Source organism: Peromyscus eremicus, chromosome 10 (genome assembly GCF_949786415.1).
Source record: "Peromyscus eremicus chromosome 10, PerEre_H2_v1, whole genome shotgun sequence".
NCBI lineage: Eukaryota > Metazoa > Chordata > Mammalia > Rodentia > Cricetidae > Peromyscus > Peromyscus eremicus.
The window spans coordinates 34067278-34139366 of record NC_081426.1 but is presented as its reverse complement, the minus strand read 5'-3'; the positions used below and the strand labels follow the sequence as shown (position 1 = coordinate 34139366).

At 39.8% G+C, this 72089-nt stretch overlaps 1 long non-coding RNA gene across 1 annotated transcript; it reads left to right on the top strand.

The window, feature by feature from the left end:
* Positions 1–55195: 55195 nt before the first annotated feature.
* LOC131921133 (uncharacterized) lies at positions 55196–71346 on the top strand. Its single transcript, XR_009381853.1, has 2 exons — positions 55196–56089; positions 70958–71346. It is a non-coding gene; the product is annotated as an uncharacterized LOC131921133 (long non-coding RNA).
* Positions 71347–72089: the final 743 nt, after the last annotated feature.

Below are 72089 nucleotides of genomic sequence, written 5' to 3'. Positions count from 1 at the left end.
GTTTTTCTATGTAGCTTTGTGCCTTTCCTGGAACTCACTCTGTAGCCCAGGCTGGCCTCGAACTCACAGAGATCCACCTGGCTCTGCCTCCCGAGTGCTGGGATTAAAGGCATGCACCACCACCACCCAGCATAAGATGAAATCTTAAAATTGTTTTAATTTGTTTCCCTGATGCCTCAGGATGTTGAACATTTCTTAGTGTTTCTCAGCTATTTTAGCTAACTCTTTTTGAACATTCTGTTTAGATCTATACCCCATTTTTAAACTGGGTTGTTTTCTTTACTTCTTTATATATTTTGGATACTAGTCCTCTAACAGATGTGTAGCTAATAAAAATTTTTCCCCATTCTGTTGGCTGCTGATTTGTCTTAATGATGTTGTCCTTTGCCTTACAGAAGTTTTTCAGTTTTATGATGTCCCATTTGTTAATTATTGATCTTAGTGCTCATGCTAAGGATGTTTTGTTTAGAAAATCTTTTCTTGTGAAAATGAGTTCAAGGGAATTCCTCACTCTTTTTTATCAAGTTCAGTGTATCTGGTTTTATGTTGAGGTCTTTGATCCATTTAGAATCGAGCATGGTAAGTATGGATCTATTTGAATTTTTCTACGTGCAGCCATCCAGTTTGACAAGCAATATTTGTTGAAGATGCTATCTTCTCTCCAGTGAGTATTTCTTGCTTCTTTGTCAAAACTCAGGGGTCCATAGGCGTGTAAATTTATGTCTATGTCTTCAATTTGATTACATTAATTGACATATCTGTTTTTATGTTCATAACATGTTGTTTTTGTTACTATAGCTCCGTAGTACAATTTGCAGTCAGGGATGGTGATACCTCCAGCAGTTTTTTTTATTATTCGGGATTGTTATAGTTATCCTGATTTTGTTGTATTGCTTTATGAAGCTGAAATTTTTCCTTTCAAGATTTGTGAAGAGTTGTGTTGCACTTTTGATGGGGATTTCATTGAATCTGTATGTTGCATTTGATAGGAGGGCCATTTTTACTTTATTAGTTATACTGATCCATGAGCATGAGAGATCTTTCCATCTTCTGATATCTTATTCAATTGCTTTCTTCTATGTCTTAAAGTTTTTAATTATATAATCTTTCATTTGCTTGTTTAGAGTTACTCCAAGATAATTTCTGCTATTGGAGGCTATTGTGAAAGTGTTGTCTCCCTGATTTCTTTCTCAGTCCTTTTATCATTTGTATATAGGAGGGCTACTGATTTTTGAGAGTTAATTTTCTATTCAGTTATTTTCCTGAAAGTGTTTAACAGATGTAGGAGTTCACTGTAGAATTTTTAGGGTCACTTATCTATATTATCATATATTCTACAAATATTGATACTTTGACTTCTTCCTTTCTAATTTGCATTTCCTTAGTCTCCTCCAGTTGTCTTATTGCTCTAGCTAAGACCTCAAGGTCTATATTGTTTACTTTCAGATAGAATAGACAACCCTGTCTTGTTCTTGATTTTAGTGGAATTGCTTTGAGTTCCTCTCCATTTAAGTTGATGCTGGCTTTGGGCCTGCTGTGAACTGCCTTATATTCCTAATTCTCTAACTCTTTTACTTTGTTGGGTCTTTATGTAGTTTGGGTATCATGGTATCTTTGGACTTATAAAATGAATTGGGCAATGTTTCTTCTGTTTCTGTTTTGTGGAATAATTTTAGAAGTATTGGCATTATCTGTTCTTTCAAATTCTGGTAGAATTTTGTGCTAAAACCATTTGTCCCTGGGCTTTTGTTGTTGTTGTTGTTGTTGTTGGGAAGGTTTTAATTATGCTTCTATTTCACTAGAGGTTATACCTCTGTTTAAATTGCTTATCTGATCTTGATTTAACTTTGATAAGTGGCATGTAGGGAGAAAATTATCTATTTCTTTTAGATTTTCCAATTTGATAGATGACAGGTTTTTAAAGCATGACATGATTCTCTACATTTTGCTGACATCTGTTGCTATGTCCCCCTTTTCATTTCTGATTATTTTAATTTGGATTTTCCCTCACCATCTTTTAGCTACTTTGGATAAGGGTGTGTTAATTCTATCAATTTCTTCAAAGAACCAACACTTTGTTTAATTGATTCATGGAATTGTTTTGTTTGCTTGTTTCTATTTTATAATTTTCAAGCTTGAGTTTGATTATTTCTTGCTGTCTACTCATTTCAGGTGTTTCTTCTTTTTGTTCTAGCTCTTTCAGGTGGTCTGTTAAGGTGCTAGAATGAGATCTCTCCAATTTCCCTGTATAGGCACTTAGTGCTATGAGCTTGCCTCTTAGAACAACCTTCATTGCCTTCCATAAGACTGGATAAGTTGTATATTCAATTTTCATTCAGTTATAGAAGGTTTTTAATTTCTGTCTTGACTCATTTTTCATTCAGGAGTGAGTTATTTAGTTTCATAGCTTTCTATTGTGATATATATATATATATATATATATATATATATATATATATATATATATATATGTAATTTATTAAGCTTTCTATTGTTGAAATCCAGTTTGAATCTGTGGTGGTCAGATAGAACTAGGCTTTTTTTTTTCCTTCTATCTGATGAGACTTGCTTTTTTCTGAGTATGTGGTCAGTTTTGGAGAAAGTTCCATGAGGTGCTGAGAAGAAGATATATTTTGTGTGTGTGTGTGTGTGTGTGTTTGGGTGAACGTTCTTTAAATACCCATTAGATCCATTTGGTTTATAACTTTATTTAGCCCCAGAATTACTCTGTTTAGTGTTTATCTGAATGGATTGTCTTTTGGTGAGAGTGGAATACTGAAGTCTCCCACTTTCAGTGTGAGAGGGTCAATATATGATTTAAGTTGTGGTAGTACTTCTTTTATAGACTCAGGTGTACTTGTGTTTGGTGCACAGATATTAAAAATTGCGATTTCAGTGTACTTGTGTTTGGTGCACAGATATTAAAAATTGCGATGTCCTCTTGGTGGATTGTGTATATTGTGTCTTTTCCTATCTCTTCTGATGAGTTTTGGTTTGAACTCTATTTTGTTAGACATTAAATTGGCTATACGAGCTTACTTCTTAGGTCTATTTACTGGGAATATCATTTTTCAGCCTTTTTCCTAACATGATGTCTATCCTTGTAGTGAAGGTATTTATTGAATGCAACAGAAAGATGGATCCTGTTTTTGAATCCATTTTGTTTGTCTGTATCTTTTTTATTGGGGAATTAATACTATTGATGATACTATTGAGGTATCAATGAGCAATGTTTGTTGATTCCTATTATGTCATGTTGTTGGTTGTGGTGATGGTGGTGGTGGATTTGTGCCCCCAATTTGATTTATTGTTCTGGGATTATTTAATACTTGTATTTTCTTGAGTGTAGTTATCCTCTTTAGATTGAAGATTTCCTTCTAGCACCTTCTGTAGGGTAGGATTTGTAAATAGATATTGGTTAAATTTGATTGTATCATGGAATGTTTTATTTTCTTCATCTATTATAATTGAAAGTTTTGCTGGGTATGTTAGTCTGGGCTGGCATCTGTGGTCTTTTGCAGTTTGTACAACATCAATCAAAATCCTTTGGCTTTTAAAGTCTCCATTGAGAAGTCAGGTGTTATTCTAATTGGTCTGCCTTTATATACAACTTAGGTTTGGTTTTTTTTTTTTCATTTGCACTTTTAATATTATTTCTCTGTTTGGTACTTTTAGTTTTGATTACTATGTGCCAAAGGGAATTTCTTTCCTGGCCCAGTCTGTTTGGTGTTCTGTATGTTTCTTATACCTCAATAGGCATCTCCTTTAAATTACGGAATTTTCTTCTATGATTTTGTTTAAAATATTTTTTGTGTTTTTGACCTGGGTTTCTTCTTTCTTTATTCCTGTTCTTATATTTGGTCTTTTGATTGTCAGGAATATTTTAGAGTTAACAATTTCTTTGACTGATGCATCCATTTTCTCCATCATATCTTCAGTGCCTGAGGTTCTTGCTTCCATCTCTTGTAGTCTGTTGATGAGGCCTCGCTCTGAAGTTCCTGCTAGATTTCGTACAGTTTTCATTTTCAGATTTCCCTTAGATTTTTTCATTATTATTGTTTCTATTTCAGATCTTCAACTGTTTATCCACTTCCTTCCATTATGTATTTGTGTTTTAAGTATTGTGTTTAAGTATCTCTATCTTTTTCAGTAAGACTATTTTAAGGTCTTTTTTCTTATGCTTCAGCTATATTTCTACACTCAGAGGCTACTGTGGTAGTGTTACTGGGCTCAAATGGGTCACATTGTCCTTGTTGTGATGGATTGTTTTTACTCTGGCATCTAGGTATCTTGGTTTGGGAAGATTGGAATCTAGGTCTTGTCTTTGTTGGATGGGTTTTGTTCTTTGGTTTCTGTTGCCCTTTCTGGTTCTCAGGAAACTGTAGTGGCTGTGGGTTTCCTGGTAGGAGATTCTTCCAGGATCCCACAAGGTGTGGCCACTCGGGGTTCTGAGTAAAATGTGTTCCTGCTACCTTGTTTAGAGTGCTGATTGCATTTTTAAAATTTCCCCTTTTAACATCCTTAAATACGTTTTTTAAATTTTATTTTATTTTATTAACTTTTTTTCATTTCTTTTACATACTAACCACAGTTTCCCCACCATCCTCTCCTTTCATTCCCTTCCTCCCACTCCCATCTACCCCTCTTGCCATCCACTCCTCCTCCATCTCCATTCAGATGGGGGGGGCCTCCCACAGGCTTGAACAAAGCATGGCACATCTAGTTGAGGCCTCCTTCCTTGCATAAAGGCTGGGTGAGGTAATCCAGCCTGAAGAATAGGTTCCCAAATGCCAGCTAAGCATCAAGGACAGGTCCTGATCTCATTGCAAGGAGCCTTACAAACAGACCAAGCTACACAACTGTCACACACATGCAAGGGCCTAGATGGGTCCCATGCAGGCTCCCTAACTGTTGGTCCAGAGTCCATGAGCTAACTCCCATGAGCTCAGGTCAGCAGTCTCTGTGGGTTCCTCTGTTATGTCCTTGACCCCCCTGGCTGGTATAATCCCTCCCTCTCCCTTTTTTCAGGAGGACTTTAGGAGCTCGGACCAGTGCTTGGCTGTAGATCTCTACATCTGCTTCTATCGGTTACTGGGTAAAGGCTCTCTAATGATAATTAGGGTAGTCACCAATCTGATTACAATAGATGACCAGTTCAGGCACCCTCTCCACTATTGCCAGGATCCTTACCTGGGATCATCCTTGTGGATTCCTGGGAGTTTCCCTGGCACCAAGTGTCTCCTTACCCCTGAAATGGACCCCCATCAAGGTTTTTTTTTGTTACTCTCCCCCTCAGTCCTGCCCCCAACCCACCTCCTGTGCCCAGCCCACCCATCCTGCTCCCTCAATTTTCCGTGCCCCAATCCCCATCTCTAGTTTACCCAAGAGATCTCTTCTGTTTCCCCTTCACAGGGAAATCCATGCATCCCTCTTTGGGCCCTCTTTGTTATCCAGCCTCTCTGGGGCCATGGATTGTAGGTGGGTTATCCTGTACTTTACTCCTAATATCCACTTATGAGTGAGTATATACCATATTTGTCTTTCTGAGTCTTACTTACTTCACTCAGAATGATTTTATTTTAGTTCCATCCATTTACCTGCAAATTTCATGAGGTCATTGTTTTTTACAACTGAGTAATACTCTATTGTGTAAACGTACCACATTTTCCTTATCCATTCTTAGCTTGAGGGGCATCTAGGTTGCTTCCAGATTCTGACTATTATGAATAATGCTGCTATGAACATAGTTGATCAAGTGTCCTTGTGGTATGATTGAGCATCTTTTGGGTATACGACCAAGATTGGTATAGCTGGGTATGGAGATAGATTGATTCCCATTTTTCTGATAAACCACCATATTTATATCTAAAGTGGCAGTACCTGTTTGCACTCCTACCAGCAGTGGAAGAGCGTTCTCCTTACTCCAATGATATGCTCTATCTTTAGAGGAAAACAAGTCTCTAAGTTAAGTATGTAGTCTGAAAAGGACAGAAATACTTTTTGTTTATTGGTTTGTTTGTTGATGACTTTCCTCAGCTTTTATCCTCTAGTGAATGTGGAGATACATTTTGTTTTCTTAATAATTCTAGTAGGAACAGCAATCATGACCCTACCTTACAGTTAAGAATTCCAAGGAACATTACAGAGATTTGATGAACTAGAACAGGTTTATATATCACAAGTGGCTCTTATAGCAAAGCCTGAACTTGATCCAGGGACTTTCTTTTTCAGAATTCTCTTTTCTTCTCTTATACCCTGAATGGCAGCCATATCAATGTGGTAAACATCACTCCTGGTAGACATCACCCAAACTTTAAAATCAATTTCCTTCATAGGTGTTTTATTAAGTATTACAATTACTTCCTAAACTCATTACCTGGGGTATTTTCAGTAGTTTTACTGTCCTTGTTTCACAAGCAAGAATATGGAACACATGACTTCCATTGACTCCTTTGCATAGCTTAATATAAACTAACTATTAAAATTTGAAATAGCAATCACTGAAGGTTGTATTATGCTTGGTTCCTTCTTCTGCAGCCTCCCCAAATTGTGTTATAATCCTAACACCCAGGACCTCAGAATATGACCTTGTTAGAGATAAGCTCTTAATAGACAAAAGTAGGCTAAAGTGTGATCATCAGCATGGGCCACACATCCAGTGTGACTAGTGTCCCTATAAACATAGCTCACTTGAACACAGGGAGCCATATAGAATGAAAAAGGCACTGAGATAAATAGGAGGGAAGCATCTCTCTACTAGTCAACCTCACCCTGCCCTTCACCTTGGACTTCTGATCTGTAGAACTATAAAAATATGTACTCCTATTGTTTAAAGGGCTGGGTTTGTTAGGCATCATCATAGCAACCTTAACACTCTAACAAAGAAAGACTCAGGAACTTGTCATGATCTGCCCAGCCCTGCTCCAATGCAGTTTCTTTTCTCTGTTCTCCAAACACCAACTTCATCTCCATGTGAGCATGTATACATGTAGCTTGTCTTTTTCCTCTAGCTGCCAGCTTCTGCCCACACTTTACTTCCTTGCCTTGGAGCAGGCTCTTTGCACATACATGTAGAACAGATTCCACTTGTAAGAAGCACAGCCTGAATAAAGTAGGTCATCCTCAAGAAATTCATTGAAAGGTGTACTGACCTTGCTTAGGCCATACTTCAAATGCTGCCTAAGAAGCATAAAATGGGGTGGCTCTGTACCCTAAAACAATATGGAGAAAGGACTCAAGGAACAGTAACTAATATGACCTTTGCCACTTTGTTTTTCCTTTATTATTGATTCCTGATGACTCTTCCAAGAGGACAGTGTAAAGGATGAAGGTAGAGCTAGGCTTTAATTCCCAGTGTAAATTATGATGGTGCATTAGAAAAAAATGGTCTAGTATAACTGCAAGTCATAAACACTGTACTTGGCACATGCTAGCTTGACTCCTTCCACCATCTTCTTTAGCTGATCATGAAATTCATGATCAATTTGACTACCACTGTGACAAAAGTAAAACTGAATGGGTGCCACAGGATGAGCTAAGAGCAGTCCTTTAAGAACTGTATATAAGTGTTAGTTTCTGATACTCTCTAGTAGCCTAAGAGTGTGTGTGTGTGTGTGTGTGTGTGTGTGTGTGTGTGTGTGTGTAAACATGCAGACTTGATACTTATATCCATGTGTCATTTTCAATTCTCAGGCTGCTGGTGGATGGGTAGTGAACAATGTGCTTCAAGACACACATGGCATTGAATCCTGGTGTGCCAATTTACTGAGGCAGTTGCAACATGACAAAGTAGAGCTTAAGAAATATAAATGCACTGTCTCACAGACATGGAGGCCATGAGTCTAAGAGCAGGGTATCATTAAGGTTAATTCTATAAGAGGGTTATAAAGAGAAACTTCATCTCAAACCTTTCTTTAAGCTTCAGATGGCTTGCTGACAATCCATGATAAACCTGTCTGAATTGTACTTGCATCTTCAAACACCAGCCCTTCTTGCACCAAAGCTCCCAGTTGTCAGAAGAAAACCATATATGTTGCATGAAGGCTCATTCTACTGACTTCACTTGAGGTTAAGTAAACTCCAACTCTAAGGGCAGTCACATTCTGAGGTACTCAGGGTTAGGACTTCAAAACAAATTTTGGAGGGACACAATTCAGTCTTAGTATTTGGTACTATCAGTGACTAGCTCTGTCAGTGGAGAAGTTATTTGATGTTGTTTCAGTCTCAAAGCCTTGAGGGGAGAGAAATTCTATAGACCTCCATGGACTGCTGTGAGAATTTCTGAGCATGGATATATGGGAACATGCTCTGTGATAATCTAAGTAACATTTGTCATTGTTAGGACAACAAGCACTATTGATTTTAGGCCTGTGGCAAGGCATAGCATCATGGAGGAGGATTGTAGTTAAAGAAAGATATTGACTTTGTGGCATCCATGAAACAGAGAGAAAGTCAAGGGCTGAGAGAAAGATACATCTAAGGTATGTACCTAAGATCCCACCTCTTAATAGTCAGTCTAGTGTGGACTCAGCAATGGATCGATGCATTGGTGAAGTTAGTGCCCAAATGATCCCAAACACTCTTCAATAGACATAACTACTGGGAAGAAGCCTTCCACACACAAGCCTTTGTGGAGGAGGTTTCACATTTCACAAGGTGAAGGAAGAGTGATTATACAATGACCATGAGACACGCTTGAGACACTGCCTACCCCCCCTAGGCTCATGTAGCTGAATGCTTGGTTGTTAGGGAATGGAGTTGAGTGACAGGGATTAGGAGGTGTGGACTTGTAGATGTGCCCTTATTGGAAGAAGTGCATTATTGTTGGTAGTCTTTGGGGTTTCAAATGCTCAAGCCAGGTCCAGTGTCTCTGCCTACTGCCTGTGGATCATAATGTAGTACTCTCAAGCTACTTCTCTAGTACCATGTCTGCCTGCATGTCATCATGCTTCCTACCATGATGACAATGAACTAAACCTCTGAACTGTAAGCCAGCCCCAATTAAATGTTTTCCTTTATAAGAGTTGACATGGTCATGGGTGTCTCTTCATAGCAATAGAATAATGACTAAGACAAATATGATGACAAAAATTGATACTAAAGTTGTCCAACAGCATGAATATATTAAATTCTACTAAATTGTTCTGTTTAACATGATGGGCTATATATACTGTGAGCATTCAATTGAAAATTAGCATCTATGTGTTTCATGAGCCTTGGAACATTTACTTTGGGAAACACAAGTCTAAAGTCCTGAACTCACCAAGTAAAATAAGCAGATGTCAAAATGTTTGTCAGGGCCCTACATCTCTGACCCATGTTGCCTCATCCTGCAATAAGGTTTAAAATGTAAACTACCAGCTCTGGTTTCAGTCTTTGCAGAGAGAGCGTCCAACAGCTGCATGAGGAGAAAGGGACATGTGAAAGAGGAAAAAGTAAGAAAGTTGATATAAAATGGAGTGTAGCTAGAGTTTTCCTGCCTGGCCCACAGTCAGGGCAAATCTCCCTTACCTGCCAGTCTCACAGCCACTCAGACCCGACCAAGTAAACACAGAGACTTATATTGCTTTCAAACTGTATGGCCGTGGCAGGCTTCTTGCTAACTGTTCTTATAGCTTAAATTAATTCATTTCCATAAATCTATCCCTTGCCACATGGCTCGTGGCTTACCAGGATCTTCACATGCTGTTTCTCATCGTGGTGGCTGGCAGTGTCTCTCTGACTCAGCCTTCCACTTCCCAGCTTTATTCTCCTCCTTGTCCCGCCTACACTTCCTGCCTAGCCAATGGCCAGTCAGTGTTTTATTTATCGACTAATTAGCAACACATTTGCCATACAGAACTTCCCACAGCAATGGAGACCCATCACCACCCCACCAACTAGAGTCACACAGTCAGTGCCCTAGCACCCTCCATTGAGGAGCCATGGTGGTGTCTATATCCTCGGTTGGCAGAGCATTAATTTCTGCCTATAATTGTGGGGATTATTGGAGCTGAGAAGAAAAGCTCGAGGCCATCGACTTTCTGTACACCTGTCCAACCTCACTAGCTAGGAAGTTCAAATGCTGAAATCATGGCTGACACATACTGACTAGCCTTTCAATTCCACAGGAGGCTGGCTTGGAGGGATGGAGAGGCTGTGTGAACAGCCCCTCCCCTGAGATGGGTAGGAGTTCAGAAAGACACCCTCCCCCTCAGGACATGGCTGTCCAATCCATCATTTCCTACCATTATTGACTTCAGTTCCTCCCTTCCCCCTGCTCTTTAGTACTTACAAAGGTTCCTGTCCCCTTACAACAAAACATCCAGTCTCACAAGCTATGTCTTGCACTTTATACTTCCCTGTCTGAACTGTCTGCCTCTATTTCTTCATGCCATATTTCTCCTGAACCCAGGAGAATCTAGATTCTGCCACTGAGCTCCCTGGGTGACCCCTGCATTTTATCACTAATCTATGTTTTTCCTGGAAGTTTGTTTAGTCACTCAGCACACTCTCTCCTTGGAATGTTCTCTTTCTTTATCACTCAGAATTACTAGCACCTTCTTGGAGGGCTTGCCTCCTCCTCTGTCCTCTCCACTGGACTGTCAGCAGAGTGCGATGGGGGTGGGGGTGGGGAGGCCTATTTTCTTCAGTGCTATATCTCAAATGTCCTGCAACGAATGGATCAAAGTGCAACTTACTTGGGGAAGGACCTGAATTACCAAATACCCAGACTTTTCTAGGTGGAAGACCTGGACTCCATTCACTATGCCTTTACAAGCTTTAATACAGAAGCAGTCAGCTGCATTACACTTTAATTACTTGTTGGGCAGCATCCAAGTTCTGGAAATGTTGGTGGGAAGTGTGCAGGTGCTCTGTGAATCTCATGAGTATTAGGAAAGTAGATTTCTTCTATTTTCAAAATTTCATGGCTGGGGTCTCTACTAGGGGTTAGACTGGCTGGAATACTGATTTCAGCTCCACCATGTGATGGGCTATGACCTGGATTAATACGATTCTCAGTTCTCACACCTGCAAGCTGGGACAACTGACACCCATATACTAAGCATGGGCATGATACCCAACTATCATCAAGCTAAAGTAAATGAGACTGTGAATGAACATCACTTTTCATGCTCCTTGACAAAAATTTAGAAAACTAACTCAAATAGTAATGCAGGTTCTACCATAATAAATCATAGAATTCCAATAGATATAGCCCTTGACCTTGAAAAAGACCTGAAGTATTTTGTTTACGAGCAACTTAAGGTGACCAAAGGAGGGTTGTATGACATGGGATGGAAATGTGTCACTCCCAGTTTGATGAGCCAAGTAGGGCTTACCATCTAGGATTCAGGCTGGACCAACTGCAGGACTCTTAGGGTGTGCATCTTTATGTTATGTGTCTTCTTCCATGTGTTGGGTCATCTGTTTATTCATATCTTTAATGGGCACAATCTTGCTAAGTGACACTTAATTCACTTGGTATTCACATTATTCCTTGGTAGGTCAATATTATTGAAGTACATTTGTGTAATTAAAAATGAAATTTGTATCCTAGAGGCTGAAAGAGCAGAAGAATCCTGACAATCAGTGGGCACCTGATAAATGGTAACTTCTAGTGCTTCCTACTTTCTTCCTCTAAATGCTGATCTTCCTCAGGGCTGAAGCTGGGATTTGCACACCCTTGTGCTCCCAGTGAGTGACTGGTACCCACTAGTTCACTTAATCAATAAGTATCTTTTGGATAGTGGGAGCAAGGCAAAGCTGCAGTTCTGGGGAGGGATGCTCAGACAGGAACTCAAACACAAGAGATGGTACTTGATAATTCATGGGGTAGGAGAAGCCCAGAATCCAGCCAGAACAATTCTGGATACTGGAGTACTAACCTAGACTGGAGCATATCTGTAGGCAGAGGGGCCATGGCTTCTCGCAGTGAGATGTGGAGAGATCTAGGAAAGAACTGAGCTCAGGAAGAACTGTCTCCAAACCTTTGCTTTTTCCATTATGGCACAATTTTCAAAGTTCCTGGGACAATTTTGGCCAAATCAACAAAGCACCACCACCTTAGAGCAGAAAATATCTGTCATTTTGTCAGCCGTCCTATTCACTCCTCAAAGCGAGCATGCCATAGAAGAACGTCACTGCTATTTTACAAAGGGGAGTGACATCAACAAAGAAAAAGGACTCCTGTGGCATCGATGAGGCTGTGGCACAGACAGGAAGGAGTAACTCCATACCATAGACTCTATTCTCCTCGTTCAGCTCATCCTGCGACAGTGGGAATGGAGACAAGGCATGGAAGAATAGCCAAATAATAAGCATGTGTCTGCTCCTGGAGAAGGGCATTAACTCTGTCAGTGCAGAACATCACTGTGCCCTTTCCTTAATAGAATAAATATGGCCTACCCTGCAATGAGCAATTTCCTCAGCAATGCTGACACAATAGAAAATATCCTCAGTGAGAAAATTAAATGTGGGTGTCACAGGGCTATTAGGAAACAAATGACATTGCGTACCTTTCCTCCCTCCTGTGGCTGGATCATGTCTCCTCAGGCTGGCAAGAAGCCCTGTATAGGGCTGATGTCCCAGCTGAAAGTAGAAATGTCTGGGGTATGGAATTGTGTCATAGTCATTCATTCATTGATTTCAACCAACTTTTGTTTGGAATGACATGGGATTTCACCTAGAGTCTGTGGTTCAAATTTGTGAACCCCAGTCTTGATCTTCTCTGAACATGAGCATGTTACTAATTCTCTCTAAGCTCCAGATTCCTCTAGACCTGTTTCTTCATATGTAAAATTGAACTCCTTATAGTCATCAGGGTCAACAGATTGAAATACCTCCTTCTTAGACTACTTGCAAAATAACATGGGTCAGGCTCCCAAGCCTAGAACACTGTGCAGAGAGAAGGAACATGCTCTGCTTGGAAAAGCAGTTCTCCTTGCCTCTCCTAGGAGTGGCCAGACCCTGTAGTCAGAGACACCAATGTGAAGGTCACACACAGAGGTCATAAGGCTTAGTGTTGTCCTCATGAAGTTCACTGTCTGGAACACCCAAGAACCCAGGAGTCACCCTCTAAAGCCCAGGTTTCTGAGAATTCCCACTTTTCATTAGTGGGAAGAGCTCATTCCAAAGGCCAAGCCATTTGCGGCCACCACAGACAAGTGAATATAACATCAAAGTATTGAGAATAATGGTGTGGCAGAAGTCTGTTGTGAGCTAATCACAATTTAAGTTAATTTCAGATTTTATTCTAGTAAATAACATGTAAAATAGTAATAAATAACCATAAAAAGTAGAATACAATTCTAGTCATTAATATGTTGTGAGAACATATCAGAACATATAGACAAGGCATGTTGCACATGTGGCTTCCGGAGACAAAGAATGTGCATATGAAGAATCCAGGGCTCTGCAGTCACATGACGCTTCCTATCCCATGGCTCACCCTTGGACAATTATGACATAAAGTAAGTCCAGAGGAACACTTTCCCTCTTGACCTTTTGAAGAATATCCAGGATGACAGATGTGGTTTGTGGGGAAACAGAAAGGGAATAGTGCGTCCAGCACCATGCAGTGCTACTCCAAGAGAAGACAGGAATTTATTTCCTTACTTGCATACAGAACACTGGCAAGGGACATAGGGATAGAGGGAGGATGGCACCAATCCCATATGCAGGGAAGATACAAATGCAGAGACTAATGCAATTTGGCAAGATCACAAAAAATTAAAGAGAATTCTCTATAGTGAATGCAGAATGCACTGCTCTGTTCTGGGATAAAATTCAAAAGTGGCAACACATTTACATTAGACTTCCTAATCTTTGCTTTTGCTTTTATTCCAAATTTATACATCTGGCAAAGATTAATTTTTAAGTCTGTTAAAGTCCAAATCAAACCTTTTGGGGTCAGGAGAATGAAAATCATGTGGAAATTTTCACTTTTCTGATGTTCAAATGTTTATGAGAGGCAGAAGAAAGCACCTGACATGGTTTCTGAAGGTAAAGAGTTAAGAGACCAAGTAAAGCTTATGGCATACATCAAAGACCACACTAATAAAGTATTCAACCTGTGGGTTGAGAATTTGACTGTCAATTCCAAGTCAAGCTAAATCCATGTAGTAAGCACAGGGTGGATGCACGATTTAGAATCAGACTAATTCTAGAGCTGAGTTTTGTCACTGAACCATACACTTGCTCTTCTCCCAGGAGATTAGCCATTCAGGTAATCCCATGTGTTGAAAGTAGGTGATCTATTCTTTACCAATTCCATGTGTGTTCACATATTATCCAAAAGGGACAGTGGGCACTTGGAAGACAAGGACTGATCATCAGAGAATGGGGAGGTACTATTGTATCTTTAAGCACATCTGTGAATTCATAAACAAGCTTATATCCTTTGTTGAGACTACCCATTCTCCTTATTACTCCAGTGACTGTGAGGGAGAGTTTGTCTGGAGCACATATTCCCATGTCATCTATTCTGGTCTAGGTATGAGCTTAAAGCATTTGTCTCAATGGTCCTTGACATAATCACTGACATTAGATGAAGACCATGAGTACAGTTTGATTTACAGGGCAGCACTCTGAAAACACAGACTACCCAAGACCTCCAGAGTGTTTGTAAGGATAAATGTACATGGATCTCATAAATGGGTAACAAGTACTAAGCAATCCAGGTGCAGAAATGGCCTTGTACCAAAGAGAACACAATCCACTCAGATACTGAGATATTGGAGATTATAACACAATCTGCGAAGTCCCTCAATAAGGAGGAGAGGAGTTTCTTAAAGAAGCTATGTGATCAGGCTGGGGAAGTGAATAGCTGGGTCCTTTTTGAAGAAGGAAATGTTTGAATGTCATTTTATAGAATTAAAAGGCACTATAGCATCTAAATAGACAGAAAGGTCAGTGTGTGTAGAAGTGGGATGATCCAAGGAAAAGTGTAGAGTCCTACTGTAGTGATCAGATTTTTGATTTTGTGACAAGCTATCTGAAGTAAGTAACCTTAAGGAGAAAGGATTTCCTTTACTCATGGTGGTGGGGATCAGAGAGTGATGGTGTAGCACAGCAGCTCACAGCATGCTTACCAGGAAGCAGAGAAAGCCCCTCCTCACTTGCTTTCTCCCTGCCTTATGCCCCATTCCCCTTTGTCTTTCCAGTTAACAGGACTGTGTCACTCAGGTTCACGGTATACTTCTACCCTTAGTAATACTCTCATGATACAACTTCACAGGCACACTCAGAGGTGGGCTTTCCCAACACTCTAAGCATGTTGCAATCTAATCAAGTGGACAATCAGGGTTAAGCATTATGATTAATTGCACAAAGGAGGGGAGAGGAATGGAGAGCCATAACCAATTCACAGTGGCTGAACCATGTAGCTTGAGACATCAAGCGTTATAATGATGTTTCCTAGCACCTTGTGTTGTACTGGGAAGACAAGGTGTCGGAGAACTCATCCTGTAACCGTGATACAAAGAACAAACAGCAGCAGCTATATGCACCAGTCATTACGATGTTCTAAGGGCTGTCTCAAGAGTCATGGGAGTTGTGCTATCTTTACAATGACATTATAGCTCCTCCAATGATGCCCACCTCTTACTCTTCCCAAATTAGGAGCATGCTTCTTTACATGAGAAAAGGGACACTGTGGATACAGTTAGTTAAGGATCCTGTCCCAGGAAGTGCAATTATTAAAGTCTTTGTAAGAGAGAGAGAGAGAGAGAGAGAGAGAGAGAGAGAGAGAGAGAGAGAGAGAGAGAGAGAGAGAGAGAGAGAGAGAAAGGCCAGAGTCAGAGAGAGAAGAAATGAGGCAGTACAGTTTACAGTTATGGGCAACTACAAGCCAAGGGATGCAGGAAGACTCTAGAAACTGGGGAAGTGTGTAAGTGGGGTCTTCCTTGGAGTCACCAAAAAGAACCAGCTCTTCTAATCCACTTTATGCTTCTCACTTTTACCACTCCACTGTAAGATAATACACTTAGACTGTTTTTAGGCACTCAATACATGGAGATGATATTATACCAGCAAAAGAAAGCTAATACATATTTTAAAATGTCATTCATCCTGGAACTGGTGAGATGGCTCAGCAGGTAAACATGCTTGCTGACAAGTCTGAGAACGTGAGTTTTAACCCTGGGACCTATATGGTGAAAGAGAAAATGAATTCCTACTAGTCCTCTGACCTCCATGTGTGTTTTGGTATGGTACACAGACACAGACACAGACACAGACATACACACACACACACACACACACACACACACACACACACACAGAGAGAGAGAGAGAGAGAGAGAGAGAGAGAGAGAGAGAGAGAGAGAGAGGTATTAAAAATCATAATAAAATTAAGAAATTAAGTTTCATCAAAAAGATAAACCGACAAGAAAGAGCATTCAGGTTTGGCCTTAGATGTGTGCCTTTAATCCTAGTACAGAGGCAGAAGCAGGCATATTTCTATGACTTCCAGGCCAACCAGGGCTGTCTCAATAATAAAGATAAATAGTACAGAGTATGTATGTATGTATGTATGTATGTATGTATGTATGTATATGCATAAATGTGTATACACACATACATATACATATATATACATACACACATCTATGTACACACATAGATGTGTGACATAAAAATTTAAAAAAGACTATATGAGAAAAATATGGGATAAAAGCATGAAAGGAGGATCATGGGGGGAAAGAAAGGCAAATAATCCTGTTGTGGAATATTTATCTATGTAAAGATGTGCTACATTTGTTTATTCTGTGGAATACTACTTTAGCTGTGTAAAGGTGTGTTACATTTGTTCATGCTGCATTTGTGTGATGATGTAAGGATGTGTGTCTAGTTATGTAAAGATGTGTTGCATTTGTTTCACCTTGCCTGCACCTAATTGGTCTAATAGAAAGCTGAATGGTCAGTCAATAGCTAGGCAGAGGAACTATAGGCAGGGCTGGCAGGCAGAGAGAATAAATAGTAGGAGAAATGTAGGCTTGGGAGAGGAAGAGAGAAGGAGTAAAAAGAGAAGGAGAAGAAAGAGGGGCATGCCCGGGTCCAGATGCCAGGCAGCTACCAGCCAGCCAAACATACAGACAGCAGGAAAGTAAGATATAGAGAAAGAAAGGAGGTTAAAAAGCCCTGAGGCAAAAGGTAGATAAAGAGAAACAGGTTAATTTGAGTTAAAAGTGCTAGCCAGAAATGAGCCTAAGCTAGGCCAAACATTCATAACTGAGGAGAAATCTCTGTGTCATGATTTGGGAGCTGGTTGGCACCTGGTACAAACGCCTGCTTTCTCTTGTACACAGGATCCAAATGTAGCTATTTCCACCTCAGTGTCTCTGCCTTTCACTCTTTACACACACACACACACACACACACACACACACACACACACACACACACAAACACACCAAGATAAACAAAACTATTCTGGGGAATGATGAAGGCCAGTGGGAGGGAAAGGGGGTCAAGGCAGGATAATGAGGACAAATGTGAGCAAAGAGCAATGATACATATTTATGAGAAGGTCATAATAAAACCCATTATTTTGTATGCTAATAAAAGTTTCTTAATAAAATAACAAACAATGAAATTGAGCCCCGGAGGTGTTTATTTGCGAGAGATGACAATGTTAAAATAATGGCAGAGCCAGTGTCAGAATCGAATTTTGGTGACTCACTCACCAGTAAAGCTAAAGCTGTACAGACTCCAATTGTTCAGCTGAATTGAAAGTGGATTCTCATCACTGCCTTCCTCTCCCTGTTCTTATCAATTCCCTTGATGTCATAATTGTCCCAAACAAAATATGTCAGTCTTCAAAAAATATGTGAAAATAGAGCAATCATCCTCTCCTACACCCCCCAAAAAAAACTAAAGAAGAAAAAAGAACCATAGCTTATTAACATCTCAGTCTCAATAAGATTAGAAGATCTGACTTTAGAAATTAGAGTGTGTGATAAAAAGCGCATTTGTCATAAATATTTAACCTCCCTCAGCATGGTGGTGATTAGACTGCTGAACTAGCCACCTGCTGGCCTCGCTTCTCCTGCCTTTGCAGCCTTATCTATGAGAAATGGATTATTAGAGAAAGTCTAAGAAAATGAAGTACTGCATAAGCTACCAATATTTTATTTGGAAGGACTCTAAAATGATACCTCTTAAATTGTTGAACTCATCGAACTCTGCCATCTATTTAAAGGCCACAATGGATCTGAGGACTATGAATTATCACCTGGAGGTGTTTATCTCATGCCACATTCAGCATTTATTCACTGTACCCCTTGGGGTCAGGAAGGAGCAGACACAGTCCTGGTCCATGCATGTTTCTTTGAGTGCCTTCATTGGCAATACCCCTTAACATCTGTATCAGCCCCAGGCTTGGGCATATGGCTTGCTTTGGTTGAAAGTACTTATGAAACACAGAGCAGAACCGGTTCACACTTGGATGTGGTCTCTTACTTTTCTCAGAATCCTGTATATGACAAGCTTTGACAAGCTTACTAGAAGCTCAATGGCACAGAGTCTATTTGCCTCATCTCCCTGTCAGGAGTGAGATAACTTCTGCACATGAGTGAGTTAACTGCTGCACATTAAATGTGCCCATGTGATGCTCTTCAGCTCAAGAAAACTGTCAGCTGACCCATCATGAGTGGTGATACATGAGTGAGACTAGCCCAAACTGGAAGATTCATCTGGCTGAATGCAGAACAAAATTACTGATCAGCATAATCAAGAACTAAAGTAATGATAATCATTATCATTACCACCACCGTGGCACTCAGCTTTAGGTTGGCTTGTCATGCAACAAAGCATGAGTGATATTCTTCCCTATTGCATTCGTAAATGCTCTGTTCTTGTGTCATCATTATTAAAATTAACTATAAAGTCACATAAGCAGAAGCGAAGGAACCCACAGCTCATCCCTTATAAACAGTGGCTTTGGGAGAACAAATCTCACTACTAGGAGTAATGTGTTTTGGGGACACTTGCTGCCACTCACATGCTACATCATACCAAATCCTTAGCCTCATTTGTGTAGCCAGAGTTATTGGGAAGATAGGCAATGTATGCAGCTCCATCTTTTTAACTCATAGTCACTCTTGACTGTTCTGGGTCTGCCCTCCCCACTTCACATCTATATTTATGCTGAAGTATTTCTTAAGATACTTTTCTTTGATAATATGTAACAGAAACCCAATACAAGCTCATGAATTTAAAAGTATAGATACTTTTCAGATGCATAGAACCAAGACATGCAATGCAATCACATATCAGCCACCACTGAAGCCTAGGTGGATGTTCTTTGACCCATAATACTGTCTATATTTCTAAACTTCCATATCATGTATATACAACACAAACACACACATAGACACAAACACAAACACACACACACACACACACACACACACACACACACACACACTCACAGAATAAGCATATAACAACTGCATTGCATCACTTTAGTGTAAGACAGCAGCCAGGCCTAGCTGCCATGTTTAAATAGATTCCACACTCTGTGGGGATAACTTAAATTGGCCCAACTTAACTGAGACACTCACGTCTTCCCTGACTAGTTGTGGCCAAAGCATGAAATCATAGTGTGATTTTCTAAAACCCTTCACCAATAACCCTACAAACAGAATTAGCAAAGGAAGGGACAGGTCTCAAATGTATGAACACATAAAAAGGCAGATTAATACCAGGATAGCAAAACAATAAGTATCCATTATAGTTTCTCTCTTGGTTCTTAGCCACAGATTATTTTCATATAAACGATTTCAAACCTTTATCATTCTAACAGGCTAAGTCTTTCCATCAAAAAACTCAGCAGCAGCTCTCAGAGTTTCACCTTTGGTCTTTCTCATAAGATTAATGTCTGTCTATCTTAGCAGCTTATATTTATATGAAGGCTAGAGTCAGTTTTTGTTTTTCTGTCTCAGGGTCTGGACCATGGCAAGAAACCAACAAATGCTTGTGGGTGACTAAATAAACACAGGCAATGTTAAGGCTTGGAATCAGGAAATAAATGTATGGGCTACCATGTTCTGTCTGAATTGATTGTGTCCATCTCAATTGTGAAAAGAAAAAAAAATAAAAGTGTTAGGAAATGTCTCCAAGTTCTACACAACTAGTGTGTAGACTCAGTATCTCCAGAGTTTTGCTTAAGAATCTGTTATAACTATTGTTCTCTATTTATTTTGCTAAATATTCCAACATGCAGCAGTGGAGCAAAATCTAAGCAGTATTTCTCTTTTGTCAAGAGAAAAGGTGATAGAGCATATGCAGTTCACTGTTCTAGAGAATAAATCACACACTGTTTTAGAAATAAAGTAAGGCTGAGAATGAAATGACAGACACTCACGAGGCTGATTTTTCTGAGTAATTTTCCTGATGAAAAAGTAAGGTCCATAGTCAGCCATGAGGCTACACTTAATATAAGTATTGAATGTCTTTTGTGCATACATCTTCAGAGCCTAGTAGTCTAGACACTACTCTAATGGTGTCTTTATTTTCCAATAGAGAATGCTCCCCTGATACAGGTTACATCAAAACTGACACATCCCTAGGAATAAATAGTTAGGAGGGAAGACTTGGCAAGAAGAATTAGCATATGGGGAGACTTGGGAAAGGCAGGTTGTTCAGGTTTTCTTTTTTTTATTTTTTGAGACAATTTCTGTGTAGCTTTGGAGCCTTTCCCGGAACTCACTCTATAGTCCAGGCTGGTCTCGAATTCACAGAGATCTGCCTGCCTCTGCCTCCCAAGTGATGGGGTTAAAAGCATGTGCCACCACCACACGGATGTTCAGGTTTTCTTAAATCACCTGAATTCTCCTAGATATTCTTAGCCCATGTTCCATTATCATGCCCATGGGATCCAACATTGATCCAAGAACAGAAAATTTCTTCCTAATTATGCATGTTTCTGTTATTTAGTCCTCTTACTGTATTCTATATTATGTCGTAAGTAACTGCATAAAATGTCATGACCTGATAAAATGCCTTTAAACATTAATTTCAATGTATATACTCAAGATTAAAAATATCAACATTAATAACTTCATTAAAAAATACTTGCAAGTCCTATTGTACAGAAAGAATATGTTGACATTGTTCCATTTATTCATTATAGGTCTGAACATCAAGGATTTAAAAAGCTATGTGTATTAATGCATGGTGTGGTGGCTAGGGGCATCAACACCAATAGAGTGAATGTGTTATGTCATAGCTATCCAGAGGGGGTGTGTGCTTAGACAAGGCACTTTACTACCTTCTTGAGTTTTCCCATTTATGATATGGATATAGGAATAAGGTTAGTGTGATGGTTAAAAGATATAATGTAGTGTGTGCTTTTTACATCATTCATTACCTATCATAGTACCAATTCATTTATTTGGTAAAAATATTTTCCAATAACAAAATCCAACTTGAACTACCTGGGAATAGAAGAAATATTTGTTATAGCAATATGGGTTTATAGGGACTAAAACCAGAAGAAGACTCAAATGTGGAGAGAAATGTACTCAAAAGTTCATCATGGTGGTTTGACTAGGAATGACCCACATAGTCTCATATATTTGAATGCTGGGTCCTTAAAGAGTGGTACTTCTTGACAGGAAATAGGAGGTGTGGCTTTGTTGGAGCATGTGTGGCTTTGTTGGAGAAAGTGTGTCACTGGGGATAGGCTTGGAGATTTCAAGAACCCAAGCCAGGCCCAGTGTCTCTCTATTCCTGCTCCCTATTGATTCAGTTGTAGAACTCTAGCTACCTCTTCATCACCTTGTCTGCCATGCTTCCCACTATAATGATAATGAACTAAACCTCTGAAGTGTAAGCCAGCACAATTAAATGTTTTCCTTTATAAGAGTTGCCATGGCTATTGAGTCACTTCACAGCAATAGAAAGGTGCCTAACAGACATTATATGGTCATACAGTCTTTTGATAAAGTAAAGCTTTCTTTACACATGGTCCAGCTAGAGTAAGGAGAGATGTAGTCAATTCTTTCTTGGTTTATTTTTTTCCAGTTAATATTTTGACCAGCTTAGCTAGAGAATTTTTTTAATCTACAGCAGATAGCTTAAATTTCTTTGGTCCAGAGTCTGAAGCAAAGGCTCATCCTTGTCCCAAGCAAATGTAGCCAGGAGCTGGAATGGATTCGCACAGTGAGCATCTTCCAGATCAACCATATTATTTGAGTAGGCAGAAAAGGAAAATTTAATTTATAAACATTTCAGAGGGAGAAGATACATTTCAAGAAAGAGGAGTACGATGTGAAAAAATGAATAGTAGTTTTATACCACACATTGTGGTAATATTTCTATAGCAGAGTTAAAGAAAACTTTTCAGTCTATTTTACTTGACTTCTCAACAATAGCACAATTAATTGACTTACTTTGAATAGAATTACTCTTTTAAACACTTTTACTCCCTTTTTCTGCTGTACTGTTTTCCCTCTACAAACTTGCAGTTGAATAATGCATTCTCTCTCTGCCTTTCATGCTTTTCTCTTTGCATGTTTACTTCTTAATGTCTTCATTAACCCACAGTTTCACAACCCATGTTCCCCAATGACCCCAGCTTGACTTCCAAGGTCTACATAGTGCTCCCAACATTCCCACTGTGTTTTCACAGGTTTCTGGAGCGAAACGCTTTCAAGGCTGAACAAGGGCTTCCCTTTGGATGTTGTTCTTCTCTCACTTGGCTCTTGATGGGCATCCTTGCAGAAATAGCACAATGGAAAATGGGTTTCCATTTTATTAAGATTTCTGCCTATGGTAATTCTAAAAAGATGAAAGGGAATTCCTTGAACTTTCAGAACTATTTTGGGATCAGTGGTCCTGTGAAATGCCAAGAAGTAGTTACGTAAGATTTTTCAAATGTATCAGTCCCTCCAAAGCTGAAATATTGGTTGATAGTATAAATAAATTTTAGAGGTGATGCCTACTTGTTTACATATCAACCATAAGTTTGTAGGAAAATATTTACTCAGATATTGGACTGCAATGTTCAGAGAAGCTGAAGGACATTACTCTTACACAGCCAGTGAAGTGACAGACCCAGAATTTGAGGTGTTGCCCATCTAACTGCGAAGGCTATAAGTACACAAACATTGAGGGCATGATGGAAGCAGAAAATTAGCAGAATCAACTAAGTTCTGGTTGTAAATGTTCTTCCAGCCCCTGGACCACGCACAGCCAGGACTCAGTGCTGTATGAGAAATGAATTGAGGAGCTACTGCCAACCTACAAGTCTCAACACCACCATGGCTGTACAATGGTGAAAGGATCATGAAATACACCCTGCCCACTGCAAAGCCACCATTGGACTGACACTTAAAATAGAGAGAGTCAAAACTGAGCAGGTAGGGCATCTCCTGAGTTCTAAATTTTGATTCATGGAAAGAATTTTAGAAAATATGTTGGAGTCAGGCAGTGGAGGTGCATGCCTTTAAGCCCAGCACTCAGAGCCAGGTGGATCTCAGTGAGATTGAGGCCAGCTTTGTCTATACAGTGAGATCTAGGACAGTCACCAAAACTGCACAGAGAAACCCTGTCTCAAAAAACCAAAAAAAAAAAATATGTTGGAGTGGTTTTTTTTTATGCCAAAATGTTCAGAATATAGATGTATTGCTGGGGGACAAAAAGTGAGTTCCTATTATGAGAAGTAAATATTAATGCTTAGATAACACTATTGGGGTAGCACAAGATGGGATGGCAAGTAGAAGGAATTGAAGAAACCATTTATTTCAATTCTATTATTTTATATTCAGTGAATCAGTCAGAAAGGTCAGGCCATAGAACAAGTCTGTATAGAAACGGGACCATCATTCTTTAAGGGGAAACCTCATATCCCAATTGCCTTTATAAAAATCTCACCCTTTTTATCAGCTATCATAGCAGCTAGTATACTTTTATTATATAATTTCTTATGATAACAAAATCCCATCCCCCAAATAGTTATTCTCATTAATTTGCCTATTTTCAATGCTACAAAATAATGATGAATGCATAATTTTATTGCTAAATAAAATGTAGACGATGAGGAAACCAATGATGATGATGATAGTGATGACGATGACAAGGATAAATCAGCAAGAAATGTTAATTACTATTACGTAGTTGGATATTTACTTCTGCGTCTTCTAAAGTTATAGATCCAAAGCATAGGTTAAGAATGTGTGCTTTGACTTGTGCAGGTACATTTCAAGTTCCAACCATCTGCTTAGCAGCTTTCTGAACTTGCATGGATATGATAGTGCCTCTGGGATAACTTCTTCATCTGTGATGCTGTTCTGTGACTAGCATATAACTGTCAGGGTGGTGGGGTTAAATTGTGAATCGCTAGTGAAATCTAGGGTCAAAGACTGTCAGGATTTCAGCTACTGTTATCTATCATGTACTGTGAAATTCCACTCTTAGAATATATTATTATCTAAAATATATTTTAGTGTATTCACTTCTGATACCATAGGCAATTTAATGTTCTACTTTGAGCTGTTCTTTTAGAGAGGAAATTTTCATGATATAACTTTCAGATTCAGACATCATTTGTAGCTAAAAATAAAAGGATATGTGTAATCAACCCTCTTTGTTGACATTTAAGCTCTTTCAACATTTTTGCAATTACAAATAATTTTGTGATGAATGTTTGTAACTAATCTCTTTTTAAGGACATATTTCTGGAATGAAAGTATTGAATTAAATGTTATAGATATGTATAAAGCATATGATACATGTTGCTGGATTGCTTTCCCAAGAGATTGTATCAATTTATATAAAATTACTAATGCATGAGATTTTGTCATCTCTTAGTATACTTGAAAAAAATTTCATACTACCTTTTTAAAATATCTTTGAGATATTAAGCAATGTGATTTCTTTATGATGACTTTAATTTTTCATAACTTTGATTACTGGGAATTTTGAACATCTTCCCAATGTTTTAATAATAGATCCATTTCCTATGGAAGAGCTGGTCTTTACTCATTTATGAATGGACAGTGAAGTTTTTCTCTTCTTGGGGTAAGTGTGCTGTATGTTGTTACTGATAATTTATCAGGTCCCATATTGCACACACTTAAGCTTTTCCAATATTAAACTTAGATGGCCATTTTATATACACTAGATGTCCCTTCACCATGTTGTTTAATTTGCATGCAGTCCAATCTGAACACCTTCTTCTTTGGGCTTCCTTTACCTATCCTGGACTTACAAGTGACTTCTGTTAATAGACCATTAATTCTCTAAATATGGTGTTGAGAATCCCAAGCACAGAATGATCCGACGTTTTTCTAAAACTCTATGGGATAAATTTGGATTAATCTTTTCTAGTTAAGTAGACAATCTGTCATGATTTTGATAGAAATTTCATTGTACTTTATAGCTGTCTGGAAAGTAATAATACTTCTTATCCAGAAATATGACTTCTATTCTAATTATTCAAGTGTTATTTTATATTTCTCAGCATTATATTGTGGTTTTCACACAAACAGCCCAACACATTTCTTGTTGGAAAGCATCTAAGTATTTTAGTCTTCAGCTGTGATTAAAGAGATGTTTCCTGATATATATATATATATATATATATATATATATATATATATATATATATATATATATATTATATGTATTCCTTATTTGGGATATAAATGTATAGTTTATTCAGTTTACTGAACTCTCATTGGTTACAACATTTCCTTGGGTAGTTTCTGTAGTTGAGATCCACATGTACTGGTCACCATTGGCTGCACGACAAATTATCTCCAAACTAAGTGGATTCAGAGAACAATATCTCACAGTGTGTGTGGGTCAAGAATCAAATGCAGCTTGGCTGGCTCCTCTGTTCAGAACCTCAACAGCTATAATCAGGCTGTCATGCAGGAGAGCATGAGTCATCTTTAAGCTCAGCAGGCTGAACCTCTTCCAAGCTCACCCATGCAGCTTTGGGCTAGATTCTCTTTATTATGCTCTAGTGGACTGAAAACTTTGGCTCTTTCCTCACTAATGAGCACCAGCCATGCTTTGTTTCCTGCCACATACAATGTCTACTGGAAGTTTGATTCATGCGAGTGAGAAGAGAAAGAACGCATGCATGGGATGGGAGATAGATGAGGAAAAGAGATCTTGTGAAAATAAAATTGTATATAAGCTGACTTTGAAACTGATATTCCATCATCCTTGCCATATTCTGTTGATTAGAGGTGAGTCCCTGACACCTTAGTTTGTAAGGTGTTTGCTACACAAATATGACAGCTAGGCTCAGATCCTAGCAGTAACATAAATGCAGGTACAGAGATAGGCATCCATAATCCAAGTGCTGGGGAGGTGGAGACATGCAGATCCCTAAGAGTCACTGACTAGCCAGTGTAGTGAAATTCATGAGATCCACATTTAGTGAGAGACCGTGCTTCAGAAAATAAGAGGAGAACAACTGAGGAAGACATTTAACATCAACTCTATGTCTCCACACACATGTGTACTTGCACCTGCATGCACATGTGCACACAAGTACAAAGATGAACACACATAGCCCACACTATACACCATACACACAGAAGTGAGTCTCTGGGTTTAGTCCTCCCCATACCCAAAGGAAGGAAGTTATACATCAATAAGAACAAGAAAGATGGGGATCTCTTGGTACCCATACTGGGGCTGCTCACTGAGGCCTGTTTTTTGTTTGTTTATTTGTTTGTTTTTTCACTTTCTTAATGAGTAATTTTAATCATGTTTTTAATTCCAATTTATTTACTATAGGTAATTAAAACAAAGCTTACTTCAAATAAAGACCACAAAGATTGCTTGTTCTCTGTACATGAAGCCCAAGGATGGCTGACTGAATTTCTGGCTGCTGTATAGAGATCTGAATTCTCAAATCTCAACAGACCCACAGTGTGATTGATCATCGAACCAGGGTACAATCCCATCATACAGTCTTACCTTCTCATACAATCTCAAACCTGAAAACTGGAGCTCAGGATATAGTTTAGAAATTCTTATATTTAAATTCCAGTGTATGCAGAGTGGAGAATGGCATTTCCTTCTCCAATCTCCAAAGCAGAGTTGAAATGTACTTTATTAGTGAAAGAATTAAGTTGCTGTCTCTTTCATTTCTTTTGAAATTGGGAATCAAAAGTTCAAGGGGTCTCTACAGCTTTCAGAAGTTTTCAATCCAGGACTCTATAAGCACTACAGCAAATGATACTAATCGCTTAAGGGAGTTCTTGGAAACCAAGTGCTTTATTCCATCTTCAAGGGGAAAGAAAGAAGTCAATGATTCCCTCTTGCAACAATAGACACTTTCTCTTGCACCCAGTTGAAAGGATAAAATGAAAGAAGTGTTAACTGAGAATTGACAAGTGCTTGTGCTAGGCTGCCAAAGCAAAGTGATAATGAACTCCAGGAGTTTTCAAAACGTCTGCCCTGTTACCATATTCACTCTGTTGTGACACAGATTTCCTCAGCCAAACTGTGACTAAATTTTTCTTTTTCTTATTTTCTTTCTTTTTTTAAACTTGCAAATTAGGAGGTTGTGTTTAGAATCATGAAAACAACTTGAATGTAGGAGCAAATACTACGTGATGGAGGGAATGCAACAAGGGGTATATGATTTGGACCTGAGTTTAATTCTGGTTGCACTATTCCAAGTTCAGTGTCTGGGTGACTTGGAAAAATGGGTTAATGTGTCTGTTCCCATAACCAACAATTATAACCTCATGCTCATGTATTCTCCCATTCAGTCATTCAGCACGCTTGTTGAGCAACTAATTATGCTACTGACACCAATTTCTAACTGTAGGCCATGTAACACACAAAACATTTTCCTGATGAAGATATGTACGTTATCATATGCATAAATGAACTCAATCATGATAGGAGGAGATAAGTTATACTCTGGGAAGTCTTCCCATAAGAATAGAGTCATGTTTAGATTTCACAGATTGGAAGGCTGAAGCCAGGAGAGAAGACATGGTTAGCCTGAGTTAGCACAACTTGATTTAATTCCTGGACATTCAGTCTGTAGTTAATTGAGGTGGTCTGTCTTGATGCTTCAGCCTCCAGACTGTACAGCTGAAGATATTAAATTCCTGGCATTCATTAGTTCATCTCTTTCCAATTCTGGAGCCAAAACAACCTTGGCCTGGAAGTCTTTTGACTTCTTGGCTGAGCATCCCTGAACCTTAGAGTTTTGATGATTCCCGTGTCTCACAGAGCTGAAGATCTCACGTATCAGTTAATTTTCTTGACACTGTGACCAAATGCCTAATAAGAAGCACCTTTAGGGGAGGAAGCTTTATTTTGGCTCACAGTTCAGGGGACATAGTCCTTCTTGGAAGAGAAGGCATGAGGGCTGGACCAGTGCCTTTTTGTGTCGTGTACTTACTTATATCTTGGCACATAGGAAAGCAGAGAAAGTGGAATGTAGACACTGAGCTGGATTTCTCCTTTCCCCTCTTTTTTTATTCAGGCTTGGACCTCAGTTCATGGGGTGGGGAATCTGCATTGAGGACAAATCATACACCCTCAGTTAATCCCCTTTAGAAATACCCTTGTAGATACACCCAAAGGTGATGCAAGCCAGTCAAGTCGGCAATGACCATTGACCATTACACAGAAGCATGCATAGAGTATACACTGAGATGAAAGCTGTGGAAACACAAGCTGAACAGTGGAAAGAAGAGATTTCCTGACATCTACAGTTTCATGTATTCCCATCCACTGTCCCCACTGATCATTCCAATACCCAGCTCTAATCCAGTTGCTTCTCTGCATGACTGGTTCTCCTCTGCTTTCAGAGGAACACCAGCATTCTTGCAGGAAGGGGTGATGTCAGGGTCTGCCTTCTCATCTTGTCAGCTTTTGCATTGCATTCATAATTCCTTTTACAACATGCTGGAAAAACCAAGTTCATTGCATTTTCGTAAGTGTGTTGTATTCCATGATGCTTTTCAATTTTTAATTTGTTCTTCTATCTAGCTGCAACATGTTTTTGCTCTCAACATTGCCCAAGACTCACCCATTCATCTTATGAGCTACATCATTGACATCCCCATTTCTAGCCACCAATAATGACTTCTGTGATCCAGGCACCTATCTGCCTTTTCCTCCATGCTGAGCCCCATGATGGTGCTCATAGTCCTCCATCCTGCACTGGGTTTTGGTCTTTCTTGTTGTCTTCATTAGACATAGATTTCCAAGGACAAGGATGACGTTTAGACCACTTCAGAATACCAAGGCCTTAAGCTCTGCCAACAGAGATAACACCAGAAAACACCTGAACACATTGATGGACCTGTATTTGGGTAGAAAACCATTGGCCTAAGGAGGGACTAAAGAAAATTTAGACTTCTTTCTAGTTTTATTGACATGCAAAGTTGCATATATTTAAAGAGTGGTATGTGTATGTGTATGTGTGTGTGTGTGTGTGTGTGTGTGTGTGTGTGTGTGTGTGTGTTCCTGATGTGTGTTCTCCTGTGTGTATATGTGTGTGTATGCCTATGTGTGTGTGTATATATATATTTGTGTATGTGAGAAAGAAAGCACATGTGCATGATCCAGGTATTAATTTACTAAGTGTCTTTACATCATTCAGTTTTGCTAGATTCTGTGCTGAAGTTTTATTCAGTTGTTTCAATTTGTATGGTTTGTTGTATAATTGTCCACTAAAGTCTCTTATACTCCTTTCTGCTTCAAGTATAAGTGGCCACGTCTCCTCTTTCAGGTTATAATTTTTAGTCTTCTCTCATTTGTAGCTGGTTAGCTTAACTAAAAGTTTGCCAATCTTAACTCTCTTCAAAGGAAAGAGCAAAATCCCATTTCCACCGATCTTTTCTACTACTATTCCAGTCCTTAGGGTTCTGAAGAGTAGGGCAGGGCCTGAGCCTGGGACAGATCTTGGGCTCTGTAGTACTATTCTAAATACAAACATGTGTTGCAGTGTCAGTTTTCAGAGAACTGCTATAACAAAGTGCCATGGGGCATTGGCAACAGATGTAATATGTGTATTCTTGGGCAGAAAGTCTGAGTCTCTGGAGTCAGCAGGCTGGTTTCTTCTGAGAGTTCTAAGGGAAAATCACTTCCTTAACTCTGGCTTCTACACCAATGGTTACGTGCTCCATGTGTTCCCAACATTCCCTTCTCATTAGGAATTTCTGTGTCCATTTTTTTTTTTTAAACAAGGACACCAACAGTTATCAGGTTGAGAGATTACCCTACTTTAGATTTACATTTCCTATACTTCTACTTCCTATTGAAAACATATTCTGAAGTGTTGCAAGTCAGGGAGGAAAAGCATATTTAAGGAGAATGTTATGTCAATTACATCAGATTTGCTGAAGGAGGACACCTCCCAGAATTCATGTGTATCGAGGACCTGGGAATCTAAATGCAGTAGGATCTTTGATGTGAATCAGAGAAATGCAAATCAGGCTTGTTAGTTTACAAAGCAAAATCATGTTCTAGAGAAGGAGTTATATGAACTGGATCTGAGAGTCAAGGCTTAAAGACCAAGTGTCAGACCACAGGGAAGAAGACAGATGAGAGTTATGAGGATAGATTTAGCATTAGGGAACCCTGGTTGAATATCTCATGCTACTATTTACAAAACAGGTGAGCCCAAGACATGCTTTAAATCTTTTACTGCATTTCTTCCCATCATTTCTGGTGAAGGTGACAGAAAACAGAAGAGTGGCTGTATATGAAGTCCTAAACAATTATCTGGCTCAAAAAAAACAAGGCATAGGCAGAGATGTAACTCACCAGATGCAGCCTGTATTCAGGGCCTAATATATGGAGAAGGCTCTATAGAGAGATGCCTATGTGGGCCCACTGGAAACAATCATTACAGTAATACAGAAAGAAAAGTTCCATGGTTCTTTCCAAACACTTTCAGGGTGGAATGAACCTTGCTCTATGTTAGAGAGGATGAGATTTGGCTATGAGTTTATATCCTAAGGAAGTTTCTCCATTTTAATATTCTGGGTAAGTCTAACATAACCAGTCTACCCACCTTCAGCCAACCAACAGGAGGAAAAACAACCTACCCTTTCCAAAACCAAAATGTGATCCCTTTGGCAAGCATGTAGCCCTTTGTTACTTGTTCAGGTTCAAAATACTCAGGGTATTCTATTGTGGTGACTATTATCATGACAGGTGAAGTCAGCCTCCTCTGTAAAGATGATGGTCTTGATTTGAAGCCTTTTGTAAGACAATTTTCACCATAGGTAGATTTCTCTGAAAACATCTGTTTATAAAATAAATGCTTTTTTCTTTTATCCCAGTCTATTGTTCTTTCTTTTTTTAAAAATTTTCTTTAAATACCTCCTCTAATAAGAATACTTAAAGAAATATAGAAAATTGTTGTAAGGTATGAAGTCATCAACAAAGTGAGGCCCACACAATCAAGTTGTAAAAAAAAAAAAAAAAAGAAAAGAAAAGAAATTTCAGTGTGTGATTTTGTATTGGGTTTCATTCTCATTATTCTGGGTCATGTTTGTGGGATAGATACACCTTGTGAGAACCAAGCCTCACTTCTTTTTCTTTCTCATGTATGTGTGCAAGGTGTATATGCAAATGAATATGCATGTTTACATGTGTGTGGCCATATTCGTGTTTGCAGGCATATGTACCTGTGGAGGTTGGAGGTTGACTTAGGAGATTCTTTTGATTGCTTTCAGCTTTATTCCTTGGGGCACTGTCATGACATTGAACCCAAAGCTTGGCATTTCAGCTAACCCAGCAAGCCATCTTTCTCAGGCAGGCCACTAAATTCTGGCATTTAAGTGGGTTCTTGGAAACTACAGTCCTCACACTCACTGTTGAGTGGCAAGTTCTTTAACCAATGTGCCATCTCCCCAGTCCTCCAAATTTTACTTTTTGAGAAATTAACCTAACAATTCCCCTATCCTACTGTGTGCTAAACATGTTTCTATTCTTTCTATGGTCTGCAGTCTATCTTTGCATGACAGCATGACCTCTCCAAGGCATGTCAGTGAGAGGTGTCATGAGACACCATGCACAACTTCTCCTTTACTCCTTGACTCAATGGAGAAACCCACAAGGTCTTCTGAGGGCTTTGAAGTTAGAATCCAATCAACTTCAGCCTTACCTTCTCCATGCCCATCAGTCCACAACTATAAGCCAGAGACACAGACAAAAATTGAATATAATTAGCATGCAAGGTCAGCTCTACAGGAGCCGCTCTCTGCCTTTGAAAGCAGAACAATAAAGCCAGACACAGGATACATCTGAGACTTACTAATTTGAATCCATGTCAGTGGAGGGTAGCAACTTGCCCATCATAATATTGATGATAATAGAGATAATAACACAAACCTTTACACATCCAGTCATGGAAGACCTACAGTGTATGTGAGAATAAATATTGCTTTATATGGTATTTTTTTAAAAAAAATAACATGCAATCATATTTGACTTGATGTTTTTATGACCAGTACAGGGACAGAACACACACAGTTGATCATAATCAAACCCACACTGTGTGATTTAAAGAACCAGAATCTGCCGGGTGGTGGTGGTGGTGGTGGCGGCGGCGGCGGCGGCGGCGGCAGCGGTGGCGGCGGTGGCGGAGCACGCCTTTAATCCCAGTACTCAGGAAGCAGAGGCAGGTGGATCTCTATGAGTTCGAGGCCAGCATGGGCTACAGAGTGAGTTCCAGGATTGGCACAAGGCTACACAGCAAAAACCCTGTCTCGAAACAACCAAAAAAAAAAAAAAAAAGAACCAGAATCTGTACCAGACCATGATGGTGTATGCCTTTAATCCCAGTACTCAGGAGGCAGAAGCAGGTGCATCTCTTAGTTCAAAGACAGCCTGGTCTATAGAGCGAGTTCCAGGACAATCAGGGCTGCACAGAGAAACCATCATGAAGAAAGAAAGAAAGAAAGAAAGAAAGAAAGAAAGAAAGAAAGAAAGAAAGAAAGAAAGAAAGAAAGAAAGAAAGAAAGACCCACAATCAGCAAAGACAGTAACTCAGTGGAAGTCACAGAACACAGTGTTCCATATGAAGATCTGGGGAATGATGCTTGCCTAGCCTTTGAACTTTTATCCACTCATCACTTGCTGTGACTTTGAACAAATGAATAAATTCTACTCCTTGGTGTTCTCATCTATGAAATGAAAATTGATTTATTTGTACACCAGACAAATGACTGTTAAGTTATTGCTTTATTCTTGATGCTGAAAACATAAGCAAAATAAAAAAAAATGCACTTCTGAACTTTACCTTCTGTGAATTGAAGGAATTATTGGAAATGAATAAATTCATCTACAAATAATACATATTATATTTGTGTTTATATTATGGAGAAAAGCATAAATAGGAATTATAATTATAGGGGAGAAGACTTGTGACATACACATTAATGGAGAGTGGTGAATTCCTTACTGGGATGGCAGTATTTGAACGAAGAAGTTAGGGAGTATGGAATTTGTCATGAACATATCTATAAGACTAGCCTCCTGGTCAGAGCGAACAGTAAACACCCAAGAACATTTCTAGCACATTTGAGGAAAAGAGGCCAGTGTGGTTGGACCTAGAAAGAAGGGGAAGTACTTGGAAAAGGAGAGCCAGGCAATATTGTTCCGAGCCTTATTGGTACATTAATGGGCTTGTACTTTGAGTAAGATAGAAGACCGTTAGGGTTTTGAAAGAATCACTAGCATTTGGCATATTTCAAAAGGGTTATTCTGGCTGCTAGGCAGAAAGGGACCTACTTATGGGGGATAAACTCAAAAACAGATGGCTCACAGCCATAATCCAAGTGAGAGATGACTGGCTGGATGAGGTGATGTCTGGGGAGGAAATATTGGTGGTCAAATTTTGGATGTAACATAGTAGTTGAATTTCTTCCATGGGATGTTGTAAAATAAGCAAATAAGGCAGCCCCACTAGCTGGCCAGCAGGCAAAGCTCCTAAGAGTAGGCCTTTCCATCACCACCTCCATCAGACCCTGTAATCTACAAGTGTCACTCTGCCCCCAAATCCATCCATCCCCAATGACCTCAGTGGCTCACTGAGACACAGACACCTCCAGCACCAACTGGACCAACAGGTAAGTGACTGTTCTCACAGCTAGACATCCTAGTTTCTAGGCCCTAGGCACCAAGGCATACTCTGTGCCCACCCACCCACACCCACAAGAGCCCCACTAGCCAGCTAGCAGGCAAGGCTCCTGCAGGAAGGCCTTTCTATCACACCCCCATCAGACCCTGTAATCTACAAGTCCTACTATACCCCAAAACCACCCATCCCCTTCACCCTCAGTGACTCCCTGGGACATAGACACGGTCAACACCATTTGGACAAAGAGAGGCTCCCTGAAACACAGACATCACCTACACCAATTGCACAAAGAGTGGCCCCTGGTGGCACTGAGACCACTTGCACGAATCGGACAGAGAATGACCCTCAGAGGCACTGCCTGCACCAACTGGAGGAAGAGAAAATTAGACACCAGTGCAAGAATATACTCAAAAACATTAAAGAGTATTATGGCATGATCAGAACCTAGAAGTTCTACAATAGCAAGAACTGAACAACCCACTATAGAAGAAGCAGATGAAAACTATCTTTAAAATAACTTTATGAAGATGATAGAGGTCTTTAAAGAGAAAATGAAAAAAGTCCCTTAAATAAGTTGAGGAAAAGAAAAAATTTGGAAGAAATAAATAAATCCCTTGAAGAAAGCCAAAAAAAGCAATCAAACAGGTGACAGAAACAGTTCAAGACTTGAAAATTGAAATAGAGGCAATAAAGAAAACAGAAACCAAGGGAATTCTGGAAATGAAAAATCTGGGTAAACAAATAGAAACTACATATGCAGTCACAACCAACAAAATGAAAGAGATGGAATAGAGAATTTCTGGTGTTGAAAATACAATAGAGGAATTGGATTCATTGGTCAAAGAAAACATTAAAGTCAACAAAGTCATAACAAAAGATGTCCAGGAAATCTGGGACACCATGAAAAGACCAAACCTATGAATAATAGGGATAGAGGAAGGAGTAGAATACCAACTCAAAGGCACAGAAAATATATTCAACAAAATCATAGAAGAAAACTTTCCCAATCTAAAGAAGGAATTGCCTATGAAGATATAAGAAGTGTATAGAACACCAAATATACTGAACTAAAAACAAAAAAGTCTCCTTGCCAAATAATAATCAAACCACTAAACATAGAGAATAAAGAAAGAATATTGAGAGCTGCAAAGTAAAAAGGCCAAGTAAGATATAAAGGCAGACCCATAAGAATAACACCTGACTTCTCATTGGAAACTCTGAAGGTCCTGGACAGACATTGTGCAACACTAAGATATCACAGATACCTGCCCAGATTACTATACCCAGCAAAACTTTCAATCACCATAGACTGGGTGCACAAGATATTCCATGAAAAAAAAAAACAGATTTAAAGAATACCTATTCACAAATCCAGCCCTACAGAAAGTACTAGAAAGAGAACTCCAACCCAAGGAAGTTAGATGCACCCATGAAATCATAGGCAATAGATAACCCCACATCAGAAAATCCCAAATAAGGGAAACACACACATTACTACCAAAAGATAAAAGGAATTAACAAGCACTGGTCATTAACATCCCTTAATATCAATGAACTCAATTCACCTATAAGTAGACACAGGCTAACAGAATGGATATGAAGACAGGATCCATCCTTTTGCTGCATACAAGAAACACACCCCAACTTCAAAGACAGACACTACCTCAGAGTACGGGGTTGGGAAAGACTTTCCAGTCAAATGGACTTAAGAAGCAAGCTGGAGTAACTACCCTAATATCTAACAAAATAGATTTCAAACTAAAATTAATCAAAAGAGATAGAGAAGGACATTTCACATACATCACAAAAAATCCATGAAGATGAAATCTCAATTCTTCCCCAAATACAAGGGCATCCACATATGTAAAAGAAACATTACTAAAGCTTAAATCAAACATTAAACCTCACATACTAATAGTGGGAAACTTCAACACCCAACTCTCACCAATTGTCAGGTCTGCCAGACAGAAACTTAACAGACAAATAAGGGAACTAAACAGATGTTATGATTCAGTTGGACTTAACAGACATCTATACAACAATCCACTTAAGCACAAAAGAATATACCTTCTCAGCACCTTATGGAACATTCTCTAAAATACTTGTCACAAAGCAAATCTCTACAGAAACAAACAAAAAAATAGAATAACCTCCTGTATCTTATAGGATCACCATGGCTTAAAGGTAGAATTCAACAACACAAATTACAGAAAGCCTACAAACTCATGGAAACTGAAAAATGCTCAACTGAATCACCAGTGGGTCAAGGAAGAAATAAAGAAATTAAAGACTTCCTACAATTCCATTGTGAAAGTGAATGTATAACATACCCAAACTTATGCGACACTATGAAAGCAGTGCAAAGAGCAAAGTTCATAGCACTAAGTGCCTACATAAAGAAGTTGGACAAATCTCATATTAGTGACTTAACAGAAAACCTGAAAACTCTAGAACAAAAAGAAATAAATTCACCCAGGACAAATAAATTCCAGGAAATAATTAAATTGAGGGCTGAAATCAATAAAATGAAAACAAAGAGAACAATGCAAAGAATCAATGAAGCTAAGAGTTGGTTTTTCGAGAAAATCAACAAGATAGACAAACCCTTCTCCAAACTAACCAAAAGACAGAAAAGAATATCCAAATCAACAAAATCAGAAACAAAAAGGGGGACATAACAACAGACACTGAAGAAATCCAGAGAATCATCAGGTCAATAATTCAAAAACTTGTAGTCCACAAAACTTGAAAATCTAAATGAAATGGACAATTTTTTGGGATATATTACTTATCAAAATTAAATCAAGACTATATAAATAATTTAAATAAGCCTATAACCCCTAAGGAAATAGAAGCAACCATTAAACATCTCCCAATCCAAAACAGCCCAGGGTCAGATGGTTTCAGCACAGAGTTCTACCAGAATTTCAAAGAAGATCTAATACTAATACTCCTCAAATTGTTCCACAAGAAAGAAACAAAAGTAAAATTATCAAACTCTTTTTATGAGACTACAGTTACCCTGATATGCAAACCACCCAAAAATGTAACAGAGAGAACTACAGACCAATCTCCCTCATAAACATTGATGCAAAAATACTCAATATAATACTGGCAAACCAAATCCAAGAACACATCGAAAAAAATCATCCACCATGATCAATTAGGTTTCATCCCAGAGATTCAGGGATGGTTCAACATATGAAAATCTGTCAATGTAATCCACCATATAAACAAACTGAAAGAAAAAAAAACACATGATCATCTCATTAGGTGTTAAAAAGCCTTTGACAGAATTCAATACCCCTTCATCATAAAAGTTCTGAAGAGATAAGGAATAAAAGGAACATACCTTAACATAATAAAGGTAATATACATCAAGCTGACAGTCAACATCAAATTAAATGGCAAGAAACTCAAAGCAATTCCACTAAAATCAGGAATAAGACAAGACTTTCCACTTTCTCCATATTTATTCAATATAGTACACAAAGTTCTAGCTAGAGCAATAAAACAACAAAAGGAGAACAAGGGGATACAAATTTTAAAGAAAGAAGTCAAACTTTTGCTATTTGCAGATTACATAATAGTATACATAAGTGACCCCAAAAATTCTACCAGGGAACTCCTACAGCTGATAAACACCTTCAGTAAGGTGGCAGGATACAAGATTAACTCAAATAAATCAGTAACTCTCCTACATAGAAATGATAAAAGGGCCAAGGAAGAAATCAGAGAAACATCATCCTTTACAATAGCCACAAATATTATAAAATACTTTGGAGTAACTCTAACCACACAGGTGAAAGGCCTATATGACAAAATCTTTAAGTCTTTGAAAATAGAAATTGAGGAAGATATCAGAAAATGGAAAGATCTTTCATGCTCATGGATAGTTAGGGTCAACATAATAAAAATGGCAATCTTCCCAAAAGCAATCTATAGATTCAGTGCAATCCCCATCAAAATTCCAACACAATTCTTCACAGACCTCAAAAGAACAATACTCAACTTCATATAGAAAAGCAAAAGGGGGCTGGAGAGATGGCTCAGTGGTTAAGAGCACTGACTGCTCTTCCAGAGGTCCTGAGTTCAATTCCCAGCAACCACATGGTGGCTCACAACCACCTGTAATGAGATCTGGTGTCCTCTTCTGGCCAGCAAGGACACATGCAGACAGAACACTGTATACTTAGTAAATAAAAATAAATCTTAAAAAAAAAGAAAGGATGCAAAGAAAAAAAAGAAAAAAAAGAAAGAAAAGCAAAAGACCCAGGATAGCTAAAACAATCCTATACAATAAAGGAACTTCTTTAGGCATCACCATCCCTGAATTCAAACTCTATTATAGATCTATAGTAATAAAAAACAGCTTAGTATTGGCATAAAAACAGACACATGGACCAATGGAATCGAATTTCAGACCCTGACATTAATCCACACACCTATGAACACCTGATTTTTGACAAAAAAAAAAAAAAACTGTACAATGGAAAAAAGAAAGCATCTTCAACAAATGTTGCTGGAATAACTGGATGTCAACATGTAAAAAAAATGCAAATAGATCCATATCTATTGCTATGAACAAAACTCATTCCAACTAGATCAAAGACCTCAACATAAACCCAATTACACTGACCCTGGTAGAAGAAAATGTGGGAAGTAGCCTTGAACACATTGTCACATGATACCATTTCCTAAATATAACACCAGTAGCACAGACACTAAGAGCAACAATCAATAAATGGGACCTCCTGAAACTGAAAAGCATCTCTAGGGCAAAGGATATGGTAAATAAGACAAAAGGGCAGCCTAAAGAATGGGAAAAGTACTTCATCAAACCCGTATCTGACAAAATGCTGATCTTCAAAATATATAAAGAACTCATAAAACTAGACATCAAAATACCAAATAATCCAATTAAAAATGGGGTACAGATCTAAATAGAGAGTTCTCAACAGAAGAATCTCAAATGGCCAAAAAATGTTTAAGGAATTGCTCAACATGCGTAGTCGTCAGGGAAATGAGAATCAAAATGACTCTGAGATAACATCTTAGTCGTGTCAGAATGGTTAAGATAAAAAACACTGAGGAAATCTTATGTTGGAGAGGATGTGGAGTAAGTGGAACACTCCTCCACTGCTGGTGGGAGTGCAAACTTGTACAGCCATTTTGGAAAAGAGTATGGCAACTTCTCAGAAAATTGAGAATCAATCTACCTCAATACCCAATGATAGCACTCTTGGGCATATACCCAAGGGATGTTCATTCATACCTAAGGACACTTGCTCAACTATGTTCATAGCAGCATTATTTGTAGCAGCCAGAACCTGGAAACAACCTAGATGCCCCTTAAAGGATAACAAAAATGTGGTACATATACACATTGGAGTATTACTCAGCTGTAAAAAACAATGACATCATGAAATGTGCAGGCAAATAGATGGAACTAGAAAAATATCCTGAGTAAGGTAACCCAGACTCAGAAAGACTAACATAGTATGTACTCATTCATAAGTGGATACTAGATATAAGGCAAAGGATAACCAGACTACAACCCACAGCTTCCGAGAAGCTAGGTAACAAGGAGGACCCTAAGAGAGATGCATGGATCTCCCTGGGAGGGGGAAATACATGAGATCTCCTGGTGTCAGGAAGTCAGTAGAGGAGAGGGAATGGTAGATAAGAATGTGAGAGAAAGGGATGGTCAAGCGGGAGGAGGGACAGAGTGGGAGAAAATGAAAGAGATATCTTGATAGAGGGAGCCATTATGGGATAAGAGAGAAACCTGGTGCTAGGGAAATTCCCAGGAATCCACAAGGATGATTCCAGCTAAGCTATAGTGGAGTGGGTGCCTGAACTGACATACCCTAGTAATCAGTTTGGTGAATACCCCAACTGTCATCATAGAGCCTTCATCTAGTAACTGCTGGAAGCAGATGCAGAGATTCACAGCCAAGTACCAGGCTGAGCTTGAGAAGTCCAGGTGAAGAGAGGGAAAAAGAATTATATGAGTAAGAAGGGTCAAAATCATGATGGGGAAATCTACAGAGACAACTGAACCAAGCTCTTGGGAACTCACAAACTCTAGACTGACAGTTGTGGAGCCTACATGGAACCGAACTAGGCCCTCTTCAATGGGTGACAGTGGTGTAGCTTTGTCTGTTTGAGGTGTCCCTGGCAGTGGGATCAGGATCTGTCACTGGTGCATGAGATGGCATTTTGGAGCCCATTCTCTACGGTGGGATACCTTGCTCAGCCTTGATGCAGGGGGGTGGGACCTGGTCCTGCCTCAACTGAATGTTCCAGGCTTTGTTGACTTCCCATGGGAGGCTTCACCTTTTTGGAGGAGTGGATGGGAGGCAGATCAAGGGAGAGATAGGAGGGAGCATTAGGAGGTATAGGAAAGGGAACTGTGGTTGGTATGTAAAATGAAAAAAAAATTCCATAAAAAAGTAAATAAATTACTCTATGTACACTCTCCCAGCAATGTCGTTAGTCACAGTTCTTATAGACACTCAGCATCACTGCTATTCATGTGCTATGAAACATTTCTATCATGAAGCCATCAGATTGCACATTCCTTCTCCTACCTCTTTGCCGTCTACTCCCTCTCTGTCTTTCCTTCATTTTTCTATGGATCCATTCAAGACCAGGGCATTATAGTGGTTAATCAAGTCTAATCTGGAGCCAAATGGATTATACCTTAAATGCTGCCTATGTCATTCAGCAAGTCTGTTACCTTGAGTAAGACTGAGATTCACAGCTTCTTAGAGCTTTAGACCTTTTATTTCTAAAATGAGCAAAACAATATCTATTCTGTGGGTTGATTTGAAGGTTCAAATAATTGTAAAACCCTTTATCTAGGATCTGTATAATAGTGCATCAGGTAAAGATACTTGCTACCAAACCTGGTAACCCAGGGCCTAACATGATGTAAGGAAGGCACACACACACACACACACACACACACACACACACACACACATACACACAATAAATAAATAAATAAATAAATAAATAAATAAATAAATAAATAAATAATTTCCTCACTCTAGTGCTTGAATTTACATCCATTTTATAAAACCTAGTTGCCTTATCTAACATATCATTGAATCTCTGTTGTCACTAGTAAGTACATAGTATATATAGGTAGTGTAAAATACAATTCCATAGCCCCAGATCTCCTATAACTCATGATATAAAGGGGATCAGGAGTGAAGCAGCAGGGAGAAAGAACAGGTAAATAATAGAAAACATCAGCAGAGAAAAAACATAGCATTATTGCCAAGGGTATAACGCAGTCACTAATTCAAACAATTCTTCCTAGAGGAAGTGGTGTTTAAACTTAACCTGTCACTGATCAGAAGTCATGTAGGAAAGCTTCCAGTTTTGGAAGTTAAATGGGTTTCCCAATAACTTTTAGGCAAAATAACAACAGAAACAAAATTCTGGAGGCAAGATAGAACAAGATTCCATCAAAACAGGGAGCTATAGAGAGTTGCCGAGAATCCCTAAGACAATACGGCAATTCAACCGATGAAATTAAGGAATTATTTGAAAGTTAAATTGCATCTTTCACAGTTATTCCATATGACCCTAGAAGGAACTCATAATTACAGCACTAATGTCCCAATAATGATATCAACTAGGAGGAAAGAAACAAATTCACCACTTCCTGCTCTACACCCTACACTACCTCTCCATCTGCATCCTACTCCCATTCCTTTCCTTAACAGCATAAGTAGATCTTGGTCTCTTACAGCTTTTCTGTGTTCTCCCCCTATGTGATGGTTAATTTTAATTGTTGACACACTCTAAAGTCTCCTGGGTAGGGAATCTCAATGAGGGACTATCTAATTTAGATTAGCAAAAGGGTATGTCTGCAGGGGCTGTCTTGATTCTGGTTATTGAGATGGGAAGAACTTCTCACTATGGGTAGAACCATTCCCTAGGCAGAGGATGCTAGCTTGTATGAAAGCAAGCAGGGCACTAGTATGCATTTACTCAGTTCTTTCTCCTTCTTCATCGTGGATGCAACATGACCAGTTGCCTTGAGTTCCTGTCTCTGACTTCCCTACAACAATGGGCTATTACCTGAAACTGAGCTATATTGAACTCATTCTTCCCCACATTGCTTTTGTCATGGTATTTCATCACAGAAATAGGACAAGAAACTAAGATACTTGACACATATACATCCCCCCTATAAGTATCTTTGTCTGTTACTTCCTGCAATTTTCTAGTGTTTATACCATTGACATTTCTGGCTTCATCTGGCCACATGAATGCAGCAGCTATTCAACCCCTCTCCCTTCATCTTCTGTTCCATGTGCAGTTGATCAGAAGACCATTGCTGTCAGAGTCATTATTTAAAATTTTATTTTTGTTATTTGTTTCTTGAAATATATGTATGTTATTTTAGTCCAAACTGATCTCAAACACTTCCTGCCTCAACCTTCTCCTCCTGAGTACTGAGATTACAGTGATGTGCTTCTACGTACATCTCTGATTGCCAACGATCAAATAGTGCATAAGTCAGATTTTGCCAGCCTTCCCTGAGGCTAGTTGTAGCTACTCTCTTTTGCACTGCAGTACAGAACTAGCTGTAGACAAAAAATGAACAAATGACTGTGGCTATGCTCCAAAAGTGCTGTTGATAACACACAGAAGCCAGACATCAGATTTGAGATTTTTTTAATTGTTGTTTGTGCTCTCTTTCCCCCTCTTTTTCTCTCTCTTTCACTTTCACAATCTCTCCTCCCTCTCTCTCTCTCTCTCTCTCTCTCTCTCTCTCTCTCTCTCTCTCTCTCTCTCTCTCTCTGTGTGTTACAGGGTCTGGGTTTTATATAGTAATACAAAGTCATGTCATCATGTTTGCAGAGCAAGTATTTTGCTAATGACTAGCTGTGTACTTCAGGATGGACTTGAGCACAGGGTACTCTACTACCTCAGCCTCTCAAGTGCTGGGATTATAGGCATGAATCAAAAAGCCTAAGTTGGTTCTGTTTTAATGAAAACCTCTTAGCGTTACTCTAGAACTGTTCCCCATGTCTTCTGGAGTGCTGATCATGGCCAACATCTTCTGTATCTCTTTTCACTTACAGTTTAATATTTCCTCTGAATATGACTGCCTCCTCAGTGTATATTCCATATTCTTGCTTCCCTAATTATTCTCTGTCTTCTATACATGCCCAATTTTGGCATATCTTCTGTTAAAGTTGACTGATGTTTCAGGTCCATCTCTAATATCAGTTCTATCGCACCATGGTCTATGCCACAGCAGAGCCTATCTCCCGAGTGAGAGAGAAGCTCTTGGGCACTGCTATTTCTCCAAGTAGAACTCATTATGGAAGAGAATTGTCACTGTGACTGAGAAACCACAACATTCATTTTGACCCTCACCATTTCACCGGTTGAGAAGCTGGGTGACCTCAACCTCTTGACTCTGAATAAGCACTGCAATTATTCTGGTCACAAAGTACAGCAAAAGCAAGTCTGTATCTGTTTCCAACCTCAGACACACAAGATTTATATCTTCCATTTTCAGCATACTGGTCAGCTCTCTCAGAGCCCTAGCATATGAAGAATCAAACTGTTTTAAGTCCATCTGTCTCAAGACACCTAAGATGTTAAATATTGGTGCATAAGTCAAAAATATCATCTACTATTCCATGCTCAACAAAGTACCAGCTATATTAATAAAGTCACTTCATCTCACCTTGACCCACTTGCCTGCCAAATATATCTGAATGACATCCATCAGCAGCTGAAGAATCATCATCTATTGAGGTCCTGCCCAATTTCTTTAGCTGAATAATCATAAGATAAAGTTGTTGTTTCAAAAAGCTACAATCCTTGGGACTACTTCTTAACATGATGATAAATGAGTGGAACACATGGATCTTGATGAGTCAGACTGTTCACCTTAATTCTTTTCTTAGCCAGGGTGGAGTTCAATTCATATTTGTATCAGTTACTTTTCTCCATGCAACCAAATACCTAACAAAAGCAACTTCAGAAAGGAAGGATTTATTCGAGATCACAGTTTAAGAATGTCATCTGCCAGGCGGTGGTGGTGCACGCCTTTAATCCCAGCACTCGGGAGGCAGAGCCAGGTGGATCTCTGTGAGTTCGAGGCCAGCCTGGGCTACCAAGTGAGTTCCAGGAAAGGCGCAAAGCTACACAGAGAAACCCTGTCTCGAAAAACCAAAAAAAAAAAAAAAAAGAATGTCATCCATCATGGCAGGGAAGCTATGGCGGAAGGATGAAATAGTTGGTTACAGCGTGTCCATATGAAGGAAACAGAGAACAGTGAATGTTTGTGCCTAGGCAACTTGTTCTTTTATATTCAGTCTGAGACCCCAACTATGGAATGGTATTCTTCATAGTTAGGGTGGGTCTTCCCTCCTCTGTTAGGTCAAGGTAGGAATTTCCTCACAGATGTGCCTAGAGGGATATCTACATGTTGCTTGGTCCTGCCTAGTTGGCAATCCAAATCACAGCATCTCTTTTGGTGTTACTCTTCCTTTTACACTCATATTAATACTTTCATAAACTCTTCTCTTATTTCCCACCAAGCTCCATAATTAGTATTTCTGATTCTATGTAACATCACCTTCCCTGTGAAGCCTTTTTAGATTTATTGAGGTGACAATTTACCGATTCTTTGAAGGTCTCCAGACACACGGTTCATCATCATTGTGTGTGGCTTGTCTTGAGACCTGCTTATTGATTCACCTACCTTTTCCAGTAGACTGAATTCTCAGAGTCAGAAACCATGCTTTACTCATCCATGCTTGTCTGACCTTGGTGTGTTTGCTGACAATTAATAGTTACTTTAAAACTCATTATTAGATGAGTAAATGTGACTGGTGGGATTTGTACTCTGATAGTTGACACATTAGATTTAAATTATCGAAAGGAATCTAGTCATTAATTGACAAATCTAATCCAAACTTTCTCATTCCTCACCTTAAGAAATGGTAAGTTCGGGAAATTTTCCACATACAACATAAATCAGGAGAGGAAATCAGACTGGGGTCTGCTGTGCTTGCAAGTGATCCCTAACTCCCAGAGCTGTAAGATGGCAAAGGTTTACTTCTCACCTGTGGCCTGTGAACTGTGACCTGTGACCCATGGCCATCCATAACACATTTGGCAGCTTCCCGGGGGCCTTCCTACAGGTGATTCAGCTTTTCAGACCTTTGTCCTACATCCCTCCCAATGCTGAAGCACTTTCCTTCTTGGCAAGAGGAGGAAGGGAGTGTGGAGAATGTGTACCACACCGAATTCCTGGTACAGAGAGATTTATCATTTCACACATTCCAGTGGGCAAGCACTTAATTGCATGGCTTCTACCCAGAAGCAAAATAGACTGGAAAACTTAGTCTTTCTGTGTGTCCAAAGTGTTTCACTTCCTGTAGAGAAGAGCTGATCACAGGGCTGTTTTTGTAAGATAAAAAGATTTTATGTTGTATTTTGATAGTGTGTCTATACTGCACTCTCAAACTCTGCCTGCTAAACATATGTGAAAATTCAATGCATGACAACGATGGTTTACTTTTTTGCATTGAACATTCATGTGAGTTTTAATGGTTCAGAGTCTGTGGCAATACAATGCTGAAGTCCAAATCCTAGCTTTGTTGGGTTTTATTCAGGTTAAGACAAGCAGCAGAACTGTTCTCTATCCTCTGTCTCCACATCTAGAAACCAGGGATAAGGATAATAACATTACCTCATAGTATTTATGGGGAGATAATACATGAACAAGACCTTCGTACCCTCTAAAAAACTGTAAAGACTCCAATAAATATCGTGGATTAATTCCTGACAGGGTGTGGTACTTCTATTATTTTGGGAATAGAGCACAAGCAAATGAGTCTGAGAGTTTGGAGTCGGAGGGACCAGGTGATTAAGGTGAAAGAAGTCTGGTTTTTTGTTCTCCCAATTTGTCTCAGGTCTGAAAAGAAACTATCAATGAGAAGCCTTTACTTTCTAGCTTCTGATGATACAGATAATAAATTTCCTTTCAAGGCCTTTACCATTTCAAATGAAGAATTTCTGTAGCACCAGAGAGCCAATCAGATGGGTGAAAGTTCCATCTATGCTTTGTCACAAGTAAGGAGTAGGTGTGTTCAGTGAGAGCGCTAAGAAGACTTGGTTTTACTAAGACTTTTGAGTGATTGATGCATCAAGGGAAAGTTGGACTTCTTCTGTATCTTGTTTTCCCAAGAGCAGACTCTACTATGATGCTGATGTTAGTGAAACACAGAGTCACAAGAAGTGTGGTATGCAAAGAAAGGAGGTCAAGGAAGGCTATTTAACCAAGTTCAATATTCTAGTCCCTGAAAGGTGACCTTGGCTCAATCCCACAAGGCAGTCTTGACAAGAATGGAGGTCATGCTTGGTTTCTGCATCAGGCTAAGTGTTCTTGAGTAATTGTATTTTGCCATTCCCCATCAGCTAATCACTGGAAAGAGGATGGTTTGCACTCCCACGGACAGTGTTTCATTGTACTGTTGTCATGCAGGCACTTGGTAAGAGGTCCTGAGGGACCCTCTAATTGATGTTGTTGGAACAAAGACATGCTGGAAGTTGAGAGACATGAAAACGATAAAGGGTGCTGCAGAAACATCAATAGAAAACAGGAACTGCCACCTTTACTCTGCCTGTGCTGGCATCTCATTTCTGGAAAGAGTGAAACCAACCCTGGCTAGTGATGAGGTGGATTTCTCAACACCTGCTTTGACTCAGGGAGTCAATCAGCAGATTCATTCTTCAGAGAGATGCATAGACATTGAATATTTATATTAAAATTTGTCTTACAAGCCCATAAAAAGAAAGTGATGAATATATAAATCAGAGAAGAGGTTACAACATCTCTGATTATAAGCAACGTGAGTTACTTATAATGGAAAAAAACTGATGCACTCAGAAACTTGTTAGAACTAAAAATGACCTCAATAAGATTACAGTGTATACAGTTGAGATACAAAAATAATTTCCTTTACATTTTTTTTAAGATTTATTTATTATATATACAGAAGAGGGTGCCAGATATCATTACAGATGGTTGTGAGCCACCACGTGATTGCTGGGAATTGAACTCAGGACCTTTGGAAAAGCAGTCAGTACTCTTAACCTCTGAGCCATCTCTCCAGCCCTTCCTTTACATTTTTAAGTTGCATTTATTTATTTGTATGTGTATATGTGTGCGTGTTGGTGTGGCTGTGTTATGGGGTAAACATGGAGGGTAGAGGCAACTTGCAGGAATGGGGTCTTTCCTTCTGCCCAGTGGACCTCAGGATTAAGCTCAGTTTGTCTGACTTGTACTTAAGTGATTTTATCTGCTGAGCCATCTCTCTGCCTCACCGATTTCATAATTCAACTTTATCAACATTCTTGAGAAAAAAAACTAATAAAGTAACCCATTCACAATGGTTACCTGAAGCTGTGACACCTTAGGATGAAATTTACCAGGGAAGGGATTGGTTCTTTACTGAAAGTTACAAAACACTGATAAAAGAAATTGGGGAGGGCACAGATAATAGAATATCTATTACTTACAGATTAGAAGGCCTAAACTTAAAAGTCTATATTATACAAAGTGGTCAATACCATTTGTGATATTCCTGTCAAAACATCCATCATATTCTCTCCAGAAATGAAAAAAAAAAAACTTCCAAAATTTATATGGAACCATGAAAGATCCCAAATAGCCAAAGCCCTCACAAACAAAACACCAAAACTGTGGGAATTACATCATCTAACTTTAGGACATATGGTAACATAACAGAGCCCCTAAAGCAGGTCATTGGCTTAGAAACTGATACATGGATCAATGGAACAAGACAGAGAACTCAGAGAGAGATAAACCCACATGTTTAAAACAAGTGTATTGTAGACAAAATCAGCAAGAGCCACACTGGACAAAGGGAATTCTTTTCTTAAAAAATGATGTTTTATGTATATAGGTATCCATGTACAGTAAAAATTAAGTTTCTATCAGCAAACACATGCATAAATAAATAAATAAATAAATAAAAACAAATTAATTTAAAATGGACCAAAAACCTAAAGCTAAAAAATTGTGAGGTTACTCAAAGAAAATAAAGAGAAATGTGTTTAGACATTGGTGTTGACTTTTGGGGGGATGTACTCCCCCAAAATACATACAACAAATATATATTTAAATTTATATGTATGTCAGTATATATATATATATATATATATATATATATATATATATATATATGTATTTGTATTCATATGTATGTCACACTATACCCCATAAATATATAAAACTATCAGGTGTCAATCACAAATGTGAAGTACACTAAAAGTAAATAAAGCATTACACTTATAGAAAATATCTCCTAAAACTAACCCTGAGCCACAGTTGAGTTACATTCACTGGATCTTCTCTGTGGGAATCAGTAGCTCTTGCTACAAACAGATTTTGCTTCTTATTCCCAGTCTTCTCTACTTTGTTCGCAGAACCTGAACAATAATCCAATCTCTTATCCTTTAGTGACTTCATCAATAGAGCCAATGACGGTTCCCCATGGGGTCTGATATACAGTAGTGTCCACAGAAACACTGCCTAAATGCTGATACTCTTATTCCATAGCAGCAGAATTTAAGGCAGAGAGATAAACGTGTCTGTCAAGTTGCTTGGAAAGACTGGAGATCATCTCTGCTCTACAGACTCTTCCTCTAGTACAGTGGTTCTCAACCTTCCCAATGCTGCGACTCTTTAATACAGTTACTCATGCTGTGGTGACCCCCCCAACCATAATATTATTGTGTTGTTACTTCATAACTGTAATTTTCTACTGTAATGAATAGTAATATAAATATCTGTGTTTTCCGATGGTCTTAAGTGACCCCTGTGAAAGGGTCATTTGACCCCAAGTGGTAGTGACCCACAGGTTGAGAACCACTGTGTCACCCATTATTCCTATAGAAGGCTGTAATCTCAGCACACTGGATTTGGAAGCAGCTAAAAAGTCCTATCACTGGTTTGTTGTCGTCCAGCATCTTGTTTTCTAGCAGTTGGGCCTTATGAAATCTTCCATTCTCTGTGCCTCATTTCTCGCTGCTGCAAAACATGAGCAGTTGAATATCTGGCCACAGAGTCCCTCCCAACTTCAACTGCCTGTGGTTCCCGGAGAAACTCATTCCAGGCTCTGAAGTCTTAACTGCAATGTGTGAATGATACAACAGGCATCTGCCCCTATGTTAGCTGTCAGACAGTTTGGCTGCCGGTTGGACTTCCTTCTCTCTGGTTTCTGACTGGGAATAGAGTTTATTTGTTTCTTTTGAAGGCTGTTTTCAATCATGAGACCTGGGTTTTGGTAATGATTAACTTAGTTGTAATTCTAGCGAAGGTTAGAGATACTGAGCCTGTGAGGGAGGAAAAGCTGCCAGACTCAAGTGGACTACCGTGCAGTGAACCGCTCTTCCCGGGAGCCCCGGAAGGTTACAATGCTACCGTTGAATAGCTCTTTGAAATACTTCACTAAATTACTCTGTTGGGTACCCCTTATTAAGCAATCTGCTTCTGAAAGTTTTTTATTCCGCAGACGGGCAAAGTCTCACCATTTCATTATGCTGGGGGCTTGGTGCTGTCTCTTTTGAGAGATTTGTCTGCCTGGCGAGTGGCCTGTTTTACCTTCCTCGTTGGGCCTTGATAAGTGGCCCCAAACGAGGGGGAAACAATTTGTACAACTCTTCCAGTCAATCGGAGGCTGAACCGTGGGACTGAACAAAGTGCCGTTCCATCCCACAGTGCCAATTTACCCTTATGAAGTGCAACAGAGAAAATGTGGTGGTGGTGTGTCACCATGAAACTAGGAAAGCACTCTGACGAAATGAGAAAACAGTTACTGGACTCGTTTTATCAACCGAGAGCTAGCTCTGTGGTAATTTTCATACAATTATGCTATGTGAGGATCGCTTGCCATATGGCTAGGCATTGATCATTTTGCTGCGATGTTAATTTAATATGTAGTGTGAATGTTTGCTTGTTTTGTTAATAAAATTTTCATCTTGGTGTTCTGATTCTATCACGGAATGTGTGAGCATTGACAGATTTTTTAATAAAAAATCATTAGCATTTGTAGAATAGGGATCTATTGCATGAATCCAGTGTGTCAGAACTTTCAAAGAAACTTGAGAAATCTCAAAATGGCATTATCTCATCCCATCAGCAGAGGGAATCAAAGAGGCTAAGCATTTCCTAACGTAGTGGGTCCCAAGGGCATAGCAGTAAGGTTAATGACCTGTGGGTCGTCCAACAGTTCAGGACTCATACTCAGTATCTCTGCCATGCTACTGGGGATCATCAGCTGTAATCATAAGCAAAGTCCTGCCCACCCCAGAAACAAATGAATGCATGAGGAAGTCACGAATGGGATGTAAAGGAGTCATATGAGGGCTAAGTCACATCCTGAGATATTTTTTGTTATTACATTATGTTCCCAGACTTTGCAGGAGTCAGTGCAAGCACTACAGCGTTCCCTACAGGAGATGGGGTACAGAATTTGGGATTTTCAGCCCTGGTCCTGATAAAGCAGTTTCACAGACACCTGTCTTCAAATATTGGGTTTTATGGGACAGCATTCTCTTTGGCAAGTGAGCCCTAGTAGGACATAATGTTTAAAACACACAGTCACATTCAATCCATTCTCTTTTTGAATGTAAAAACCCCCAAACCTACAGAAGTCATAAGGCCTGTACAAGAGGAAAAAAAAAAACTTTGTCTTGTGGGCACATCACATCTTGTCACTCTGAGTTCCATTGGCAGGGTTAATCCGTCAACATGATGGCCTCATCTATAGGTGTTCTTACGGTTTAGATGCATTTCATCCATGTCCCAGGTGGTTTTGGAAGTTGAGGGTATACAATGGGTGAAAATATTTAATTTTTTACAAAACGAAAAAGTCTTGTACTTTGGGGGTAGAGGAGAGGAGTAATATCTAAGCATTGGTAAAGTTTATAGAGACATTCTTTAAGTGTTTGTTTTGAAGATGAATCTCCCAACTTCCTGCTCATTCCCACTGGCTCTGTGTTAATTGATGCAGTCTTGACCGCAGCAGACTCATTTTGCACCATTGCAACAAACAGAGTATAAATCTGAGTGAGCAACTTCCCTGCGTGAAACCTGCTTTGCACATGTCACTTGTGGACACTAACCTAACATATCAGCATGGTTTCCCTTTCTTCACACCTACTGCACTCTAGTTTGACCTCCGATAGCCCCTGGGTGGACATGTTTTGACTGCAACATTTATATTTTCTTCTACAGATTTGTATTTGTTTTGTACATAGACTCCTTGGCATGAGAAATCCCCTTTGTCTGCAAGATGCTACACCTCTTCACCTGGAAAATGTATGCTTTAAGACTTACCTTAAGAGCTGTGTAAACTAGGAGCTTTCTTGAAAAGCACTATCCATCATGGGTTAGATAATATTCTCTAAGAACATTTACCCAGCACTTGCTTTTGTGACCATATCTCCAAATAGTGAATTCTTTTTTTTTGGGGGGGGGGGAAGGGTACTTGTTTTTATAGTTTTCTATATCCCTACAAAATCCTCCACAGGGATCATTTATATCTAAGGTGCTCAATAAATGCTGCTGAACTTAAATGTCTCTAGTTTTGATTCTAGTTATTAGTTAAACCATCTTTGCTGAAAGAATTTTTTAAACCTTATAAACTGAAGCCAAATGGTGGATTCAGTAAAAGTATGAAGCTGGATTTTACAGTATCTTAGGATGGAAGGCTCAGTGAGGCATCATGGGTTTAATCTGAGAGAAGTTGAGTAGATGAAGAATGGATATGAGAAAATTACATTGTATGCATGTAGAAATTCTCAAAGAATTAACAAAACATCATATTAAAAGAAAGAACAGAGGATCTATATTCAGGGATGACTAATATACAATCCAAAATTATTAAATACTTTCTTTTAAAGTAAATAAATATGTAAATAAATAAATCCAATAAAGAACAGCAGTCTGTCATATGGGACAGCAGTAGAGACTAAATGCAAATGCTACCTTTACCCATCTGTTCAAGGTCTACTTGAAGAGCAGAGTTTGTGAGCTGGCCAGATACCTTGAAAGTTCTACTCCTAAAGGGGGAATATGGACCTGATAAGGCACCCCATTCCCTGATGCTAGCCCAGCAATTCCCCCACAGAGTATTAGATTCATAGGACTGCCAGAGTGGAGAGGAGAAAAACAGGATGCTATAGTCTAGGAAGTTTGAAAAAACGCTCAGTTAAATGACTTTCGATTATGTTTCTTTACCATCAAACTTCCTGATGAGTTTAGCATGCAAATGTAATTCACAGAATGAAAAAAAAAAAAAAAAAGAGGGTATAAATTATTGGATTCGCTGAAAGTATTTGACCAGGGAAACATTCTCTCCCAAGACCTATCTTGAAGCAGTAGAGTTCTATGGAATATTCTTGCAAAAACACTAAAGTAGCCTAATGCTAATTCTCACATCCAAATAGCGATGAATATGTTATATACCTCCACTCGGTAGGAATGCTGCTTCCTGGACTGTATTTAGGAGCCTTTCAGGGGCTATAAATTCCTTCCCTTCTCTTTCCTCTTCCCAGTAGGTATGAATCGTGATTTCCCTAGTGACCATTGTTCGGGTGGAATTTTCTTTCTCTGTTTCATTTTAGGCTTAATTAAATGGCTGCTATGGCTTTTAACAGATTCAACTTAGAATGTACACACAAGCTCTTCATGAATAGTTGTTTCAGTGAGTGGAAATGGGCTGGTAAAACAAAAGCAATAATTGTTCCCTAGGCCACAGCACAACACATATCTATGATGTCTATGTTACTGACAGAGGCAGAGCCATTTTCTCTGTTTTTCTTTTTGTTTGTTTGTTTTGTTTTTTTTCCCAAGTTGGGCTGGTTGCATATTGTTGAAGCCTAGATAAGTAAGGTCAGAGTTTTACCTGAAGTAGCTTAGATTTTAGTGGAGGAGACCCTTGTGTCTCATCATGGAGTAGCTTTAGAATGTGATGAATGCCTTGGCTGGTGCAAATAAATGATATAGGTTTGATGCAGAGGAAGGAAGGACTTATGAGGAAGATTATAGGGAACATTCACTCAAAAGAATGAGAAACTGGTTTTGATGAAAGAGTTAGGATTTTTGATGAAATTCGGAAAACATTTATACACGAGTGAGAAGGGTCAAGAAAATCAGGAGCTATGTTAATAATTTACTGACAAACTGAAGACGTGAGTTCAGGGTTAAGGACTGAAGACCAATTTCCAGAATGTTAGGAGATGGAGAAATTTCCATGAAAACATGGTGAAACCTCTCAAATAGTCAACAGGAAATCTAATTAAGTTCTCGTGTCATACCAGGGTCTTGAGTTAGACACGATGGGAACCCAAGATGGCAATGTGAGCTAGCATACATTATTTCCATTCTTTTTAAGGAAAACCTTAGATTTATCTACTTGAAAGTGTATAATTTCATTATTCTGTAAATGGAAATTTTTTTCAGGAAAAAATACTTTGAAACTAGAGAATAAAAACAATAGATGGGAAGTCAAAGGCATCTTTGACTGACAATGGGTTTGTAAACAGTTGTAGTGGACCTTCTTTCACGAAAAAAAAAAATCTCTGTCCTTGGAAATAAGGAGATCTATGATTCATATTGAGTTGGAAGACTAAACAACTGTAGGACATTACAAACATCCCTCTGTTCCATGACCACCAGCAGTTACTTGCTCAGTGTTTGATTAAAAGATCCTGTGACTTCTTACAGAGAACCCAAGTTCCTGGCACGCCTATGTGAGGTAATAGACACTATACTGTGTCTCCTATCACACTGCCAATGCACATGCTCCCTGTTAGAGTTCTCCTTAACAGAATGTGTGTGTGTGTGTGTGTGTGTGTGTGTGTGTGTGTGTGTGTGTGTGTGTGAACATTACAAGCCAAAGAGAAGGAGGAGGAGGAGGAGGAGGAGGAGGAGGAGGAGGAGGAGGAGGAGGAGGAGGAAGAGCAGGAGGAGCAGGAGCAGGAGCAGGAGCAGGAGCAGGGGATAAGAGGACCCCAGGGAGGGGCTGGTCATCTTCAGCTTTTATCTCGAAGCTCACGCCGGCCAAGGCATAAACCTTGAAGTCTCCCACAGTTCCTTCCACGGCAGTTAGCACGTAGCCCTCCTTCTGTGAGGTCACAGTGTATTCCAGGTCACTGTGCAGGGGGCCAACGCTGTAGGCACCTTTATCATCAGTGAAGACAGTGATCAAGGGTGAACTTGCTCCCTTCTCACTGATCACAATCTCGACTCCCTCCAGCTCTGGGTGGATCTGGCCTTCTAGGAACAAGCCTGCCTTCCCATGGATCTCAATCAACTTCCCTGGGCAGTTTTCTCCACTGACTATGGCTTCCATGGACCGGGGGTAAAAGAGGAGCTCTTTGGATGAGGGTGTGACCATGATTTTCTCTCCAGACCGGGCCTAGTAGGAGAAGTCGTAGGAGAAGGGGCCCTGTAACTCGTCCACCATCTCTTGCCCGGGAGGCCTGGCCCTGCCGGTCTTCTCCCTCTCCTGCCTGCGGGTCTCATTCTCTGCCAGCTGCTGTTCCCTCCGCAGCTCCTGTGCGGACTTCAGAGGGCCCAAGACCAAGGCTGGTTCGCTGTTGATGGAAGACTTAATGGTCACCGTGACGTCCATCGTTTTGTCCGTGGTGATAGTTCCCAGGACGTGGTGGCGAATGGCTGTAAGTGTCAGGATACTGGGTGAAGACGTGTCATAGGTGTAGAAGGCTTGCTCAAACCGGTGGAGCAGGAGCAGGAGGAGGAGCAGGAGGAGGAAAGAAGACGGTGAGACCAGAAGTCACTATACTGTCAGCTTCCCAAATTCCAAAACAGCCTTTTTTCCTCCTGGAGATGGTGTGCTCAGCAAAGGCATTTCCAATATTGGTTATGTTTAAATATAAATTTCATGACTTTGTCATGTGCATAGATACAGACTCTGAGATGTCAATCATGAACCTGTTTTTGGTAACTTCTTCCTTCCTTAGGGAACCTGGATTTAAGCACATAGTAAAAGTGAATTGAACATGTGAGCATGCCAGGAGGAGGCCCACATGGCAAGGACCTGGTGTCTGTGTTCACTAACTATTCCATTCTTGCTGCTTGCATAGCCCCATGTCACAGAGGTTGGATGCAGAGCCTGGCCCACTACAGCCTTGAGAGTATCTTAGTCCCTCCCAGGGGACTGTGAAGCAAGCTCAGCTAAACCCTGTCCTTCTCTGACTTCTGACCTACAAAAGCAGTGGGACAACAAAAGCTTACATGAAACGACTAAATTTAGGATAAATTTATACAAAGCCATAGACAATTAGCATGCATGCATGTCCTGAATAGCTATTTCCTTGAGATGTGAATCTTCAACTTATTTTCTGCCATAAATACAGCAGTTTAAACGAAAGCTTTATATTTTAAATATATATGGAAGAAGTATACTATGTGTGTATAAAATTATGGAAGATTAAAGGCAACTAAAATGTATAAGAGAACGATACTGTTACAGAAATAGGAGGTTAGTGTACAAGGCTTAAAGACCATCTCACATACTACTAGACATTCCTTTGTAGTGTGCTTTACTAACATCTGTAGCTTTACTTGAGGAATCATCAGCTCATTGAAAGGGCATGAACTTTCTATTCACCTTGTGTCACCTTTGCAATGTTTGCAGAGTTCCACGCATGCTCTGAGGAACCACTTCTATGTTTGTACGAGATGAAACACAGCCTCATTTTCTAATCATTTCCCAAAAGTCAGTGGACCAGGACATCAGCTGAGAGCTAGTGTCTTCTGTACATAACAAGCAAGCTGCACCTATGAAATCTCCGCAATATGGCTGCCTAAGGAAGACCACGTGCAGTCACACCAGTTGACCTGCCATTGCTTAAAGGGTATATCTCACAAGGCACCATGGCTGGCTAAAGAGTGACAGGAGATTGATGGCTGCAGAAAGAGTGAGAATCTGACTGTTCCCACGACGAGTCTCCTAATAGGTTATCCAATACTGCGTGGCCAGCCCTAAAGATGTGTACATGAGCAACACTAAATAAGTAGGTCATATGCTGGTATGTATATATACATAGGTTCATACACATACTGTGTATACATACATGCGTGTATAAATAGATGAATTTGAGAGGCAGCTGAGGAGGGTGTAGAAGGAATTAGAGATGGAGAGTGCAGTGTTACAAGGATGGCCCCATCTAAGACTCCTGGCAGCAGTGGATGCATAGCCTGAACTAACCGTCCCTTGTGATCGGGTTGATGACTATCCATGTTGTCATCTGAGAGCCTTCATCCAGTGACTGATGGAGGCAGATTCAAAGACCCTAGACCAAACATTGAGCCAAGCTTGGATACTCCTGCTGAGGAGCAGGAAAAGGGATTGTAGGAAACATAGGGTCAAGAACATTGCAGGAAAACCCACAGAAAGCACTAGCCTGGCTCATGGGAACTCTGCTTTGACTAGTTCTTGGGAACCTATTCCTCATGCTACATTGCCTTGCCCAGTCAGAAAAGAGGGGGAGGTGCTTGGTCTTATAGCAGCTTGATATGCCATGTTTTGCTGAAGCCCATGGGAGGCCTGCCCCTTTCTGAGAGGATACAGAGGAGGGATGGGTTGAGAAGGGGGAAGGAGGAAAAGAAAGGGGCAGAAAGTGGGATGAGAGGAGAGAGGGGAGGCTAGAGTCGGGATGTAAAATAAATAAATTGATTAATAAAAATATGAATAAAATAATACATGCATTAGCCTTTTATTTAAAACAATATAAATCCTAGTGATCTGAATGCATATGTCTTTAGTTAAAGCCTACATAAAAATAAACAAATAGATTTTCTTCAAACAACCAAAAAATGTAAATATAGTACTTGTATATGAGAGTTTCAAAAATAAATAAGAAAATAATATTTACTGTGAAAGCCCTCAGTGGTGAAGATGGCAGAGCTGATAGAAATTTTCAGTCCCTGATTGTGGAACAAGTATCGTGCTAAGTGATTTCCTTTTCTTCAGATCCACACACTGCCCACAATGTGCCCACGGGGAACTGTTGCTGGAGGGCTCCATAACTTCCTGAAGATCACACAGCTCTTCAGCAGCAGCAGAATAAGAGTTCAAATCAAGCTCTCAGCCATTGCTCAGCTTCTCTCTTGCCAATGCTGCACAAGAATGAGACCTGGTGGCTTTTCTGCGGCACACTTTAAAGTGCATTGGAATGCTTGTTTATCTCAGCCAGGTTCAAGTCTGTCTCCGGGATCAATCACAGTTTAGTAAAGGGCTGTGGTCAGGACCTCATTTTTCTAGGTTCGTAACAACTCATCAAACATCACTCCAGGTCAGCTGGGGCTGCCTGTCTGTAGTAATGACAAAATCCATGGCTTCAATTTCTTAATTAACTAAATACAATGAAGTCTGTAAATTGATCAGAGCAGCTTCTCCTATGGAATTAATTAGAAAATTGTGGGGGAGGACTTGATGATTAATCCAAACTTCACAAGCCTACAGAGAATTGTTCAGAAGCCCCAAATAAAACACAGTCCTATGTTAAAAATCAGTTTAGGGTGTGGTATTTCCTCCAGCCTAAGAGAGACAGTCTCCAGGCAAACAGGAGGGAGGCATGAACTGGGAGGACTGGGTGTTGAAGGCTCATCCCTGTGAGTGGTCCAGGATGGCTACAGCCCTTTACTTTTCTGGTTTTGACACATTGGGGGTGATAATTGTCCTATAATGGCACTTTTGTTACATTGGTTAAGCCTGTATCTTGGTGACAGTGAATTTAAAAATGCAACTAGAAAAAAATGCAATTAACTATTTTATTTTGTGTTCATAAATGCAAATTAGAGAGTTGATATAATTATGTAGAAAACAGAGGTTAATAAGTAGCAGTTGGGCTATAATTATCTGTCCGCTCCTGGAGAAGGGGAGTTTGGAGTCTACATTATCAGGGTAAGAGGAGAGGCCTGTGTGCCAGTTACAAGCTTCTAGCTTTATGTCTGTTTTTTTAACTGACTCCTCTGATCTCTGTCCCAGGAAGGTCACATCACTGTCTTTGTTTGCAGATAGGAACTCACGACTCAGAACAAAGTTATGTGTCGAGATCGAAAGTAATAAACAAGGCTGGATCCCACCTGGCAAGTGCTGTCACTCCAAAGTCCTCAGCTCTTTCTTTTCCTTTATTTTATTTTATTATTATTTAGTACATGTAATTTCAGCCTGTAATGGCATCTGGATTCAGATACAAGTAGGAGAAGAATTATTAAAGATTATTTTTGTATCATGTAATTTTAACTAATATACTTCACCAATCAAAATTAATGAACAAAATTCATACTCTATATAACTAAGCAGATTAGCTGATGTTCATAATTTTAGTTTCAAAATCTCCACCAATAATTCAAAATGCCAAGCTATAAGCTTGCTGATATTTATTTACTCTTCAAAATTAGGAACTACCACAATCAATTTATAGTTGGAAAAAATTAGTTAAAACATGACATTTAAGAGCATAGAGTATACTCTGAATGCACCTTTAAAACTTTACATATAATAATCAAATCTATCTAACAGAAAAATATATATCTTATTATTTTGAAGTGATCAGATCCAAAACCCTGCCTGACTTCACAGCCCTCTACCTTTACACTGGGACTCTTCTGCTTTCAGAAGAAAGTACAACACATAGCTCTAAATTGTCATACCCATGCACGACTAATCTGGTCACTGATTCATACAAGAACAGAAGATGAATCTGAGGATGTCTGCAGCAAGAGCGACAAGTAGATGTCAGATGGCTCCAAACCCAGTGGTTACTTGTGCTGCCACAATTTTTACCTCTGTCATCGGTTGGCCATTGGTGGCTCATCTTTCCTCATGTGGACTTGTGTAATATCACATCTGAATCTACTGTGATTCACCCTGCTCTGATTATGCAGCACACAGCCTGTCACCGTGAACCAATTTTCTTTTTTCAGTTTTTATAATTAGTCAGCGCCTTCCAGGTGAAGGATGCAAATGCAGCATTTAAAAAGATGTGACGGCTGAGAGTGACTCAGGCCGGTCCAGACACATTCGGTGCAACAGTGACTGGGGCACAGAGAAAACACACACAGTAAGAGCTCAGTTTCCTGGAGGATTGCTGGGTCCTGGACAAGAATGACTGCTGGAGAAGCTGACCTCAAGGAGATCTCATCACATATCTGCCTTTTCTTAGCAAGTGGACATGCAGATCTCCTCACTCTTCCCGACTCTTAACTTCCTCTTCACTAAATTGAGATAAAGGCTTCCTTCTGTGCCTTGCCCTCCTTAACTGAGCTGTTGTTCTCTGATTCAAAAGAACAATTGGTTTGTTCCATAGATGTGGCTGAGTGTCCATCTGTACGAGATCCGAGGTTTCTGAGATCTGTAGTCTGCTACTACCAGGGAAGTTAGGGCACTGTTTACTTCTCTGTATTTCCCCTTCTATACCTAACTGATGAATAGTTATGTGCCATCTACATAGTGTCAGTCCTAGTCTGAGCATCTTCTGAGCATGACCTTCTTTGATTTTTATTAGCATCTATTCATTGCACAAACTAATAGGCTTCATTATGGCATTTCACACATATATGTATGTGTGATCCTCTTCAACTCCCTGTTACCTATCCTGTTCCCACCTATCCTGTTCCCACCCCCACAGTTCCCCTCTTCTACCTCTAAGCCATCCTTTTACATGCACTGTATTTTATTAATTAATATTTAATATTAATTATCAGTATTGCTTACATGCACACAATTAAATATATAAATGTAACTTGCTGAACCCATTTAGCATTGCTCATAGGTATAGGATTTCAGGCTGAGCACTTGGGATTGGTTAATCATACTGTAGTAGGCTCATCCCAGGGAAGGACTAATTGTCCCTCTCTCTGCAGTCATTAATTGCCTATAGCTTTTCATTTTGTGATGGGGTCATGTGGGATTTCCCCCTTCTACATTGGTATTTGTTAACTAGTATTGTCATTGTGCAGGTCTTGTGTAGATCACAATTTGATGAGATTTCATGGGTGCAACCTCCCTGCACTATATAGAAGATACAGTCTTAAAAGAGATAGTCTGTCCTCTGGTTCTTATAATCTTTTTGAGTATGATTTTTAATCTCTGTTTTACATATAAGCAAAGTGAGGCACAGCAGAGTTCAGGAGCCTACTCAAACACATATAGCCAGCAAGTCTTGGAGCTCAGATTCAGAGAGTATGTCTTCATTCATGACAGAGTCCTGCTTCTTGATGTTTTAAATGTAGTTTTCCTTACTACTCCTATATGGAATCTGGATGCCTGAAACTCTCAGAGCAAAGCATATACAGGTTTCATAATCATTGCTTGAATATTCATTTGCTGTGTGTCTTTAAGAGGGAAACAGACACTCTCTGAACCTTAGTTATCTCACCTTAAACCTGAGCTCTTGATACTTACCTCACTGAATCTTACATGTGGATGACGAGACTTAGTTGTATCTATACAAATTTCCTGTGAGGGTGCATGAAACATACAAGAGAGTCAAATGACAGCCATTCCATGAAATAAAGAGGTCTATCAAAGCACTGATCACTGTATTTTCGTGTTTTTACTTCTATTCATTAGGCTTTTTGTACATACTATCTCCATTCCCTGTAAGAGGGAATGATGATGGGTCATAGAAGTTGGACAACTCATTGACGTCATAGAAAGTGCCTTGCAGAGGCTTTGCATCCAACAGATATCATGTAACTCTTTACTCTTGCTATTGCCCGATTTCTTCTTCCAGTCTTTGCTAACTGGCACAGAGCAAGTCTGCAAGTCTTCCTAGGCTAAGGATCACACACAATAATTATTTTTCCAGAGAATCCCCATTCTTGCTAGCAAAAAGGAAATCAGTGCGTGAGTGGAAGAGAAAGTATGAACATTAGAGATGGACTTAGCATCTTCTAATGATGCCTGGTCCCTTGATAAGCAAGGGCAATGTTCTAAGTTGTGCACTAACATTGATGGACCATCCCATCCTGAATTCCATTAACAATGGTACCCCTAGCTCTAATCCAGAAGGCCCCTGTTTCAAAGATAGAAACCTTCTGCCTGGCTCCCCAGACCTGGACTCTCTCCTTATTCATGATCCTTCTGAACTCCCCTGACTGGTGGATCTCCTCAAGGATTAATAAACAGAAAGTCCCATATTTTTATTTATAATAATAATAAATATCTTGGGGTGCATTTATTTATCTCTGCACTTTAGCATGGACATTTTAACATTCTGGGCTTCTGGCATCCTGTCAGATCAATACAATGTGATCTCTCACATAAAATCACTTCAAAATGATGTCCCACGGGCGGAGCAAGCATCTGATCAGATTCTTCGTGGATCAATGATTTTCCCCTTGGGAAAGTGGGATGTGCTTGTTTCCAATGTGAGGACAGGACTTAAGTTTACAAGGTGGGCACTCCTGAATGCTTAAGCAGGCGGCTTTTCATCTGAATCTTACAAAGTAAGGATTTTCCAGAGAGAAATGGGACAAGCTCAGAATTGCAAGAAGGAATGTCATGGAAAAAAATCATGCAGGAGAATGTGCAAGCCATGGAGGCAGAACTGAGTGTATCACTGGCCCACTTAGTGTCAAGTCCTATGCAGGGGGATTGGCATTCTTTTGGTAATGCCAGAAAGTAACTATTTTGATCTCTATTTTATAGAACGAAAGTCAGACATGCAGAGAACAATCCTCAAAGCTTGCTCAAAGAGACTTGTGCATTCATTGATGGAGGGTTTGGATGCAGTGTCGGCTAGTATAAGAATACTCTTTCTAGAAAGAAACAAGAAAGGCTGGTCTGTTTGAGGCTTCTGTTCTCAGATACCTGTTTATGGAAGAGGACTATTTTTGTTTCTTTTGTATCTCAAGTGACAAATTTACAACTTAGTAGGTGGTATGACTAGGCATTTCTAGAGTCAGGACACCTTTTTTATGGTCTTGAAGGAACTAGTTGCTTTGACAAGGGCAGGGAGAGCTTTGGGTCTTGAGATGGAATCTGAGACCACTACAGTGAACCTTTGCCCTTGAGAGTAGACTGTGTCTCTATCCTACTGGACACTGGCCCTTCATTCACTTATTCTTCAGTCTTCCAATAGCACCGTGGGCTTGCTTGGAAGCAGGCCACAGTATTGACAAGCTGCGTTGGAGCCCTGCTAAATCACTCTTAATGGGTTCAATGTTCCACAAAAGTAGGTGATGCTGGTGAAGGAAGGAGAGAGTGAGAGTGATGCTACTTGAGTACAGTTATGGGGAAGGAGGATGCCCTAGATCTGGATGTTCTAGAATGATCCTAGAGAGAAAAAGAGCTACTTGCCATTTAGCTTTTGAAATGTTACAAGCATTGTTGAGTGGACTAAGGAATACAGAATCTATGGAAAGCTGGAGATGATGCTTCCTGCCCAAGTACTTGAAAGTGGAAAGGAAACCCAGGCTTGGCTTTCTATCCTAGACCATCTTATCTCAGACTGCTTCCTATAAAAGTAGTGTCCAAATTCACCAGAGTAGCCTCCATTAGCTAATTATCCCTCCTGTGCAACCAAAGGTAGAAACAGAGTCTAAGTGACTTGGTTTCTCAAAATTTATTTTTCATTTTAGTGGATTTTAAAATCAAAGATATACTAAGATAGACAAACATATTCTTGCTCATAGTAGGACTTTGGAGAATGTGCATGTATGACTCATTCTATCACTTTTGCTGCTCTAAATCCTGTTCTTTGATTTTGCTTTTCTTCTTTCCTCATCCATTTCCTACTCCTGTCTCCTTCCTTCCTTCCTTTCCTTCTTCCCTCTCTTACTTGCTTCCTTCCTTCCTCTTTGGTCCCTCTGTCTCTCCTCCTCTTCTCTCTCTATCTCACTGTTTCTCTGTCTCTCTCTGTGTGTATCTCTGTCTCTCTGCCTCTGTCTCTCTCTGTCTCTCTGTCTGTCTCTCTCTCTCTCACACACACACACTTACCTTAAAGCCCGATTTCTTTTCTCCTTTGTTCCTTCCACATTCCCTCTGTCCTTCTGTCCTCTCACTAGTCTTTGAGCCAGGCATTGATCTCACCCTGTTTCCAGTCTTCACATAGGTGGGAACTGTCCTTTGCATGTGAATCAGGCTTTATAGTTTATAGGAGAATTTTCACTTTTGAATTAATTTTTGCCACAGCAAAATTGGAGCAGAGGCATTCAATCATCCAAGCCTATTTCCCATGGGCTCTCTAAGCCCGGTATACACAGTGACTTAGGTACGACCTTCCTTCAGCATACATGAATAACCAGCGGAAAGTCTCAATCCCAGGGTCCCCACTGGACCTTTTACATTTTGTGTGTTGGGAATCCGCATTTCACACACTGGGATCATTTTGGTATAGCTGGCTACACTGAGAGAAACAAAGTTTCATGTAAGACATCTGCAACCTTGAGAGACTCCAGGGTCACCTGGGATTTTGACAAGATGTAGTTTTCAGATCAACAAATTTTAGAGCGTCACCTGGGACTATACATCTAAAAGTTTCCAGGTGATATGGGTGCCACTGATCTGGGGCCTGCACTAGGAAGAGTGGGACTTTGTGACTATTGGTTTATAGTCTGCAGATCTTGGAAATCACAGAAGTTGAATGAGTTCCTCAGAATGACAGAACCAGTAAACAGTAGAGATGGACTTACAACTGTGGTTATGTTTATTCTCTGTAAGACATGGGCATTCTCATGCATAGACTAGGACACAGTAAGAATTTGTGTCTTTTGTATTTGACTCCATAAAGACAGGAAAGGAAAAAGGGCTTAAATTTTTGCAGCCTTTAGGTAGTCTTTCTCTCTTGTCTCTTCTGTCTGGACTCGTCAGCCAGCTTCTACATGCACTCTCACCACCTGGAGGTGTGTCATACCTCCATAGGCAGTCCAGGGCTACTGAAAGCTGATGGCCTATATATTCTCACAGGCCTGAGCTACGTTGCTCTTTCTGACAATTCCAATCATGTGATTATAAAACTGGTGTCATTTGCTAATTTGGAAGATTGACTCATTTGCTGACCTGAACCACACTCTCCTTTTCCATGCATTAGGAACCTCTCCTACTTCCAGAATAGCACAGACATAGAAACAAGCCAGAAATGGCATGAAGGAGCCATGAAATTCTTGGTACTGAAGAGGGAGTGAGACAGAGAGAGGAAGAGACACAGAGAGACAGAGAGACACACACACAAAGAGAGAGAGAGAGAGAGAGAGAGAGAGAGAGAGAGAGAGAGAGAGAGAGAGAGAGAGAACAGAGTCTAGGCCAAACTGAGGACAGAGCAAGGGCTTGAACTCAGATCTTCCTTTCTGAGCCTTTATTGCTTGTTTTGTTTTGTTTGGGGCTTGGACTGTCTGTCTGTCTGTTTGAGAACAAGCCTCACATTGTCTGTGCTATTCTGAAATCACAAATTCTCCTTCCTGCAATTCCTAAGTGCCTGGATTATAAGTCCACACAATTATCGGGGACTACGGGGGTCCAGCCCCTCAATAGTCCCCTCCCAGGGTCCAGGAAGAATCTACAACCAGCTGATAATTAATCTTTGATGAGAAGAAATGAATCTATGTACACGAAACTCCTTAGTCCATACACTTTATTCTTCTGAGTCAGTTAGAAGCTTATATTCTGTTCTCGTATTTAGCTCATTTCTAGCCTGATTTCTCTCTACAGTTGTCTGCGGTCCCCTCTAGGTTCTATCTTAATTCCTTCATCTAGTTCTGCCCCTTCTACGTTCTCATCCATCTTGTTCCTTCCCATATCAGCTCCTCTCCCATCTCCTTCTCTCTCCTCATCTCGTTCATCCTCATCTTGTTCTTCCCCATCTGACTCTTCCTCATCTTCCATCTCGTTCCTCTAGTACTCTCTTCTAGCCCTTCCATCTAGTTCTTCCCCATCTCATTTTGTTCCTCCCAAGTTCTTACCCATCTAGTTCTTCCATTCTCTTTTCTCTTCTCTCTCCCCGTGCCCTGGAACTCCTGGTATATAAAGCCAGGCTTCCAGGGTCAAACGGAGGGGTGATAAGAATCACATAGGGAGCCAATAACCATTAATTATCATTTGAAACCCCAAAGGGAAGTGACCAATGGGGAAATGAATTAACTAAAGGCTAAATTCAGGTAATATCTAAGAAGAGGGAATCTTATGTGCTCAATTATAGTCTTAAATGTGATTAGTAGAAAATGTTAAGAATCCATAAGTTGCTAGGTCAATGGGAGAAAATAAAACTGTCTTCTTTTTTTTCCTGTGGCTCCTGTCTGTCCAAGCTATCTGCCGTTTTTCTGCAGGGTGGGGGAAAGTGTGCTCAGTTGCTAGGCAACCTGTGTACAGCTAGATGCCTCTGGTGATAGTTAAAGGGAGATCTGGAACTGGAGGTAAGGTTTGGGAAAGGAGGAAGTAAGGCTTAATTGGCACATCCGCCAGGCCTTCTCAAACAGGTAGCCTGGATTAAGTCTGTTCTTAGAGAGTACAGCGGTATCTCTGATAAGGTACTTTCCTCCATCCGGTGATGGACCTGGCCGGATGCTGCCAATGATGATAATTACAGGGAGGCTTGAACTGGGGTTCTGGCTGAGCATAGCTGTCAGTGCAGAAGGTTATCTAAATATTCCTAGAAGTGGTTAGGTAAGGAGTTAGCGGTCTATAAAGTTAGTAAGGCTATAAGAAAGGAGGGTCTGAGCTGAATTGTGTAAAGCTATTACTTAATGTCCAACTGACCTAGGTGGTGTCTCCTTGTGGAATTTACCTTAAATTGGGAGACTTGCATGTGGACTGTTATTACTGCTAGTCCTTGAAAGTGGCCAAGGCAGATATCTGATTCCAGAGAAAGCCTTTCCTGAGGCTGTTCTCCAAATACCTGGAATGTGTATGTCCAGAGTGGAATGTGATCAGTCCACACTGTTAGTCCTTCTTAGGGAAAAGTCAATTGGGAAAACTATGAAGGCACACATGATTTTCATAACAGAAGACAGCTGATATATAACAAGCCAAGTAACACCAAAAACTCCTTGGGATTTGGCTTCCTCTGGAGGAATTCCCTGATTCCTCCAGGTAGTGACTTTGCCATAACCAGCTGAGTTCTTATAATATATTCCTGTGGCCCGCAGCACACAATGCTTGGCTTTCCTTATTGATATTTTTTTATTATCTAGTCCATGTTATTTGTGATCTGTTGAAGAACAGGCTTGGTGAGTAGTGATAAGTTTAAAGCTATGTGGCCCATGAGAAGTGACAGAAAACTATGCTATTGTCTTCCTCACTAACATGATTCTTTTAAGTGGTACCTAGCACTCAGCTCCATGGAAACCTGTTCCTTGAGGTTGTGTAATAGTAATGGGATCAGATACTGAACATCTTTAGACTCATTCTTATTGAGCTGGGTATTGAATGCGTTGTTCTTGGAGTCATCCATTACTAATAGACTTCTATTGGAATGCAAGTAATATATTTCCTGACATCCTGAAGACTTATGCCTTTCTACTCTGATCTTGCTGTTTAGTTCTTCTCTCCATGGCTCCTGGCTGGGCTGCATGTCAGGAACTCAGCCTGAAGACTGTATCTGCCTTATTTCCAGGGACCCTCCCCTGATAATCCTGTACCCCAAGCAAAAATGTTTCTACATTCCCTGAACCACTTCAACATGCCTGGAAGCCATCTCTGCAGGCCTGGTATAGAGGAAGTTGACCAGCGAATTGTTCTGAATACTGCCATATTTGAAAATCTTCCAGTTGTGTAGGGAGGCTTTAGGCTCTTAAGCTGTCTTAGACTCCTCGACCACATAGAATGAGGATGATGTCATTAAGCTAGGAGGATCATGATGGTGACCAAACTACAATGAAAAAACAACAATGATTTCTGGAGCCGTAAAGCCCCTGCTCAACATGCTAGGAATTCTCTCTGTGACCCTTAGGAGGTAGGTTGCATTATTACCCACATTTACCAAAGGAGGACTGAACAAGAGAGGTTATGCTACTTCTTCAAAAGCACAGAGGTGTTGTGTGTTTAGTGGTGGCCATCTTTACTCAGTTTTCTCCGACAGTCCTTCTGGTTGTTTTCAGAACCAGGCAAAGCCCATTCATTCCCTTGATGTGGTGACACTGTTCTCTGTGATGTGACCCATGCTTGTCCCCTGGCCTCCATGTTGACATGTCTCTCCAGAGTTTATGTTATTAGTTGCCCATTCTGCCCCCTCCTTCCTCCACCATCCATGAAATGGTTGTTCATCTTTTTAACTTCTTCACGGGAAGCCTGGTTCCCTCTCTGGCAAAATACTACTAACAATGTATTCTTGTCCATTTCTCATCTGCTTCTGGTTCGGTAGTAACTGTAATGAATAGAGAGTATATATTAATTTTGTTTACCATTTTCCAGAGTGTCTACCAAACTGCCTTGTTTTAATAGATATTTGTCAAATAATTAAATTAATTAATACCTTAGGATTTTTCCTATTATTTTTATTTGTGTGTTTTTTTGGGTTTTTGTTTTGTTTTGTTTTGTTTTGTTTTGAGATAGAGTCTTGCTATGTATCCCAGGCTTGTCTCAAACTTCGGATACTTTTCTGCCTCTGTCTCTGGAGAATCAAGAATGTTAAATTTTGAAAGCATCTTTAATGATCATTGAGTATAAACACTTCACAGATAGTGGACCTAAGTTATAAGTTCACTGACTTACATTCATTTAATGTGTATTTATGTCAAAATCATTTGAACTTGAACTTGGACTTTGTTGCTCATTAGTTTTATGGCTGTGTATAATTTTGGTTTCATTGAATCTCAATAGTCTTACCCAGAAAACTGGCTCATAATAAAGAACTTGCCAGATGTTAATCCAGAGACAGGTGAGAAAACTCTTGAAAACAGTTGTCAGAACACATAGCACAAAACTGATTCTGTTCCCAGCATGATTAGGCCTGCTCTGCCCTGCTTTAATTGGGTGACTCCGGACAAGCTATTGTTAGTGCTGTGGCTTTTTCCTTCTGGCAAACAGGAATGCTATTAACTGTCGTTTTGTTGTAATATTGTCATATCTATCATACACACAAACACATGTGCGCACATGTGCATGCAAACACATGGTAAGCAAACAGGTCCCACCCCCCTGACACACTGGAAGGCAGAGCCAATGTTATTGGCTCCTAGGACAAGTTACAGAATTCCAGACCACTGAGATGTAGATCTGTCTGTCTGGGATCTCAATCAATAAACATGAGGGTTCATGAAATAGTATGGCCACTTCTGGGACAAGATGTTGACCTATCCCGAAAGAAGTTGCATCTATTTACCTGTCACCCAATGTTCAGGGGCCCAAGACATAAGATGTGACAGGAGCACTTTCTCTGAGAGACAGACCTGAATGACTCTCAGTAGGTGGTTAGCAGTGGGGAGACCAGCTTGTTCTTTGGTTGTGGCTGATATCACTGTTTCTGTTTCTAACTCAGTGTGAGAGGAAATCTTCACAGAGGAGTCCTTCTGGATCTCAGAATTGGCCATGTGGATTCAGTGATGTGGGGCAGGGAGAAATGAGGCCTCTCAGCTGCTTCCTCTAAAAAGCTCAGTGGGATGTCTGTAACAGAGCCAGATGCAGAGAGATACCCAGGGGTCCTAAAGATCTATAAGCTTTTCTGGTGTCCTATGTCTTCTTTGAAGTCTTACTTTGTATGTCTTTGTTGTCCTATGTTGCCCCATCCACTAAATACTGTTGGTAGCTGCTGCATGCTAGTCACCGGGCTTCCATAGGAGCAAACAAAAAATAGTCATCATTCTCATGATACTCAGAGAAGAGAAAATAGCCAACAGAGCAGGAAGGACCATGTCAGTTGCAAGACAAGGGGGCAGGAACATGGGTTGGAGCAGAATAGGGCTGAGGAAAAAGCTGGAAAGCCTTCAGGAGGAGGCTGAATGGGACAGGATTAGGTGACACCATCCACTCAGGCCAGGGGTTTGGATGTTGCCTATCTCACTTTCTCATTTAACAAATGGAGACAATAAGGAGGTCAGAGTGTAAGAACACTGAACTGCAGTAGAGTGGCAGGCTCTTGGTATTGAGTAATATGAAATCGCAATTTAAGGTAACTGATGACCGGTGCTGGTAACACCTAGACATGTCTTATTTCAGCTATGATACAAATTTGGTCCACTCATTGTGAACAGATATTAAGTGGCAATGAGTCATTTAGTGGAAAGGTGACCACATAAAACCTCAAACAAAAGTAAGATTCTTATGAGAGTAGAAAGGGAACTAACAGGAAAACAGTAGGCAGTGAGTAAGCTCTCTTTCAGCACAGGAAGATATATATCTCTCATTAGTGCTTAACCCTGGTATGTTAGAGATCAGCAAATCTGAGTTCAAAAATACAGTTTCCATATTCTGAGTATGAACTTGGGACTGTACTCTGAATCCCATGGGGGAACACAATACCTTAACAGGACAAATATTGTCACCTGATGTTCTGTGGTTAGGACTGTCAGCTTTTGTGAATAAAAATGTAGTATGCACAGATTAACTTTAATTGCAGCAAACAGTAATTATTTTAGTGCAAGTGTTTCCAATACATTCCAATATAGTGCATATAATTGAAGTTGACTTGGATATCATAACTCTGTCTGATCAATCACCCTTCCTGTCTGTAACTGAATCTCCAGTTCTTCATACTACCTTCACCCTAAATCCATGTATAAGGGAGGATATTCTTAAATTAATCAAGATAAAATTATTTTATTGTATTTTGGCATTTAAAATAATGGGACTCCCTTGAATTAGCTCACCTTTCAAGGTCCATGCTATATACCTGCTCTTCTATGATGTCCTCTTAGCCATCACCTGCCGGAATGGCATTTCCCTTTTGTGAAATCTGAATACACTGACAGTCAATAACTGTGGACTTGATTAGAGTTACCAGCTGTATTTTTTTCTTATTCAGCTTTACATCACTAACCAGATCTTTGACACCACAAGAGCTCATCCTTCGTCTCATCCATGAACTATAGTTTCCTCTATCCCAATTCTAACTCACAAATCCAGCTACAGTGTAGAGAATTCGCATATTCAAGTATGTTCTTGTCTAATCTCTTCAGTTTTAAATGTGGAAGCTGAGACCCAAAGGGATTGAGTAACTCATGCAAGACCACCCAAGAAGCTCAACCCTCTATAGACATTATTTTCTGAGAATCTCTTACATACCAAGCACATCAGGAGGGAAATAGACAAACTGAGAATGAACAGTGAGTGAATAAACAAGAAACTTTAAGGATAAAAAAACCTATATGAGGAGAAGGGGAATGCAAAATGATCTAACAGAGTTGAGGATAGTCCTGTGTTATACTGGGCTATTCAGAGAAGCCATCTTGAAAGAAGTAATAGAAGTGTTGAGTACCTGCATGAGAAGAGATGTGATCATGCAGAGTTCTGAGAAAGAAGATACAAAGACCTGGAGACCTGTGGTGCACAAAAGGCTGCCAGGCTCAAGGAGTAGAAGAAATGCATTCGGTTTGAAGTACAGGAAGCTACAGAGTTGGGAATTGACACCAATATAAGGGAAAGTTTTTGAGACTTTTAAGCAGGGGAGCTATAGAGTCTAATTTACATTTTACATCTAATTATAGAGAGACAGGAGTGAGCAGAGGCCAATAGGGAGAGTGTTTCATTATTAATAGAGTGAGGGTTGTGGCTTAGTCCTTTGGGTTCCTCATCCATTCTCTGTCTGCCTTCAGGTGTGGCTTCTCGCTAACCCTTTTGGTTTGCCTTTTATCTTAAAATACGTACGGCTCAGGCTTTCTCTCATGAATTCTGTATTTCATTTCAGGGACGACTCTAGTGAGGAAGAAGGTGAGATGACTCTCCCAGGACATGTGACATGGATTGCGGTTGGGATGCATGGTTGGAATGCCTTTCTGATTAAGCACTGTAAACCCACAGGCCTATGTAGTAATACTACAGCATAGGAGATTCATGCCCCCTAACCACCACCCTTAAACACACAGCTACATTCTGAGATGCTATCTTCTCAAATAATATAAAATAATGAAGAGAGCCCAAAAAGTACCCTTCTGCAGCTCCTTTGTCCCACTGTCCTTAGCAGTACAATGTTTAGAGAACAGCAGACAGCAAAGTAGGATTAATGTGTCTTCTGTCTCATCCATATTAGCTGATAAGCTCCCTCCACCTTCTAAATGACTGTTCAGTATTTTCCCACACCTTGTTCATCACTGTTCATATGCGGGAGTGAGAAGTTATGAATTCATGAGGAAAGGCCTCAGATGCCAGCAGACACATTCCAGGCAGAGGTTGTAGTTGACTCCAAGGACAGAATCATGGGTAATATCATAACTTACTTCTCAGAAACAAATTCAGTGGCTTCCTGTTTTGTATTCTTCTCTCTCTCTCTCTCTCTCTCTCTCTCTCTCTCTCTCTCTCTCTCTCTCTCTCTCTCTCTCTCTCTCTCCTCTCTCTCTCTCTCCTCTCTCTCTCCTCTCTCTCTCCTCTCTCTCTCCTCTCTCTCTCATACACACACACACACACACACACACACACACACACACACACACACACACCCTGCAGCATAAGGTTTGGGTTGACTGAATTTACATCTGAGCACATTGAAGGACAAATAGACAATCCGTGCAGAAGAACAGGGCTATGCATACCTCACTACCTGATAGGCACCAGAGTCTTCACAAACCTCCAAAGATGCAAGTAGAGTGTGCCAGAAAGGCAAAAGAGAGAAAGATGAAAATCTAGATAAGAGAATGTGAAGAGAAAGAAACTATGCTCAACAGCCTCTGAACCTGCTCAAGCTCCTTAATTGATCTGTGCAAAAACAGGCTAATGATAGTTTCCTTGGACTGCTCTACAGATGTAGCAGGAGAGGGTCTGAAAACAGGAAGTTAGGTATTTGGGTCATGCAAAGGCAGGATCTGAACCCCAGTTTGCTAAGT